The 72089-nt window shown below is 43.5% G+C and overlaps 1 protein-coding gene and 1 long non-coding RNA gene across 4 annotated transcripts; one reads left to right on the top strand and one right to left on the bottom strand.

Moving 5' to 3' along the window:
* Nucleotides 1-22824: 22824 nt before the first annotated feature.
* On the bottom strand, nt 22825-39635 carry LOC146191867 (uncharacterized). 2 transcript variants are annotated; one of them, XR_014706705.1, is made up of 5 exons: nt 39361-39635; nt 38146-38234; nt 37378-37432; nt 33471-33562; nt 22825-24055 (listed from the first exon to the last, which is right to left on the bottom strand). It is a non-coding gene; the product is annotated as an uncharacterized LOC146191867 (long non-coding RNA). The 2 variants fall into 2 exon arrangements; XR_014706706.1 differs by having other exon boundaries at nt 33494-33562; nt 39361-39634.
* Nucleotides 39636-41291: 1656 nt separating this feature from the next.
* Nucleotides 41292-50509, top strand: LOC146191866 (uncharacterized). 2 transcript variants are annotated; one of them, XM_084602312.1, is made up of 4 exons: nt 41292-42132; nt 43354-43410; nt 46951-47025; nt 47379-50509. In XM_084602312.1, the coding sequence occupies exons 1-4, from the start codon at nt 41921-41923 to the stop codon at nt 47383-47385; spliced, it is 351 nt and encodes a 116-aa protein (XP_084458438.1). In that variant the 5' UTR covers nt 41292-41920; the 3' UTR covers nt 47386-50509. The 2 variants fall into 2 exon arrangements, with proteins under 2 accessions (XP_084458438.1, XP_084458437.1); XM_084602311.1 differs by having other exon boundaries at nt 41315-42132; nt 46948-47025.
* Nucleotides 50510-72089: the final 21580 nt, after the last annotated feature.

Here is a 72089-nt window from a genome sequence, read left to right as displayed (position 1 = left end):
CTTGTGTATCTGCTTACCTTTTCTCCAAATTGTTAACTCCAACATTCGTCATTGCTGATTGTTTTGAAAATTTCTCGCCATTTGCCTTACACTGAAGACATTGTCTACGGTATATTTGCTAGACAATAGCTGATCTGTTGGGGACTAGTGTTAATCTCTACCAACGGTCGTAAGTTTGAGATGTTGGCAAAAATCATCACTGTGCATGCCGGGTACCAACACAATCTCCTTAGTTCTTGGAGTTCTGACAGCCGCCGTAATAACTGCGCATTCGCCCTAGTCAGATGAAATCCGATTATGAAAGAAGATGGTGCCAAAACTTCTACCAATGTTTAACATTTTTCTGTTATTTATTATTATTATTATTATTATTATTATTATTATTATTATTATTATTATTATTATTATTATTATTATTATTATTATTATTATTATTATTATTATTATTATTATTATTATTATTATTATTATTAGCCGTGTCTTCATAGGTCACAAGAAACATTTCCCCTAAACACCTTACTGCTTACCGCTTACCCTCCTTTACTGCGCTGATTCATGCTTCTCTTTTTCTACGTCCTTTGCAAAGCAATTCTCATATAGCTTTCTGGGTTACTATAAGGGGTGTTTTAAATTTACTCGGTACAATCTTTTTCCGTCAAAAGCCGTGAAAGTTACTCTTATGCGGTCTGCTCCGACCGAGTTTACAGCACGGTGGACATTATTCGCGCAGTAGAGTGCGATAAAAAGATGAATAATTAAATAAAGTTAGCTAGCCAACTTTTCGGCTGCATGTTAGAGGCCTACGCGGGGCCTTGCTTTCCGCCGCCACCGAAAAGCGGCCGCCGCTGCTGGGATGCATGGCCCTTGGGTATAGCAGCCGAATGCAATAATCACTGCGCCACCGCGACGGGGCTGTAATGTACTTTGCACTCCGAGTGTAAAATAGTTGAAAAAAAAAAATTGGAGGACTCCATATGCTGACAGGATTTATTGAATCGCTATTTTCTATAGTACATACAAATATCAGTGCCACGAAACGATGTATCGAAGGCACCTGTCTAAAGTTCCACACTGTCTTACTGAGGAGAAAGGCCTCGCCCTGTATCTCATTTGAAGTTGCTCGCTCGAGAAAAATGAGCCAACTGACCTTTCGGAAACGTCTAAGAAAAAACTGAAATGCCGCATTCGGAAACCAATATCTTGAGGAAGTCGCCTCCCTTGTCGTCCAGAGTGAGCTGGCATTCGTGCGGACAGTGGACATAAGCTGCACACGTGGCGGATGTGGACACCTACAACAGCTTCCTTATATGAAAGCCAGCTTCGACGAATTCTGGAATGGACCCTGGAAGCGAAGTTCGCTGGAATAACACATTTAGAGGTGTCTTCCTTGTCGCGCCTTTCTGTGGAGTCCGTAGGTGTCGAAACGGAAGTGAATAACACGATGTTCTCGCAGTTTTGTGTTTGTTCTCTTTATCCTTCCGACGCCAACGGTATAAAAGATAGCAGACTTGGCGCGTGCGGATGGCGTAAAAAGACACGGCCAGGCTGTTTTTTTTTTTTTTTCTTCTTCTTAAATGAGTCTGGCTTTATGACCTGTTTTTGTGAAGGATTGGAGCCTGTGAACGCTAAACAGTGTCGATTGTGTAGCAGCAGATATGAAAACAATGAGAAACATTAACATGCGGAGGTATCCAAACTGGGTATCACAGGTATCATTACTTTGCGCCCGAGCCGGCAGGCGAGGCTTCCGACATGCGTCCCAGCTGACAACATAACAAGAATAATCGAACGTGAAACAATAATGAACGTGACACGTGCCTTATACCCATAGCTACAAATATAGCCTTAAAGCAACAATAGCTACTGGAAACCTTCACGTATTGCACTCAATATTTCGTTGCTTTTTACCCCCTTAATTCTCGAAATAGTTATAACGTATTTGTTAACATATTTTGTAAAACAGTGGTAAATTATCGTTTTCGTGTCTATTAATATTTTTGGAGAGCCAAACTCGTGAACAGTTTTTGCATTGATTTGCAGTGGTGATCCTGCCTTTGTTACAGGTGTAAAATGTCAAACTGTTGTTTTTGTGCATGCGAATATTTCAACTGTGTCTGCTGCTATTATTATTATTATTATTATTATTATTATTATTATTATTATTATTATTATTATTATTATTATTATTATTATTATTATTATTATTATTATTATTATTATTATTATTATTATTATTATTATTATTATTATTATTATTATTATTATTATTTTTATTATTATTATTATTATTATTATTATTATTATTATTATTATTGTCTTGTAACGGCTTCCTGGGCCTTGTCACGCTGTATTTTCCCAGCATTTAGCTCAGCCAGCCTACCAGAACGAATTCTGGCAAATAAACTAAATTGAATTGAAAATTGAATTGAATATTATAGGCTCCCTAACCTATATGAAGACCTGTCGCCATCTCGTCGGAGCCAAAAATGAAAGTTCTTGCGCCAGCTGGTGCCACACAGGTCTTCGCTTAACGCGTCGTAGCCCTATTCTCGCATTCGGCGCTATCTAAAGCATTCGCGCTATAATCGAACGTGGCGTGTGAGTTACTATACCCAGTAAGACAAATATAGTCTTGAAGTAGCAATAGCTACTAGAAACATCCACCAATTGAACGCATAAATAATGACATCTTCTGCAGCGTGTGCCAGTTTAGGTATATTGCGCTGCTTTGAGCATGGGCAGTTTCAAGAAGGGTTGAACAGTAAGATGTAAGATGAAGAGAGGAATCAGTGCAATGAAAGAAGACAAGTACTGCTTGTCCTCGCGTTTACTCTTTTCTTACCTTGCCTCTTTTTCTTTTCTTTTTTTAAGAGACAAAAAGAATAAAAAAAACTACAGACCCACCCCGAAACAAGACTACCACGAAGATCAGCGATCGACTGCTGCTTTGCCCTTTTGACGGTTTCGAGGTTAACATAAGGTTTCTTATTCGGTTGTTTCAGGCGTCCTTGGTTGAATCCGTTCACGAATGTTGGGAAGTTCCGGATAATACGTTCATGTGTGATTTCATTGTTGATAGTTTTGCACTACAGCTCAGAGCGAAAAGACACAGGCAAGGTAGGGAACAGTACTGCTGCCGTCTGGTTCAAGTCAGACCATAACTGAATGCGTTTTAGGGGATCAGAAGTAGTCAACAGCTTTACCCTCCTACATAACTCTATCTGATTATGAAAACAATTCGTGCTATGATTTATTTTAGATGTTTGATCCTGCACCTTCCACTAGAGCTATACGCACCACGCCTTAGCTGGTATTAAAGCCAGAATTTCCGTTAAACATATGGGAGATTAATAATTCATGTAATTCTCGCAATTCCCGCTCGAATTCCTGTTTTGGAATACCGTCCTTGCTTTTTTTTTAACGAATGGGAGAGACTCGTATAATTTTCATATTTTTGAAATTCTATTAATGAATATGGATGCGTGTCGCGAATCGTTATATTCGGAGTCGAAAAACTTAATTGGTCATTAATGAGGACAGGTTATTTAACAAAATGTCTAGGGAATGGCTGACTATAAGGTATACATTTAGCTTATCTGTGCCCTTTTATACCAGTGCAAGTCGATCGGTCCCGGGAAAACCTTCAATAAAAGCTCTGACGAGATAAAAAGAAAGGCATATTTATTTACAGCGATAACTTAGAATATTGTCGACCTCACAAGGAACGTTATATGCATTGAAAGTTGTGTTTAACAAGAAATAATGGTTAGGGATATAAGATTTCGTGGTTGTATAAGTTGAAGCTGTGTGAGTAAGCGCCACTCTGTGCCCAGAGGTTCTCTGCAGTGCAGGAAAGGCTGTAAGTTAATTTAGAGCGGCTCATAATGCAATGCACTGTTCAATAGCCGCAAAATGATCCGGCTGTTGCATAGGACATTAGCTTATCAGGGGTTGAAATTAAACTGCGGTTTCGTTTGGTAGTATAGAGTCAATTAACTTCGAGCGGAATAAAAATATTCCGCAGGGAGAAAGGTAGCTCTTCTATGCTATAGGTGTCATAAATAAATAAAATACATAAACGGTCGGATATCTTAAATTCACTGAGGCTCTGCTCATCAGCTTGAGAGACCACTTCGCACAAATTTTTCGCCAGATTGTGTCATCATTTCTCTGAAAGGCCGCGCTTACAAGCTTTACAAGAGAATTACACCTTCGCGAGCCTGCTCTTTCTTCTCAAAACTGTGACATGGGGCGGTTCAACCATTACCGCAATGCATGTCTCTCATAAGAATGAGTTCATAATTTATATAATCATCATAACGTAATGATGATAAGACATACGAAATTCATTACTGAAGAGAAATCTGGTGTGTTCTTGCATCACATCGACATCATACATTTTTGGTAAGTTTTTGCGTTACATTTTTTTGCATCATACCAGGCTAGAAGTATTGAAGGACTCTGAACATACTAACACCGCAAAATATTGATGATATTCATTCTTGGCTTTTTGGCATCAGACACATCATAAATCTGTAATGATTTGATACATTTACCCTTTTTGCCATCATTACACTTGATGGGTTTTTGCACACTTTTCAGGTGCAAAAATAAGAAAAAAAAAAACAGCAGTAATCGTGATGCATGAAGACATCAGAACAACAGGTTTTCAAGCACCAGCTGGACATTTTTTTTCAATTTCTCGCGCAGTAATGGTGCCGTTTAGCTGACAGAACCATGGAATTGATTCTTTAGATTATTCCTATTCTGAACTGTATACATGACGACAATTTTTTTATTTTTTTTTAGAAAACTTAAATGTAAGTTCTTTTCCACACCCATTGGGGGGAGGGGAGACCGTTTGGAGTAAAGTATATAAGCCAGAGGTACGAAGATCGCACCTAAGAAGTGCATTGAAGTGACAGGTATTTTTACTGTATTGTAGTGCCATACTCTCAATGTTGTTCATACTTGCCCTGTTTAGAAGTTTGGTTGAGGGTGTTTAGTATATGGCAGGTTAGGTCCTGGGGAGATTCATTTTCTACAGAAAGTTTAAAATGTGAATATTTACTTTAAAAGGCTGTTAATGCAGCAGTTGTGTGACGATCAAAAAAAGACAATACGAGAAATGTTATTTTAGTACCTCAAATAAGTCAGACCCCACAGAAATGCATGATGAACTTTACACGTGTGCTTGACAAACACATCAAGACTAATCAGAAGCGCGGTGGCTTATTTTCCTCAGAAATGCCGCAGAAACCCAATGCAAAAGCTTTTATAAATACCTGATGAGTCATGATGCTTACAATCACAGACTTTTAATCCTAAACTCACTACAAACGTTTTGTTAGGAATAACGACACATTTCGATGCGAATCACGGTATATTTTATTCGCCTTGTAGCCGCTCCGGAGTCCAAACAATATTTTCAGTTTCAGTAAGCTGCAATGTACCCGGCTAAATGGAACTTGCTTCAAGCGAAGGGAGAACCGCGAAATAGTGAAAACGATTCGCTAACTTATATTTCCAGTATATTCAATATGGAAAATCGTCACGCAGATGTCTCATGACCTTCCATGGAGACCAGACTTTCTCCAGCCCCCGTGGACGTGTTCTACAAGGTGGAGATAGGGCGCCTAACATGCGGTAAAGCTGCCAAAATCGCCTGCGTTAAAGGCACGTTGTGTCATATGCGATGGCCGTTCAAGCATAATTAATATTTAATCCTCTTTAAAACTTTAGTACCTTCACCCAGGATGTCACTCACCCAAGTCTGCGGCGCAAACCGCAGACTGAAACAATGCATGACAACATTCACGAGCCTTTACGGGTGAGAAACCCAATGCATCCTCTTTCGGTTCTGGCTGGAAGTAGAGACTAGCAATTTTGAACCAGCAAGTAAAAATTCACAATGATTGTTTCCAACAGCTATTTGACTCGGTATGTACGGCGAAATCAGCCCACTTGTTATTTCTGGCGCGGGCTCTTACAGCTCCTTTGTTTGTCCCAAACCCGCATCGACTGAGCGCTTCTTTTAAAATTTCTGATAAGCGTACTAAAAAAGTGCATCAATTGACCTAATATTCTGTGCGAAAGCTTTATTCTGCTCATTTCATTGAAGCAATAAAAACACATTTATAAGTTATGGGTATTTGACTCCTGGTTAAGCTACGCGATGTTAGAGCTTGCGTGATTATCGTCAGAAAATGCAGCTGTATGCCCGATATTTTCTGCACTCGTAACCAGCACAACGTTGTTCGTAAAGAATTGTATCCTGCTTTAGAATGTACGCAGTGTGCTCGCGTAATCGTAGGTTTATGGCTTGCTTGAGTACTTGGGCAATGCATAGCGATCAATTTCTTGGGCACCGTTTTAAAGGTATCTTTGTTTATTTACTTCTTCATTCTCAAAGGACTTCCAAAGACAGTGTATGCGAGTCCCTCAGGTACTCTACAAGGCAATATTTTGATGAAGAAGAAGAAAGGAAAAAAAAAAGAAAACAAGTGCCAGCGCATTTAGTATGCATTATCCTTGATAGGAGATAGGAGGAGAGTCATATTGATCAACTCTGTACCATCGACGACGACGTGTCCTTTCTTGAAGAACTGCGCAGGTACATCGGTGGCGACACTTTTGAACGTAACATAATGAAGCTGAATCCTCTCAAGCAGGGAGATGTCAGCGGAAATCAAGCCGGCAGGGGCAGAGGACAACGAGGAAGGAAGGGGATGGAGTGGTACACTACACTCTTTCGGACTTCCCTTATTGTTAACCACGCAGAAAAACAAGAAGCCTCGCTTAGTTCTAGGGTGATGGACATATCACCGGCAAGACTTCCCATTATGTGACCGGTGGGAGCCCTTCCGTTCTCCGCGCACTCTAGTGGAGCGCTGAAAACTCCAGTGTAACACTGCAAACCAATAAAAGGAAAAATTACAGCGCTGTTGAATCTGTCTTAAGATACTTGTGTTTGTGTGCATTGAGTGCTTGCTTGGTTCCGCCTAAGTGTGCCATCACTTAAGCTCAAACTCACTCACTGCCTGTACAATAGAATGTATACGCTCCATTGAAGTGCAGTGATCTGCTCTGTGGCTCCAAATTTCGATGGATTTCATAGGAACTCAGTACAGCTGGACAGAATTACCGAAATAACTCGGTAGAGAACCATCAAGAGGGAAGCGCTATGGACTGCACACAAGATGTCGGAACGCTTGCGGCGAGAGACTTGCTTATTGTGCCAGAGCAGGAAAGAAAGAAAAAAAAAAAAACACGATAGAACCCCGTAATCGCGTCACTTCTTCATTGGAAGGCGGTATGAAATGTTGAAATGAGCATGTGCATCTACATGTGTGACCTGCTACTTTAAATAGGCGCTCCAAAATAATTTCCTTGTTCATAACGCAACTACATCATTAATTATGAGGTACTATAGTTTAAACAATACGTACATGAAACAGTATCAGCCCTGATATCTAAACGTCGTCCTGCTCGGGTCAGCAATTACTTCGAGACAAGAACCGTTTAAAAACGGACCGTCCAGACCCCGCGCACGCCATCAACGTAAAAAAAAAAATATATAATAAATAAAAATAATAATAATAAAATAAATAACGACAAAAAGAATTCTGGCACTACATGTTTCATGCATAATGCGCCCAAGTTACACTGGAAATGTCCTCCTTCAAATATTACGCAAGCGTATACAGTTTTCTGCTTGTTAGCTCTTTAGATTTGTCCGCAGACCAAATGCCTTTCCCGATGGCTGAATTAGTAATTTTTAAAGATTCGTCGTCCTTTTTTTAACGGGCACTGCCGTGCTCTCATTTTATGCTCCTCTGTTTAGCAGTTAGTAATCTATCATCAAAATAGCGGAACCCTAGATGGAGTAAACGAGGCAAGAAAATGTTTGTAAAAATCTCTGAGAGCTTGGTCTCATCGGAGTTTTAAATGATATCGTACGAAGAAGCTAGATCGCCACAATGGCTCTGTTAAAAGCGAAGAAGCGCTTTACCGAAACCCATTTCAGCAGTTGTTGAGAGGACTAGAATTACGCAGTTGTTTATACGACTTGTCAGTAGACGTGCTATTATACTGAATTTAAAGCTTGCGTTATGCGCGCGGCCAATTCCTGCGCCAAATTGAAACTTGGCAGCGCGTTCGGCCTCTAGCGGTAGCCAGTGCAGCTACATCAAACCGGATTTCCAGCGACGCTTCGAAGATGGCGCTGCTCGTAAACGATGTGCACGGTTGGCCTTATAAAGACGCCCGTGTTTTCTCTTTCGTAATTGGCTAGAGGGCTTGCCAAAATGTTCTTAATAGCCTGAATATATCTTATCCTTACGTAGTTCACGGGTCATATCAACATGTCTGAAGGGTTTGTCGTATACGGCTTAGCTCGACAAGCTGAATATGTTGCCGGGTTAGTAAGGAACTGGATATCTGCATGTTAACTGGCGGATAGAATATTCGTTCGGAAGTGAGCTGAGTAGGAGCGCAGTTCGAAAACAACAAAAAAGGAGACTCACGACGCTGAACTGAGTAAGAATCCAGTCGTTAAGCACGAAGTGAACCGTCTATTACCTCACGCGTACATAAACATACAGCTGCTACATTTTGTGAAAGGCCACCCGAGCTAACTATAATGACCCCCCCCCCCCCCCCTCCCCCCTACCTCATCTCGATAACGAAGTCGTATAAACGCCAAGGTGCCACGTGTCGCACTCGGGAATCACGGGTCCCGATTGGCTTGATTCCTATCCCACTGTCCTATCCCAGTTGGCAACTCTGCCGATTCGGCCTCGTGACGTCACGTGCCTTGTCTTGCCGCCCGCCAGACGGATGCTCGTAATGTTTCGCTGACAACGGCTGGATTTCCAACATAAACTGCACTTTAACGCTGACGCTTTAAAAACGTATATCTTACCATTGACAATGAGATCATATTCTCGCTTCAGAAAACTTGAACGACTTTCTGTAAACAAGAGAAGTTTCACGAAAAACAAAGTTCATGTCCAGTGAGGGAAGAAGTACGAAGCAGCAATCTGCTGGCATCATAAAAGCCGGTATTCCCCTTTTTTTTTTTTTTTTTTTTTTTTTGCGGTGTAAATCTACACTGGCGATCGTGGAGTACTTCTCGCAGTATTTAGGGAGTGGCCGTTCGCTCTTATATAGGGTATAATTTATGAACACTATGCTCACAGAGGACAAAACTCCCAATCTATTCCCCTTCAAAGCGATTAGGTTAGCTACACCGTTGTTTTAGGAAGAGGATGTGCCGAGGGTTTGTGCTGTGGGACCACGAGTCGAAATGACTGTGCTCCGTATGTATTCATTAAAGACCCAATAAATTGCGGTATACTATGGCAGTAGATGCCGGCGTCAACGCGCCAGTTTCAAGACTATGTCTACCACAGCGCACAGCCATAAGAAAAGAACTAGTGAAGGGCCAATGCCATCCAACGCCATTACTGGTTCTCGCAAAATGCAGGGGCACTCTATGAAAAATAGCATTGGCGTTGGCCTCTCCGAAAACCAGTAATGGCGTCGGTCAGCATGTCTTGTTCAAGTTCTTGTCTTATGGCTGTGCGTTGTTGTCGACGCAGCCTCTGGAAATTGGCGTTTTGATGGCACAGGGCTGCTCATCGACCTTGTAAAATTAACACATTGCAGGTTATGCTTCGGTCTTTAACTAAGACGAGGATCAGCGAACATGCATGTACGCTTTGGAAATCGCCATTGTCATACCAAGGGCTCATATTATGTATAGAAGCGCGGATGAAAAAATGTCAGTGAGGTATAACTAGCGAAAAATATTATGGAACTCTTCCTTCCTTAAATTCTGTGAATGATGACATCTTTGCTTCATTCCTTCGGTCGTACCATCGTATTTATCATACAACGCAATCTTTCGTAAATACTCCACGGCTGAATTTTGTTGTTATAGTGATTTCAAGAAAGACCTCCACAGCACGCACGCCACTTTAGGCACATAATGCCTTATGGACTCGCGCTAAATTAAGAAAACTCGTGGACTTTCTGTCAAGTTTAATATCTGAAAGTGTTCAAAACTTGCATCAAGCTAGACATATCGTATATTAATGCATCGCTGATGACATCGGCCATCAAGGAATCCTAATGCGATGTCTTGCTTCTTGAGGCGACTACGGTGCACTCGAGAAAGACGAAAGGGCAGTGAAGAAATGCTGCTCAGAGAGAACATTTCCGGCTTGCGGCAGACTGTCATAAGCTGTGCCCTCTATACCTTTGCGTAACGTTTACTCTTAGGGACACGACGCATAGTGACTTTCGATTCGTTATCGATCGCTTTTCTACCATCTTTGCTTAATTTGTTTTTCCTTGCTCAAGCTCGAGCAATACCGGCCCTCACACAAGAAACATGAGCTCGGTCGCTAAGCATACGATTTGATTTCATCTTTTTGCGTCGTTTGATCGCACTGTCAGAGGGAGCCGCCATGCACATGTACCAGACAAACACTTGCGTACATTCTTAACGTCCATGTTTTGTAACATCCGCTCACTGACAGTATGCAGTTGCGAGAAAGCATGCATTAAATGCATAGTAAATGAAATTTTCTTCGTAATTTTTTTGTTTGGTTTGTGGGGTTTAAGGTCCCAAAGCGACTCAGTCTATGAAACATACCGTAGTGGAGGACTCCGGAAATTGCGAGCACCTGGGTTCTTTAACGTGCACTGACATTGCACAGCCCACCTGCGCCTAGCTTTTCGCCTCTACCGAAAAGCGGCCGCCATGGCACGGGATTCGACCCCGCATCCTTTCGTACAGCCGTCGAGCGCCCTAACCACTGCACCAACACGGCGGGATACTTGCTTCGTAATTATTATGCCATTTGAATGCATTGCGATGCTATAGTGTCGATAAAACTTAGAACCACGTAGAACTAAGTACCGCTTTGGGCCTAGTACGATAGTGTTTTAATAAATAAACATAGTCCCCCCTTCCCATTCTGGGTCTCCGATGAGGAGCATTTGCAGAAAGGGTATGTTGTCGTCGCGTTGTATGCTAGAGTCTTTCATTGCGCTTTACATTGCATAAGCGCTAGGCAACATATAAGCAGTACCTCGTATTATTGCGTCATTACAACAGTCACGGCAATACTGCAAGAAGGTTCAAGTTGACAAGAAAACGCTAGGTCAGAACAGTATGGCGTGCAAGGCAGGCAACCGGTTGAAATTAAACCACCTCAACATGTGCATAGTAGATCGAAAATACAATGAGCTAACGAAATGAAAAGGCAAAGCTAGTACGAAGCCTATTTCCCCTGCAGCGCTGTCTCGTCCCTTCTTCCCTCGTCTATGTACAAGTGTGCGGTTTAAGCCCTAGCATTTCGCGCCAATTTGCCCATCGGTTTGTGTAGTTTCGTTTTCAAGTTCTGTGTCTTTCACCAGCATTGATAGCTGCTTTTTATTTAACGCACGACGCTCCGCTAGTGTATACGCTGGCCGCAAAAGCGCTCAGCTAAATGTCTCTATTGAAAACATCGTATACCAAATCAGTCAAGTGTTCCTCTCACAGGAGAGTGCTAAGTTCGAATAATTGCGGAACATGTCTCCCTATCACGGGTCCCCGCGCCAGCACACAAAGCGCGCAATCCGCGAAGCTTCCTCGCAGCCATGACGACGACGGCGGCGGACACTGCGGCGACAAGCGGCGGATTCGAGAGTACCCGCATTGCGCGCGAAATAAGAACGCGCATTTGTATGGACTGAGCGGACTCGATCGGGGCGTATGAGGTATACACTCTGTTATCCCCGAGATTGTGCCCTGTGTGCACAAGCGGGGCTGCGCAGATGAACTTCACCGTGTTTCGGCACGACGGACGACACCCACGGGCTTAGGATAGCGGCGTATCTGCGGCCTGCCCTCGGCCCTGTTCCCACGTTTTCTCGATGTGTCGGCCGTGTGTCGTCGGCGATTGGCTCTTGGGAGCACGGTGTGGCCGGAAAGTGGTGTTATTGCTTTTCATTTCATTGTTTCTCTCGTCGCACTAGCGAAAAGAAACTCGTATACGCCTTAGTGATTTCCGGCTTACCGTTGCCTTATTCCAGTTCAGCGTAAGGCCACGATTCAAATGGCTGACGTTTAGCACAACGGGGTGTAAACATGTGGCGTTAACATATCTCGTGAATATTTGGAATATAACATCAGTTCGAGTAGCTAAGGGTAATGCATGAAACGAAAGCATTTCGCCAACGCGTAAATATGGGGATTTAAAGCATTTCGCCAACGCTTAAATATGGGGATTTTATGAATAAAGTATTCCAGCGGTCAGTTAGGAATACTGTATGCACTTAGCAAAGTGAAAAAAAAAAAAAAAAAAAGAAGCACGTGATATACACTAGTGAAATGTCTTATCAAGCGCCGTGGATGCTTCACTCAAGCCTGTAATACTTACGCAGGTGTACACGTGTAGGTGGTGTACAGGCCACGATTTCGAGTGGACGTCACTCTTTTCCTTCTTCGTTGCTACTTTAACTCGAGGGGCCTCTCGTGAGTTTCGACGAAGGAATTTAAAGCCTGTAACGGCGATGCCCACACACATTTTCGGCGTCGTGAACAATTTGTGGGATGCGCATTGCTCCTCCCCACAAGTAAGATGACAGTAAGGCTTCAGTAACAAATGCTTCACTAATTACGTACTGCTTGCGTTCTTTATCGTGTCGTCATTATATTTATCATACTGGCGTTCAAAGCGAACGAAAAGTGAAATAAGCTGCAATATCTCGGTCATCTCCAGGTTTCAGCATCTTCCCCTTCGACACACACTTATTTCATCAGCGAATAACGTCTGCTAACACCAATTTACTTCACCAATAATTTGTGACTAAGTTTAATCTTGACCGCGTCCACGAACAACTTAACATTTTTACGTTGAGCAACACACGCATTTGGCAGTGTTCGTTCTTCTGAAAACTGCGGTATTTTGCTTTCGTAAATGCTCTGGTTAGGGTTAACCTATATCTTGCGTGTTCTCGAACTGCTTAGGCACCTTGTGCGTGCTCTTCCGTCAGAGGGAGGTCTGTGCGAAGAGTTTTGGACTTGGAAAACTGAAATCGTATCAAAATACCGACCGCAGAGAACGTTACGCAGATAAATTCGAACAAAACCGTAGATGCAGATAGCTAATTTGATCCGATTAGAAGGCTCTGACATCTGATAGCAAGACGCAGTCTGAAGTGATTTATGTAGATAAGTGCTCAAAATGAGAATAAAATTCGGAAATGAAGCGCACGAATATGTACTGATCGCGATGCGCTGCATACGATATGAAAATTTCAGTAGCACGCCGGCGCGACAAGATGAAAAAGCGGCCAAGCATGAAGGAAGAAAGCAAGCAAGCAGAAGGAAATGTTGCAGAAGGTCGTACGCACGAGCGTTCAAGGATCGCTAAGATGTGTCGTTGAAGCCACAAGTAGTCTTGTGTTTCAGGTTGCATCTTTCCGCCTATTCCCACACCAAGCTTCGGTTGGGAATAGTTTGGGTTATGGTATTGTTAGTAAGCTCACAACCAGTTGGAGCGACGGCACACGGCAAAAGCGTTCAAAGAAAGGAGTAGAAAAGTGATCTGAGGAGATCTTACCTTGGATGTTAGCTGAAAAAAGAAACACTGTTAGCCAATTTTGACATATAGCACACTCACTCAAAATAATTCGCGCATGAGGATGCTTTGAACGCTTTTTTTTTTTCTTTTTTTCTTTTTTTTTTTTTTTACTTGCGACGCGAAAGTTGCTGGAAATGTCCCCATTGCATACATAAAGTCTGCGAGATCAAATAACTTGTATTGGCGCACTTTAAATGTGCAGGATAAAGAACAGAAGTTATCTGCTTTCTTATGAACCTAATAGACAAGTTGGTTAACAAATTGCGTGGTATATCATGGATTTTGTAACGTTAAACGGTGATAATTAAGATGCCCTGTGTTTATCAGATGACTGGTGTCTGAAACATGTGAGAAACTCCCAAACCTATACTTAGGTTGTTCGCGAGGGTAATAGGCCATCTAAGAAAATGCCGGGCTATTTACCACGGAGACACGATTTCATACCCAAAGCTGCGACTATAAAAATGTTAGCACTCTGCCGTTAAACGCCGATTATTTCGTCTAACGGAAATATATTGGGAGCGATGAAGACTGCACGTTTTCCCGGCACCTTTCAGTGTAAATCAAAATCTTCCATATTCAAATAATAAAAAAGTTGTCATTTGCATCAGCGTTTTTAAGCGATGCTCTATACAATTATCTTTTCCAGTGGAAAGTAGGGATACACACTGTGTTTCATTAAACACCTGCAATTAGAGCTCCGCTGCGGAGAAGCAGAAGAGTTTCTTGCGAACTGTGCGCTAATGCTTTACATGCTATCTGATGGTCACGGTATTCCAGCGCTTTCTTATCTATTTTCCTTTGTTTTTCATTTCTATCTCGGATGTGAAGGATTTCTTGGTGGTAACCGTTCTACACCTCAAATAAATAGCCTTTTCTGATTTATTGACACAATATTCTCGGAGAAGATGAACCCATTGATCTCTTCCAGGCTTATTTTTCCATTACACACAAAAACTCTAGCGCCGAAAACATGCGACACACAAAAGCCAGAGTGGTTATATTCTACCCGGGTTGGTCCCGAGGGTAATGCTGTATATACGCACCTGGGGGCCGGCTATCAGCGGCCGGCACTTGAGGTTTGCCCCCCTCAGGAATGGCTGGGTCCTATGTGCGCCTCAGTCGTCGAAAACACTTCCGGGTGCACCTGAAACGAGATTGGAGAAGCTGGAGTAAGTGCACAGCAGCGACAACACTGATAACATCAAATTTGGGAGGTGCTATAGCGCCCTCACCCTTTCAAGAAATGTTCGGCGGAAACGATTCGGTGTAAAGAATACCAAGTTGTACATGTAAATACCTTCCTAACGTGTTAGTGATCTTAGTAATATCCCTACGGTGATTTTAATAAGCCTCGTAGTGTCATTGAATCTCTATCTTTCAACACGTGTTGATATATTAGAAAATTTTGTATTTAACTGGTGATATGAACGTTGACGTTCGCTCCGAATTCAAGATACAGGGCATACAGGGTGATGCCGGTGAGAATAGGTTCCTTGGGATTTGTAAATCTTGTGGCTGCCAAAACGTGTAACCTGTTCGACGTCTTAAACTCTTGATTTGCTTGTCACTAATGCCGATAGAAAGCACAAAAATGCTCGAACATACATGTCAGATTTAAGTGACCATCTTCCTTTATATGCTTTTTGCCGGCGTGATAACCTCCGCAGAAATACTGAATTGGGTTGCTCATACTACCGACACAATGACCATAGAACTCTTCGAAACGTTCGTAGAGCAATTATGAACAACTTCACACATAGTCTAGTGCTAACAGATGCCTGTGCCGCATACGACGCATTGAATCAAAAATGAAAATTGGTTCATAATTATTGCTTTCCAAAAATATATAACGCAAAACAAAAGGAAAGCCTTGTATAACTCCGGATTTGCTAAGTCGAATAAGTATAGGAAGAAAAAAAAAAAGACTATAAGCGCATTATCTAAATCGAGGGATGACTTCAAACTGCTCATTTACGAACGCTATAGCAATCTAGTTAGGCGTTAGCTTAAATAAGCAAAACAAATATTTTTACAATTCCAATCCAAACAGTTACCTTAAAACACCTGATGTCAGCCGAAAAAAAAAAAAATCAGGTGAAATTTTAAACAATCTCCGGGCATCACCTGCTTTCATTAGTACATAACGAAAAATCAGTTTCAGGAAAACATCTTGCGAATGTGTTCAATAGCTGCCACAAGCGATCAATGCACTTCGTCCGATTTACCTAATCAATACATTTTAAGCACATCTAGTATACGCAAATCTTTAGTTATGTGCCTCAAGGAAGATAGTGAAGTCGCAACTTTGTTCTCACACTCAAAATGCAGCACGGCTCAAAACTTAGCTTTCAACTCAAAAACCATTCATTTACACATACTCACGCAAATCTACAAGTTTTGTTTCAATTTCGAAATATTCCTAAAAGCAAATTGCCAAAGTCGTCGCCGTCTACAAAGGTGGGTCTGTCTCACATATAGCAAAGTACAGACCGGTTTCTATTTTGCCTATACTCTCCAAATGTCTTGAAAGGATTATTTACACAAGGATAAATAGTTCCTCATGAAAAAATTTGTGCTGCCATATTTCCAGTTCGGATTCAGGAAAAACAGAACAAATGAGGTGGTCCTACTAAAGCCCAATGAAATAATAAATAAAGTATTTGAATAAAGGCTTTTTGTTCTCGGAATAGATAAAAATATGAACAAAGCATTCAGTTTTGTCAATCATGGTCTTCCATTAAGAAAGTTATAGCGATACAGCATTACGGGCACCAGCCTCTTCTTACCACAGTCCTACTTGAACTATCGCAAGCAATATGTCGTATATAATAATGTCTTTTCAGCTACAAAGGTTACGGCTTTCCACAGGGTATCGTTCCATAATCCCAGTTTTATTCCTACTACTGTATACAGAAACAACTTGTTTTCGGTTCCCATTGCGGTACATCTCATTGCCTTTGTCGATGATGCAACAATGGTTACTACGGGTTAAAATGTAAACAATGTAATGACATCTGGAAATTAATTTCCGAAACATTTACTAAACTGGTCGCAAGGTTAGAAGTTAACCGAAATAGAAGAAAATGCATATTTTTTCATGCTAAAGAAAACAAAATTGACCATGGAGTCGCAGTAGCAAACTTTGATGCTGGGAAAGATGTAGGGACACAGGAGAAGGGGTAGGCAGCGAATACTATGGTTAGATGACATACTCGAGGCATTTGCAGATGAATCTGTGTTAAAGGTAGTGAGAGACTGGAAAGGTTAGCGTGATATGGCTTATTGGGTCATGAAGAATCGGACATGACTGAACGACTTATCAATAAAGGATAAACGTGTATTGTACAAATTAACGCCTTTCTACTTGCGGGGCTACCACCAAAAAATTATGGGAGACACTTAAGCTCTACCTTTAAGGGTATGAAGGGATTACGTAGGCTGCTATCGGACATTTAAAGACCAGCTTTAGCGAGGCCGAATGAACGTCTCTGCGTAGATTAGGTGTAGCGTGGCTGACTCGACACCCAAGAGCACTGGGAGGTTGATTCTTACTCCACCTTGCCTCTTTAAATGGGCAACCTAAGATGGCAGCTCCTACCGAGATTCTGATATCGTGTGGTCTGGTTAATCGCACAAGCCATTGAAGAATCAGTGCATGGCAATGGCAGCTGCCATGGTGATGATGTTGATTGTGATGAAGCTCTTCCCTTTGTATCGGGCGGTCACAATGAATGTGTCCTAGCACGTCAACATCACGGTAGATAGCGGAGGCTATATACTCACTGCCTCTATTTTTAGTAACATGTATGCATTGATACGGGTGGTATGATTGCGAGTTAACATATACGCAATCGATCATCACGTATGCAGACGAACAAGGCCTTGGCTAGTGCCTAAGTTTGCACTTTTTTGTTCTTCCAGAAAAACTGAAATTTAGCCTGATTCAACTTTCAAACTTTTATTGACGGTGACTTCTAGCTATATACTCAAGGGCATTAATAGCTTGTTTGTTTAACGTCATAACATCGAACACAGCTATCGAGGTGACAAATATGTGAAATGCATGTGGAATACTGCAAGATATGCCGTATATTTATGAACGATGGCTACTGCATTAAGCGGGACCAATACAGGCAAGCGCATTTCTCGATTGAGGTTTCTGTGTGGATGACGTGGAAAGGGCAGCGCACAAGCTACGTCATAAGTTTCAGTTTTTATGCAAACTGGCGCTACCTCTGACGATCTATCAGCGCTGTTTCGAGAAATTGGGTACTCTGAATAAAATGTAAACACAGTGTAGCACTGATACGTTATTGCAAACAGAGTAACAAACGTAACCATGCATACACTAGGGGGAGTAATTTTATCTTACCATTCTTGTTCGAGGATGCAAAATACGTGTGCATAAAGGGCAAATTGTGAAAGGTCCGCTAAGATGCTTCAATAAAGCGGTTGCATTCCCGCCGGCTTTGAAAGACAAACTAAGCAGCGCTTTATTATACAGCAGGTCTTATAGTTTGCATCGGCCATTTAAACCAAGAAAATAACACGAGAGTATAGGCTGTCACACTCTTCAGTTAAGCCGGCATTGTAGCATTCGTCACGAGGACTACAAACGATCAAAGTTCACTCCAGAATCCACATGGAAAAAAGTCATCAGAGATGCCAAAGACTACATACGGGAAACCATTAGAGTCACACAGATGAAATGTTTTCAAATGCGGGTTTTGACATGTATTGAAGTTCTCTCTGTTGCCATTGTATTCGGTGTGTGTATGTTTGCACATTGCAGGCGTCTACTGCCATGCTTCACGCGGCAGCTGGGAGTTTTGCCGAAACATCATTTGAAAGCGTGCAGTTAGAGGTACGCACTTATGTCGCTGCTTCGAATTCCTTTCCGAAGGTGGTCTCCAACTTGAGTAGCACATGTATGCGATATGCATAAAGACATCGTGTCGCACGTTTCGAAACGCTGTGCGACAAACAGTTGTGTCATTATTTTACGTGAGAGCATATATGTGCAGCTCCTTTTGGTCGAAAAGTCGTCACCGTATCCCTGTTTCGGCTCGAGTTTTGTCTGAAGTGCTCGGAACGTTGTAGGACAAATGGAGCGGAGGCCTGTAGTTCAGATAACGTGCCCTCCTTTACGGCGCGGGTCAAGTGTCCATCGAGAAATGTGATAGATATTATGCCTTTACTTTCGCATAGCCCAATTTAAAAAAAAAATTAAGTGTAGGCGTCGACCGACACATGAAACAGATGCTACTCCTTTCTCTCCCCCAAGACTCTACTTAATGTGCACAAAAAAAATTGTAGGATTAAAAGGCTGTGCTAAAGCCGCTTTGACGTTTTGGCCTTAATGTGAACCTTGAGTGGCCGGCTAATGTTGATACCAAAATAAAAAAATTGGCGCCCCATAAAGTGGCGAGTATATATACCTATATAGACGAATGACATGCACAGATAATCTGAAGTGGCGGTGGAATCCAAGGAGGTTCTAATAGTGGAATCGGTCGCGGCAGGGCCTGAATGCACAACAGTGACGCATCATGGATGCTCGCTAGCTGTGCGCTCTATACGGGCGCCTGATGACGACATCCATTTGGCAGTTTTTTTTGCTGTGCATCTGCAGACGAGCCATTTTTTCTAGTTACCGCTCGAGAACGAACACCGCCGGTATTTCGCTTAATGGTAGCAGTAATGTTTTTGCATTGAAAACAAAACAAACTGAAACAGCTATAGCGATCATTACGCGACGACCTACGTCGGTGGCCTATTCGGTTCGAGAAGACGAATAAAAACGTTGCGATGGAAAAGAAATCTCTAACTGGTATCACAATAAGCACAAAGCACACTTGTTGCAGAAAGGAAAGTAAATAGAAATTGTTTAACTGCGAAAAATAAGACGATAGGCGGCGGTACACGAGAAAAGTGCAAAGTCGAAAAGCATAAAAAAACCTTCGGGACACAGAATGCACACGGATCACACAACCAGTTACATGAAGAGCTCGCGATGCACGATATGCGAAGGTAGCTAAGAGCCACGGGCACCAAGGAAGCACAGGGGATATTTTAAGTTGATTAATGCAAAAGAACAACGTAGTCATGGGGATAATTAATGACCACATGCCGCCAGTGGGATGCGAGCCCGCGACCTCCGATGCGCAAGCAACGCAAGCTGAGCACACAAACGGAAATAAAGCACATACACCAATACAAAGTACACAACCAAAGGAAATTAAGCCCGCAAAGCACAGAGACGACACAAAGTGTACAAAAATCGTACGAAGGTGCTTTTCTTATGGGTGGTGAAAACGGCAACGGTTCTCAACAGCACCGCAACGCCCTCGACATATGCGCACTACATGCAAACGGCCCATGCCGAACACCGATTCCAACAGGCAGCAGCGAACAGAGAGGTTCTTATGCAACTAAGCCTAGCGCAAGCACTCACGGCAGGTGGGTTGCGGGCAGGGGACGGAGTCCGTGGCGGCAATGCCGACGGGGCCCCTGCGCGCGTCGGGCGGAGACTGACACGGGTCGCGATGCTGCGACAAGCGGCCGCAATGATGGTGGGCGCGGTCCGTAGCGCCGGGCCCGGGTGCGCGCCCTGGCCTTTGGCGGCGCGGCCTCCCCTCCACCCAGCTCGTCATTGCCGCCGCTCGTGGCGTGCCCCCCGGAGACGTGTTAGGACCGCGCGCGTGGCGAAGCTGGGCAATAGCAGCGCTTTGCTGGAAAAAGACACGAGTGTGCGTCCGACCCGGTCTCGTAAATGTCAGCTTTTGCGTGCGCCCTAGGATGTGCATGCATAGGCTCGTGTGCATGCCCTTGATTTTTGTTCCCGAGGTTCTTCTTTCACTGTTTCTTTGGCGGAAAGATCATACTTTTTTTTTTTCGTTACACGTTGACTGAGTCTATTTTGGTAGGCGGGGAGCCTGATACCGACTCGCAAATGAACGTACTCGTCTCTCTCTGCAGCCCACGCGCATTAGGTTACGGAGGTATAGGTTAGACACCCTCTTAGGGATATGGGTGACTGAGTTCGAGTTTGAGTGTCGGAGCCCAAGCCTAATAGCACGCAGCCAAAGCCTCCGCCTTAACCTTTGTATCACTTCTCTCTGTTGCAAATGTATTAGCCATAGTGTTTCTAGCCTCCAAAGGAATGAGTAGTACCCAAAATTACATTATTTTGATGTGAGCCCCATCACAAAGCTAACGACCGAACTGTATCAAAAATGCGTACAAATGATTCTTAGTTTCACAAATCGTAGTTTTGACCTAATATCAGATATTCCTCTCACGTAGCGCTTTTTTTTGTACTTCTGTAGATGCTTCTGCAGTAATTATCTATTGTAACTACATCGAATTCCATATTTATGCAAACATTTCTTTAGTAACATTAGGCTCACGGCTAAAAACAGAAGAAAAGCTTTGCCGTCAAGAAAATTTCTCTTATCTGTCTTTTTTTCCAAATAGCAGAGTCATCTTCCCTGTGGGGTGAGACAGAAAAAAGGTGCCAACTCGTCTCCCAAATGTCACCTACGCTTTAAGTCACCTTCCTCAGCTGTCCTGCAGCGACGCTGAAAACAGTGTACGAAAGTGTAACGAGTGTTGACCGCTAGCATTTAGTGTCTCCCGAAGGTTGACTTTTCGCTAAATGAGTACTTCAAGCTAATTAAGGGGGTAAAGTAACTTGACTTTATCCAAGCACTAAAACTGTTCCTTTCTATTTAGTATCCTCGTTTTCTAACCCAAGGAAAAACGTATCACCCCCCAAAAAATGACACGACAAATGACACGACACCAGCTGTGAGCTCAATGATTAGATATATCAGATTTTATAGCGAAAGTAATACTACTCTAGGTTTCGAGCCTTCAGCATAGCGCGGCCGGTAGCCAAGGCTTGCCCACGTGACGCTGTGACGTCACACCCTACGTGGGCTGGCAGGAGCTGCCAACTTGGGTCTCTCCTTTCACATGGGACGGTTATGTCAGAATCAGCATGCTAGGCCCCTGGCATTCACTTTACCCCTATAGGCCACTAAGGCACGTTCATACGGTTTGGGTAAAGCGGGGCTCTATATGTGGGCTGAGGAAGAAGAAAAAGAGAAGACGAAGAACGCTCGGTCACCCGCAGCTAATGCTTTCGCTCAATATTTGGTTCAGCAGAGTTGAACCCTTGTAATTTTTTTCGTCTGTAAATAGTTATTCTGCGCCATATAGCTTTGCTATTTCTGGTTTAGTTAGTCCTTTTGGCGAAACTATCAAGAACCCATTCTTACCAGAGGCAGATGATGAACATGTTTCTGGCATCATTCAGGGCTAGATTATACACGACGAGCCCGTACTTGACGAATCGCCGTCGTTCACGAACGGTTTGGAGCTCGAGCGCTCGCACCTCGGAAGCGGAAGGTGCGGCGCTTGCAGCACTTTTGCATCCCTTTTGCCGACTGCGAGCACCCACCACTCGTTAACGCGCCACCCACTTCCACAGGGCTGCTGCACGAAGCTGTTTCTCCTTGCTACTGGCTGTATAGTTCAACCGCACACGGCAGATCGCGAGCTGTTAGCGAAACGTCCGACGACTGCACAGCGCCTCAGCTGACACCAGTCATAGCGTAGTTCAAGATACAGACACGGGCCGCGCGATGGCTCAGTGGTTTCGGCGCTCAGTTGCTAAGCTGGAGGCACCCAGGTTCGAATCCGACAGCGGCGGCAGCGTTTCGATGGATGCGGAACGCAACAGGCGCCGGTTTACTGTACGAAGTCAGTTCACTTTCATTTCATACCATTTCACTTCCATTTAATATCCATCTGCTAGCCAAGACAGAGGCCGGTTTCCGACAGGGATTTGAACCCACGACAAATGAACTTGAAATTGCATGCCATTCATTATTCGTGGACATGGCGAAGTCAGATCCCCACGTAGTGGAAACTAATCGCGAGCCCTGCCCTGCGGCACATCTTCCTTCCTTTATTCTTTTACATATTCCACTTTTTCCTCAGGGGGAGCCTGAGGTGGCCACCGAGAAATAAGTTATACGGCTTCCATTTCTTCATAACAAAGTTTCATTTTCTTTGCTCTGTGGCGGCTGCGTACGTTTTTCTAAAGCAGCGTGATACGCTAAAGCCAATCAGAGCTCGTCTGCGATAGTAGCTGTAAACATATATAAGGCGCCCCTTAGCAAAAAACAGGCACACTAAAAATGTACTTCAAACGCATTGTATTTATTTCGTATTAATTTCGCATTTTTTTGTCCCAATGCCATACAAATATGTTATAAATATACTAGGAGTACAACACTGCATATCTTAATATAAATATGTTTAAAATATGCTTTTCGCCTATTGAGCATATTTCTAACATACTGAAAATGTACTTTCTTCAGCTTGGCAGGGTTCGCAAAATCTTCCACCAATAGACTGACAATGTACTTTGAAAGTATTACTAATGTACTTGACCTATTTTTCATGCTGGGAGAAAGTACCCTTGGAATGGATTAAAAATATATGAAAAATAGGATGCGCTCATATTTTTTGGAGCATTACAAATATGTTGCAGTTATATTTTCCAAACCAAGAAAAATATACTAATAATATACTAAAAGCATAAATTTATACCATTCTCGGAATGCACTAAAAATACATGAAAAATGTGATGCGCTCATATTTTTGATGCATTACAAAAATGTTGCAAAAATGCACCAAAAATATAGCTGCCAAATGCTGAAAATACGTCCGACATTTTGAAAACTAGCTACCGAGAAACATAAATGAAGGGCAATACCGACAAACACCTCAATGCGACATTTGTGTCCATTGTCATGACCCTTTTTCATGCTCCTTGGTTGACAGTTTTCAAAAGTCAATGTTACTTAAGCTAACTTACCGTTATTTCCGTCCGTATTTTACCCACCCAGTCTGAATATATGTGACACAACTTCCTTTATATCTTTATTTGAAGCATTTGAGTACAATGACCCACCGTGGTGGTGCGGTGGTTAGGGTGCAAGACTTCTGTGCCCGAGGATGTGGGATCGAATCCTGGCCGCAGGAGCAACTTTTCGATGGAGGTGGAAAGCAAGGCGCCTGAGTGCTGTGCAATGTCAGTGCACATTAAAGAACCCCAGGTGGTCGAAATTTCCAAAGCCCTCCACTATGGGGTCTTTCATAGTACTCGCAGCAAACAATTTCGGCCATATCATATCACACATTAAATCACAATACAGTCCATGGAAAAGAAATACGCCTATGCCACTCAATATCTATTTACAGAGTTTAATTTTTAAGAAACAGTGCTACAATACACCAATATATAGAGTAACAAAACACTGATCTCGTGCTAAACGAAAGCAAGTAGAAAGTCCGGACCGCAGATCTGGATAGGTTCCAAACTTTGGACGCAACGTGGACTGAAAAGGAAGAAAACAAGACACAAATTAAAGTAGGCTTTTTAACATTCCAATTAACAATCATATACTGCTACAAGAACAAGCTTTAGAAACCAGATGGTTCATTCCTTCTTAACATGGTTATGAATGATGACAAAACAAAAGTAAAAAAGCTGAGCTGGAGTTGGAAACCGCAATGTCTGAAACGCCGTATTTGAAATGTAGACTATGGCAAAGCCACCAACCTGTAATGGAAACCACAATGGGGCATTCTGTTTTTTTATCTGATCCTGACATGAATATAATAGTTCCATTTTTCAGAATAAAGGAGTGCGGGTTAGAATCTTGGAAGCATATTTTTTTTTTTTTTATCAGAGAATGAGAAATGAAACATACTTCCCGTTTATGCATGAGGTTCCATAGCGTGCATCAAAGAAAGGACCGAACACGAGCGCTCGTGTTCTGTCCCTTCTTTAATGTGCACTATGGAACCTCATGTAGATTACCCACTAGCCCGAACCCTGACCCTTCCTGTTTATGATTCTTTACTTGCTTTCTTCAATGCACTCGCTGCATTGTTGAATTTGTGACGCAAAAAAACTCTGGACCATAGAGTAAGGTAGGTGGGGAAATTTTGACATCGCATGAACTGAAGAGGAAGGAAACAAGACACAAATTAAAGCCCTATTTTAACATTTAAAACAATCAAATACTGTAACAAAATAATAAATACTGTAAGCTGTAACAAATATGGCAGCCCCTATTTACGCAAAATAAGTGAATAAAATTCTCAAATGCAGCCCAAATCTGGCCAGGTTAGATATACCAGTACCGCCCTTCTAAAAGCCGGTGTCATGATCACAGCTGACTGCATGCTTTCGTTGATTTATAAATGCAAGAATGGACAACTCTCGCAAAAAAAAAAAAAAAAAAAAGATAAATGTGCCGCTTCTTAACATTCGCATCCACCATAGCTTATGCTACTCCGCACGTTCAGACGACAAGGACGGTCGACTCTGGCAAAAAAACAAGAAAAAAAAATCTCCGCTTCTTAACGTCCGCCCTAATCCATCCTAATTTACAACGAAATTTTGTTTTTACACAGCAGCATTTATATAAAAAAAAACACTGTTATATTACGAACTTCACTGCATGAACAGTTTGTCTTTTAGCGGTGTAGAAAATACAAAACCCAAGTTTTCAAACCCTTCCCTTTCCGCTTAATCTTGAATGCATGCATTTGTGACTATAATACAAGCGAATTTGGAAGAAACAGCAAACGAAACAAGTAAAGCTTTGGTAACATACAATTGCATACCTCAAAATATCAGTACAGTTAATTTTCTGTGGAGCCAAGCTGCTCCCAACAGGTGCTCTACCATTAATTTTACCCACAGAAAACCTTTTGACCAAACTTGGGACATCTCAATTAAAATCCTGACTGACGGCTGGAGGTACAAACATTGCCATCAAAAATTATCATAAGCTTCATGTGTTGATACAACTGCCATGAAATGGGTGCTCCCACTCAATACGAAACCAATTGGCGCTGTGAATGTTTTAACGGTGCCTGAAAGCCTGCAACTGCATTGCAGGTATAATAGGAATGGGATGTGCAAACTGAAAGTCTCTGCAATATAGACCACCAAGTTCAGTTTGATTCTTGTACTATAAGTTCTCAATGGTTTTCTCACATGAATGCAAACTAGCGCCCATACTGTAAACGTGCCTCGACTCGACGCTCTACCACCAGTGCTTGGAGTGGAGAAAACAGCCACTCCTCCACTTCAGGGCCAATTAGGATTCATGAATCCAACTCTGCATTTCCTCTGACAAGTTCTCTCTCTACTCGAAGCAGCGCAAATGGCGTATGGGGATGAAATTAAGGCGTACTTTTGGCCCGAAAACTGTGTGCTAAAGTAGCACGCTTAGTTTTTCATGTTGAGTCTTCAACAACCTTCGCAAGCAAGTTCGATGTTAAGAGCATAGTGGAACTTGTTTTGTGGGCTAGATGAAAAGGGTGGCTGTGAAAAACTACCAAAAATGCTTTTGCGCCTGGCAACAGTCGCTGCTGGTGACAGAGTTTTATTTGTTTGTTGTGAGATGTTCTCGCCCTTTGCTGCTTTGCCTTTTTTTTTTTATTGCCATGCTTTGACAGACATCAAAATACATTTGAAAAAAAAAAAAAAAAAAAGTAAAAGCCGGCACTTTCTATGAACATGGCTTTGGCCTTCAGAGGGCTCGGGGGCAAACGGTGAAAACCTGCATGCTGCTTCACAGTGCGTTTCAGCGCATACACACTGAATTCAGAGCCCTAACTGAAAATGTGCTTGAAGAGAATGCCTTTGCTGGCAGCGAATATCCTTCCGTAGGACAAGCACACCAATGCACTCCCTCGACAGTGCCGCGCGTCCGAAGACGCACTACGTACCCTCAGGTGACAGGCAAGCCATTGATGCGTGGGGTGCAGCACAGATGTCCGCACAGCCCCACCGCACCTTCGGTGCACCCCAGCTTACTGCATGTGACATGCTGTTCCCCCACGACAAGTTTGCCGCCGTTCATCAGACAAGGCGAGCTATGGAAGGAGTGCGCCTCCCCCACAGCTTGAGTCCACCTGCAAGCAAGCTCACCATTAACCGTGAAATGCGCGCCTCAACTCTGCACTCAGTAGGCTCCGAAAAGTTGTTCGCTTCATCGGCAACGACTTGAAATGTACCCACACCACAGACGCATAATGCGATAATCAATTATAGTACTGGTACCGGCGGCTGATCACAGTTATAAAAGCTCGGCACGGGCAGCAAGAGGCTACGGCCACACCTGTAAAACTATAACGTGCCAGATGTCCTGGCTCGCTGTCACTTTCAGCCAATGCTTTAGAGAAAGGTTTGGTGCATCCTCGTCATATCCACTTTCGTGAAGTTTGGTATACCGGTAGAACAAAGTCCACACAGCGAGCAAACGATGTGATGTCCTCAGTGTTTACAAGTGGAGTGGTCGAGGAGCGGCGCCAAGGCAGCGGCACTGCGGACTAGAGATTCTTGAGAAAACTCGAGTTCTCTCTGCCACTGTTGGGAGTTATTCGAGTGGAGGTTGTTTTCTGAAACGAAAAACGGGCCTCGGGGGCCGCTTGGAGTAGAAGTTAGAGTGAAGGCGCAGTCGTGAATATGGCGGTAAGACTAACTGCCACATTCACGACATGCCTTCACTGCAACTTCTACTCCAGGCCGCTTGGAGCGGGAGATCTGTTTTTTTTTTTCTTTTTTTTTTTTGCCAGAGTCGACCATCCTTATAGTCTGAACGTGCGGCGTAGCATAAGCTTTGATAACTCTGATCAGCTGCCGGTACCAGTACTGTAATTAATCATCGCATTACACTTTTGTGGCATGGGCACATTTCAAGTCGTCACTGGTAAGCGAAAGTTTCGTGGCTTGCCCTGCGCGATGGCTTCCCCAGACGACGGTGGACTTGCAGGGGAGCAGTGTGTTACATGCAGTAAATTGGGGGAACTGGAGGTGCGGAGAAGCTGTGCGGACATCTGTGCTGCACCCCACGCATCAGTGCCTTGCCCATCGCAGTCGAAGAAGCGCATTCATTTACTCATCCTACAGAGCGATATTTGCAGTCAGCAAAGGGCATGGCTTTTCAAGCAGGTTTTCAATTATGGCTCCGAACTTGTCCGAAAGAGACTGGGCAATCAATGAACAGAAGGGTAAATGAACATCGGGCAGACACAGGCAAAAACCTCCCAAAAGCAGCTTCCCAGCATTTCAATCAGATGGGCCGTAAGGTTATTGAAATTTATTTATTTATTCTCCATGTTGGGCTTTAAATCTTCAAGGGACACAAAATATAGGGTGGCATATCTAATCCATAAATTTAGAAGATTGGAACCAACAGGAGCAAATATTGTTACGTGGAAACTATGTATTTACAGTATATTTACAACAGCCTCAACAAGCATAGCCGCGAGCAGCAACATGGAACCAGGCCCACTTTGTTGTCATCTCCTTGTCCCTTCCAAAAGGCAAGTGAAGGAAACACTTCGTTGTCGTTATCTTGCAACAATATCTTGAAAGAAGCATTAGTATTCCTTAAATATATTTCCTCTCTGCCACAACTAGTCATGACAACAATCCCATAAAGTGTAAATAGTACACTTTATTCATAGCATATGTACAGGCTGTTTCACACTTGGGGGAAAACTCGGAGCGAGTGGCATCGCGAAACGGCGAGCGCTGCAATCGGGAGCCGCCAGCAGCTCGAGCATGCGCAGACGCTCGAGGGGCGGAGTCTAAGCCGCGTCGTCTGCTACGACGCTCGGCGCTCGCCGGGAAGGGCACCACTCTGGGCAGTGCGCGGTTTTCGTTGTTTTGCGGCAACTAAGCCGATATGCTGCACTAAAATTTTGCGACGCCAGCATGTAGGCCTTCATTGCCAACAATGGGCCTGTAAAGACTTCCCTTCAGAGCATGTGTCACTTTCTCTTTATTAGGAGGGCAAGGGTACTAAATGCGAGCAGCCCTATCCCCAGTGTGCGTTCCCGTAATAATCCAAGAACTGACACTAAACTGCGCGCAGTGCGTTCAGCCTTTATTGGACCACGAAATGAAAAATTACTAAACGCAAAATAGCCCATGCGGCTGTACGAGTCTAATACAATGAAACGATCTGATACGATTGAAAGAAATCTCTACAGGAAGATATGGATGCTGACGGTGCTGCATCTCGACAACACTTTATTACCCCCAGACAGCCGTGCCCGCCGGCCGGAAAACGCACACGTCACGCTTGGAACTTCACCTAGTCTATCTTCATGTCCCCAGCCACAGCGATAACAGTGCTCATTCTAGAAGGCAGCAGTGTGTAAATTGTCTCCGTCAGGGACCTCAAATCAAAGTACGCGCCATGAGGTATTAGTGGTGGACCTACTGGTGATTTTCGTTTTTTAAACTGCTTAAGGTCAAAAGAAATAGTGCTGAAAAGCCAACAAGCCTCGTCATCTTCCTTCAGTCACTGCTGCGAAAATACTGGCGTGACTCGATAAAGATACCGGTAGCTTTAAAAGATTGAAGACTGCTCTCGGCGCTCATCTTCCCTGCCTCATTCCAGCTTTTTTATTTGACAAGAGCGGTACTATACCGTCGGCGATAAGATTTTGTCTTGTGCACATGGCCCGTATTCCGGAGAAAGACTGATTCAAAATTGTAGAACTATATTGCAGGGACTATACTCAAAAAAAGATAGCTGATATTATGGGAAGATCTCTAAAAGCTGTGAACAGGATTTTACAAGCATACAAGAAAGAAGGACGCATCAAGGATGCTCCCCGTGGACGTCCGCCAAGGGCCACAACAGAAGATGAGGATTTGTGGATAGTTGCGGCTGCTGCAGACGCCCCCCGCGCATCACTTCGAGAAATAAAGCAAAGCTTGAAGCTGAAGGCATCGAAGGCTACCGTCAGGCGGAGACTGAATGAAGCAGGCCTGAAGAGTAGAGCGGCAGCTCAAAAACCTCTGCTTCGGAATGAGAATAAGGCAAAGCGGCTAGGTTTTGCAAGAGAACATGAGAGGTGGTCCATTGAAGAGTGGAAAAATGTTGTCTTCAGTGACGAATCCACTTTTACGACCACTGGTGACGAAAGAGCACGAGTGTGGCGCCCTGTCAAGACACGGTATAGTCTTTACTGTATACCCACTAATTATTCATTTGCTAAATCTGGAGATTAACATATAATATTTACGTTTTTCTAAAGAGGTACGGCTCTAGCCTTATTTTTTCAGCATCCGGCAGATGAATCATAAAACGTCAGAAAATAGTCCTTGGTCTAACAAATATTTAAATATATTTGGTTACTGGAACTGCTTATTAAATTGACCTAAAGCGCCGCAATGACATCACTTATTTCAGCCTGTATTGCAATTTAATCACCGAGTCTACGGAGGGTGCATGAGCTTGTGATTTGAACCAGCACTCGCAACGGTTCTGTGAACATGAACCAGTAAAGTGAAGCTAGCCCAGATTCGAAGAAAGGTTGAGGCATGTGGTTTAAAATATCGGAACTCAATGGACGCTTTTTCGCTTTTTTTTTTTCAGCTACATGTCTCAGTATCTGCAACGGGTCGCGGCGAGCGGGCGTACAAGTGTCAGCGTTTGGGCATGCATCAGTAAAGATGGACTTGGACCGCTAATACGTCTCGAAGGAAAGTTCACCGCCGAAAAGTACGCGGGAATTATAGGCGACGTTTTGATTCCTTACATTCTTGACGGCCCATTCCCAGAAGGCGACTACATATTTCAGCAAGACAGGTCGCCCATGCACACCGCTCGCGTTGTGAACGAGCTGCTCGAAGAGCGCGGTGTTACTGTGCTCGAGTGGCCGCCCCAGTCACCGGACCTCAACATTATAGAAAATGTTTGGGGATAGTTAAAAGCATCTTTGGCGCGCCACGCTCTGCATGGGCTGTCCGAGGATAGGCTCTGGTCCACAACTATCGCCGAATGGGAAGCGCTGCGCATGAACCAGTCCCTTACCGAGTCACTTTACGCCTCACTGCCATCCAGAATGAGCGCTGTCATTGCTGCTGGTGGAGACATGACGAGATACTAAATTAAGTTCGGAGCTTGACGTGCGCCTTTTCCCGCCGGCGGGCACCGGTGTGTGAGGGTAAGACAGTATTGCCGAGACGCAGCACCGTCAGCATATATTTCCTTCATTCGTATCGGTTTGTTTCATTGTGTCTTACTCCTACAGCCGTTTGGGAACTGTTTTTCATTTATTAAATTTTTCTCTCGTGATTAAATAAAGACTGAGCACACTGCGCACACGTTTCTGTGTCTCTTTCTAGTCGCGGCGTATTACTGCAGCAGACACAGTGGACAAATACACCTGCTCGCGGTCAGTATCCCGATGATGAAAAAAAAGAAGCATGCTGTCAGGGGAAGTGTGCACAACCTCAGTTTCGCAAATGAAGGCCAAGAGGCTGGCGTCGCAAAATTTTAGTGCAGCATATCGGCTTAGTTGCCGCAAAACAACGAAAACCGCGCACTGCCCAGAGTGGTGCCCTTCCCGGCGAGCGCCGAGAGTCGTAGCAGACGACGCGGCTTAGACTCCGCCCCTCGAGCATCTGCGCATGCTCGAGCTGTTGGCGGCTCCCGATTGCAGCGCTCGCCGCATCGCGATGCCACTCGCTCCGAGTTTTCCCCTAAGTGTGAAACAGCCTGTACATACTCTGTATCCCCGCCCCCCTCCTGTAATAGCAAAAGCTCCAAGTGTTTTTTCAAACATGTTCGTTTCTCATTACTTCTTACTTTGGTTCCCCCTTGAATCGTTTCAGATAATGCCATGCTTGGCAGGTATAGTATACTCTGATTTGTTGTTATTTTAATTTTTTTTGTCCTTCTCTCCCCTTTCCAAAACCTCTTGATAGCTGTTCCCATGCAGCTAGCTGTATTGCTCATCAGGTCCCTTTGGAATGCTTGTCCCTTTCAATGTATGAAGGAGCACTGAACAAAGGTAAAAGGGGTACAAGAATGCTGAATTGGGTGAGTTGGTGCGTTTGCATTTGTCCTTGTCTTCTTTGCGCTACGTTTCCTAAAATGTAAAAGGGGTACATCTCAGTTTGCAGGTCGAGCCAACGTTTCGACAAGTGGACTTGTCTTCGTCTGGGCAAAGCGATCATCAGTGGCAGGGGTTTAAATACGCTGTTGCTTCCAAAGAAGAAAAGCTGTGGAGGTGAAAGTGGGTGAGAATAAAGCAGGTGAAGGAGTGGGGAGGGGAGGATGGGTGAGAAGATGAGAAGAAAGTAGGTCATGGAGTGAACAAAAAAAAAACATCTTCAGTATGTATTTCTCAGCCTGGAACCAGGGATCCTGTGGCCAGCAAAAGAAGTAAAACAGCATACCAGGAAAAACTACAATACCGGGTAGATTATTAGTCACCACTTAAGAGAATCCCTTAAGTATATTCCCTATGCAATATAACTATTTGTGGAAACAATCCCACATAGCGTTAATTGTACAGTTTATTCACAACGCATGTACACTCTATTCCCTTCTGCAATAGCATAAGCTGTACATGCTTCTCCAAACACATTTCCCCCTTATCACTTGTTGCTTGAGTTTGTCCTCAAACTTTTTCTTTTGCATGTCATTTGTGGTTCACTGTGCAGTTATTATCCTGTGACTTTGTACTAACCTCCCCCCCCCCCCCCCCCCCCCCACCACCACCACCAGCTTTGCAGAAAGTTTTAAGAATTGGCCCCCTTAGATATATTCCTTATCAGGGCCCTTTGCAAAGCCTGTCCCTTTGTCAGGTGTATCTGCACCAAACCCTCTTAAGTGGTGACAAATCATCTATCAGGTATTTTAGTTTTTCCTGGTATGCTGCTTTTACTTCTTTTGCAGGCCACCACAAGATCCCTGGTTCCAGGCTGAGAAATACATACTGAAGATTTATTTATTTTTTCACTGCATGACCTACTTCCTTCTCACCCATCCTCCCCTCCACACTCCTTCACCTACTTTCTTCTTACCCACTTTCCCCTCCTAATCTTTTCTTCTTCGAAAGCAAAAGAATATTTAAACCCTTGCCAGTGACAATCACTTTGCCCAGACGAAAACAAGTCCACTTGTCGAAAAGTTGGCTCGACCTGTGAACTGAGGCGCACCCCTTTTACCCTTGTTCAGTACTTCTTCATACCGGGTAAACCATCTTCCTTTCGTTCTACCTGTCCCTTTTCAAGAAACACGTGTCAGCATCGAACCTGCTTTAGGTGCTGACAATCGTTTACTTTGCATATTAAATTTTCTTGCTGCTGCTGCTTTTCTTTTTTTTTTTTTTTCATGCGATGATGAAAGCACTGGTTCCATGCTCATAGAAATTCATACCCAAGGAAACATTCTTTCACTTCTCGCCCTGCTTCTTTCCCCCCCCCCCCCCCCCCCTAGATTGTCTTCTTCGGAAGCAAAACCGTATTTAAAACCTCCACTAGTAATTGTGCTGCCCAGACGAAGACAAGTCCCCTTGTCGAAATGTTGGCTCGGCTTGCTAACTGAGGCTCCCCCTCTACACTTGTTCAGTGCTCTTTCATCCTACAAGCGAATTCCCTACTTTGATCTAATAGATGTGCCACCTTCATGGTCCCAACAGCGCAACAAACATTGTTTAGACTTGATGTTAAACTCTTCTGTTCATAGTAAAACTGAAGGTGTATCTGGGCTGATTAGATTTCTTACTGCTTAGACTGTGCAGCTCTGTCAGGTCAATTTTCAGTGCCCCAATGAGGCATTTACACTACCCAACTTGACACACAGTACTTTCTGAGAGAATAATGCTTAGCAACGGGTATAAAAAAATAATGCAGAATAGGTGCCTCTTATAAAGGGCTACAGGTTAACTTAATTTTCATTGCAACAGTTGATCAACACTTACAGGACAGCCAAAACACTCAGTACCTCCAGTATTTCCTGCTGCTGCACCAGCCATCCCAGAAGTATTGAAGACGTCAACAAGTTCTGGCAACTCTATAAAACAACAGAACATTACAGAAAGAAAACATGAGCAACACTGCACATTGGAGCTTCAGATGGGTGAAGTTTAAATTTCGCAAACTTATTTAGCTACCGACAGCACAGAGCAACACAAAGATGCTACTCAGCTAGAAATCATTTGCACTATGTCGTGCAGCAACCAACAATGCTACTGAGTAAAACTTATTTGCCTTTGTCTGGGCCTTAGAAAATAACCTTCTTTTTTTTTTTTTTTTCATTTGCTCCTGCACAAGGTCTGCAGACATAATCAGAAAGGTATCACTTGCAGAGTTTAGAAATCGTCCTTGAGGTGGCACCACAAAAGGCAGCTATGTATTGTACAACCAACGCCGAATGAGCTACCACTGCACAGCACCAACTATAAGATTGGAATGCAAGGAGGCAGTGTCCATATTCCAGTGTACATAAAGCAATACTTACAGGAAGAAGGTGTGCCTACATACGCACCCGCCAGCTGCTCGGTTAAATGGACTCACTTGCTCAAAATAATGCGCAATGGTCTCAACTGCCTCAGATGAAACAGACAAAGCGAGCACTCAGATTAAAATATTCAAGGTGCATTCTGAATGAGTGAGCCCAAGAAAATTTGCGCTTTTCTTTCTAGATGCAAGATTTCTGGTTCCCAATTCAACGAAAATGTTTGTACTCTAAAAAAGTAGTCGCATACAGTGCTAAGTCTGAACGACAAGCACTGTATCGCAACAGTGCTCAGATAACAACATTTTAGCGCACATTATTTGGATTACATAACTGGTATCAAAGCCTCCCTTGACCTTCACCCACTGGAAATTCCGACGGAAAATTGCACAACTTTGTCCTCATTGACCAAACTTGCTCTTAGAGTTGCCACTAGGCACTTCTTGTTGCCATTATAATTCAATGAGCGTTCAGCGTCTTCATGGTCACACTGATGCTTTCAACAGGTCCTTTTTTCCTAGACCAATTGCAGCATGGAATAAATTATCCGAATCAATAGCCTCCAAGCATGACATTTAAATTTACGGCTATACTTGCTGCCGATCTAAACGAACAACTACAATGGTTTCCTTTCTGTGCAATTTTTATTCTTTCGAGTTTATGTGATTGTGGTCTATGTTGCATTTGTTTTTGCTCTTATACTGCCCATAGTCTGTTTTAGGAGTTTTTGAATTGTGCTCAGGTACAATTTATGGCATTCTTGTATTGCTGTTGTATTACTGCATTGTAGTGCCTGTTCTCGTTTTTCATTTCCTGACCGCTGATACATATGTTATCGATCCCCCCCCCCCCAATGTAATACCCCACTTGGGGCCTTTAAAGGATAGAAAAGGATGATGATAATGATGATGAGACAGACTATTTGGCTGGCAGAAAATGTCTGCTCCTTTCCAGCTCTTCAACACAGTAAAGGTTATATGAACGCGTAACTTTTTCTATCACGCAAACAAGACAGGCAGTCTTGTGCTCGTGCCAATAACTTTGGCATGTAATTATGCGACATAGTACAGCTAGAAGCAATATGAGAGAACACAGGAGCACGTGGCCTCCACACTTTGCAAAGTGCTGCCACCGACATGTGATCAGAATCAGCAGTAAAGACGCACGCAAAGTAAGCTTGGACGGCTCCTTTTTCCGAGGATGCCCTTTACATTATTTCTTTAAACAAAGAAATAAGTGGTCAGTGGTACCATATACTCATGGATTGACCCATAATTTGATGAAGATTGGACACAGACATGCCATCCGGATTGTGTCCTGCGACATAAAAGAGAGCCAAAGGCAAGTTTGCTCGAGTGAATAACCAGGAGTTTAAGTCTAGATGCCAAACTGCGCACCAGACAAGGTACTCCGATTGTATCCAGGGGATTGTCTACCAGATTCCCTTACATTGTGGGAAGCAATACATTGATTAAAACTTCCTGCTGGGCGAGTTGGTAGTTCATCTTGATGTAGGGTTGTTTTTTTTTAGCGCAATTGTCTCGCCTTTCTTGTCTTTGTTTGCGCTAAAAAAAAAAAAAACCTACATCAAGCAGTACATTGGACAAACAGGAAGATTCATTAATGACAAAATTAGAGAGCACGCTGCAGCAATATCGGAGAAGTCAGACACCAACCTCTCAGTGCACTGCAGAGGCTGCTTTATTTATATTTGCAAAGACCAAAAATGTCCAGCTGACCTTCACAATGTGAAGGTTTTGAGAAGGAATAAGGACAGGTTAACAAGGAAAATTTTCGAAGCACGTGCAATCAGGAGCTTGGAAGACCAGTGTGTTACCACGCCTTCAGTGGTACTGTTGAAAAAGGAATCAGATTACGCTTGTTGGCAGGATGTTAAAGATAAGGAATAAGTTAGCTGCAGAGGTAAAGTGAAGGGAGAAAAGATGCGCGGGTTCAGATCAATATAGTTGTCAGTGCAGCGTTGTCCTTGTGTCTGTGTGCGCTTCTTCGGTTTTGTTCCCCTGCTCTGCTGCCTCCTTCCAAGATGTTACACCAATTAGCTCAACATTCTACTCTATTATTGTTCAACTGAGTGATTTCATGTGAAAACCAAAGCCTTGAATGTACACGGCATTGCGCTCCACTGTTTAGGGCATTTAAAAGGCAATAGATGAGAAATGTATGTGACAGCCAAGCACAGCAAAACTGAACATGCCGCGCCTACATTTCTTGCCATCACTCCCTTGTGTTTCGCCCTGCAGCTCGGAAATTTCTTTCTTTCCCTACTTCTTGCTAAGCTTTTCCACTCTTTTACTTCTGAGTGAACTGCACCACCTTCCTTCCATATTCATAGCCACCTTTACTTTTTTATCCTATGCACTGCATTCTTTCCTTCACGGTTCTAAGGCTTATGTAAAGTTGGCTCCTTAGTGTTGGTGAGCCTGATGATAAAGCCATTAAAAAAGCAGTTTTGCATTTTTTTTTTTTTTTTTTTGATATCTGCCCTTCGATTCTAAGTAGTGCGTGTGCAGTGATGTAATTTCAAGGGAAGTACATCCCCGTGGCCAGGTGCACTTTACGACAACTGATTGTTACCAAAAATGTTTTTACCATTTAGGCAAAAGATGTCACTTATGGAAGAGGAACTGGGACTAGAGTTTCATTTTACTATATCCGAGTTTACTATAGTGGGGTTCCACTGTATTAGCACTGCGCTGCGTGTTCGTTTATTGTTAGTTTCGCTGAGCTAAGACAGTGCACTCTTAGACAGGCCCTCCAATGGTTAACCGGCTTCAAGACATAGCAATAAATGAACCAGCTGTGAATGGACCCCTTTCTAAGTCAAGCCAGAGCTTTGAAATCAATACTGGGTTGCAGGCAGTCACAAATTTGCAGTGATGGCAGATAGGACTGGGACAGGCATTGAAAAACATTCCTCATCATATGTCTAATTCTGCACATGCACCATGCCAATCATTTAATGTGCCAGAGAGTGCCATGTAATGATTGATCACAGGCCTTTAATTGTGACACTCAATTGTACCGTGAAAATCCTTCCCCATTTACAAAAGTAATCATTAGCTGTAACATGACCTGTAGAAATTGACACAGAGAGCTGAGGCTGTGTGATCACTACATGCATAATATGATGATGCATTCCCAGGCCATTAAAATTGCAAACAAGCCATTCATTTCTCCAGTAGACACAATATGAAAAATTTTTGACTGATTTTAACTCTTATTTATGTGGAGGATCATAATATTGCAAAAGTGTATTTAAATTGCCAATGACAATTTTTTATTCAATATGAGTTATGCATAGATAAGCCTTCTAACTACTTCAACATAGCCAAAAACATGTAGTTGCTTACCTTTTGATCTAATTCCAGCCTAAGATGCTGTCTCCCCCTTTCCTTTTCCTGGCTTCTATTATACAAAAAAGAAACACCATAATTTTTTTTTTTTTCAAAAATGAGGTTTAACTGCTTAAACACAAACAATTTAGAACTGATTCCTAGCTTTTAACAAGCAGCAGTCATTCATCAATAAGAGGCCTGGAGGAATGTAAGAGACTAATGGTATAATGAAGAATGCAATTTGAACATTATTTTCAATAGCAAGCTGTGGTACTTAAGAGAATAGTGAAAGCTTAGCATCAACACTAAGGCAACAGGTGATGCCACCAAGCTGCCCATTAAGGCTCAGAAAAATAATTTATTTTGCCAATGTACTGCATGTTAAACTCGCTGAAATTGGTGTGCCAGACTTACTGAATAACATAAAAAGCTTTCTGCTGAATAATTTGACAATCTACCAGCTCCAAGATGCTGTGGAGCTGGACGATACACATGGGGTTCACGCCCACCCTGTACAGGATTTCTGGCTCAAACAGGCTTCTGCAGCACACTGCTAACTCGAATAAGGAAGTTGCTACATGATGATCTTAAAACATATCTTAATGGCCCGCAGATCTATTTAATTTCTGACTCTGTCTCAGGGATTAGATTGCAAACGTAAGCATTTTATGCTGTTGTCAAAGAAGGAAAACAATACATTTTTACAGAAATCTAAAAAGCAATACAAAACATTTGCTCATTATGGCCTATAACACACGAATGGAAGGTACAGAAGACAGAAACCTTGCTGGTCTTCAGTCGATGGGCATCACCATATCCCTCCTCTTCCTCAAGCATTGCATTCAGTAATATTTCCAGATTGCTGCGCACAGCTAGGAAGAAGAAAACCTATTAGCAGACATTCTCATACCCGTCTTTGCTTCACTCTATATTATGGCTTGTGAATGACATCACTTGCCTTAACATACAAATGGCACAGTTCAAAATTGAGCTCTTGCTCTGAAAAAGTAATGACTACGTTCATATTTGTTTTTACATATCGAACACCCTGGGCGGGGACACTTATATCCCCACCCACGGTGTCCGATATGCAAGAACAAAAATGTTGAAGCCGACATTCACCACTTGCTGTGGGACTGCCCAGCACTGAAATTGACACAAATCCGGCACTTGGCGATAGCTAGCCTACCAGCAAACAATCCTGCCTCGTATATCACTTGGACGGAGGGACATCATGCTCACTCCTTCACTTCATAAAATCACCCAACCTTTTTCCATTAATTTAATCATTTCTTCATTCTTCATCTCATACCCTACTGATGCCCTTAGGCAGTAAATATCGTTAAAAAAAAAAAAAAAAAAAACAGACGGCACAAGCAGGCAATGTACTTTCCGGTTCTAACCAAAAAACATTCGCCGGTAAAAAAATTACGGCATCTGAAAAACCCAATAACGCCGGTTTTTGGTATCTAGGACCAGTTCTTGACGAAAAACTTTCCTCTTCCGTCCCTTCAGAGTACAGAAACAAGCATAAAGTATTTTAACCATGGCTCCACTTGTTTACGTCACTGCAAAATCCGGACACTGCGATATGTGCCAAAAGTCTTTCTGTGGCGTGACATCGTATTTTTTTCTCCCTTAATACCAACGTTGGGGAAAAAAAAATTACTGCACTGTCGACATGTTGAGCACTACGTGCATGCCCCTTCTCCCCAAGGAGGGCCGTAAATATAAATAACCAAAGAACCTGGGAGACCCTGCACAGCTCTGACCCTGAGACCCAGCTGGGCGCGATCAACCTGACCGAAGAACAACGCGCACCAGCCAGCATCCGAGGCGAAGCGCCAGACGCGGGTGGAGGAGATACGCGAAGTCTATTCCTCCTTTTTGATAAACATGCATGCATACCGCCACAGCGAAATAGCAACGCTATCCGGCTCAATGCAAGGGGGCCAGTTCTACATCTGCAAAAAATACAATAACAGTCTGTATACTTACGGCTGAACTTGACAGCTTGCGCGACGAACAGCTTTGATGAGCCAGTTGCCCGCCGTTTTTTATCCTCTCGAGCCAGGCAACGTTTATCCGATTGACCTTCTGTGAAGGGCCGCTGAACGTCGGCAAGGTTTTTGAGTTACGTTTGACGACTGCGTCGTGCCCCTGAATTACATTAACATACTCTACAGCAAAAGACTCATCGGGAAATTGGAACAGCGCGAACTTGAACAAGGTATCACTGTATCACATGTCACCAATGGATCCCAAAATGGCCTAATCGCACGTGTGTCGCACCCGCCACCTATAAGGAGTAAATAATGTTTCTGTCTCTTCTTTTAGTAGTAACTCACACCATTTAGCCCAAATATAGCCCTTGTTGTTCTATTTTAACGATCTTTTTCCTCATTTATTTTTTTTTTCACTTATGACATCTTTTTACCATGTATACAAGCATGGCCTCCGAGATCACCAAACGGTGATCTCGGAGGCCGTAATACAAGCAACCTTTTTATATATTTATTTTTCAAATTTTATAGGCCTACACGACACATTTTTGTCTCGCTTGATATTGACACACATAATGTTCTTACACAGCTCCTTCTGCATCTGCTTTTGTGTCTGCTTAGGTTTTGTAACGCACCATAATGTGTACAGCTTCATATACAAAGGCGTAGCAATTTCATTATCAACTCCATTCTTATTTTATTTTTATTTTTTTGTCAATTAGCGGTCGCCGTCGTCAGACAAGTCGTACTGCATGTTGCTCCTTTTGCCCGGAAGTTAACGAAGAACTCGTCCGCAGCGTTAGGAGGACGATTGTTCGAGAGGATAACAATTCGGCTTTCTCGCTGTCTCGGCATCATTTCACTAGAACTGCTGGCTGAGAGGCGCACACGACCACAAAACATCAGTCATGATGTATGTGCACCCCTCGAATGTATTCAGGAAAACAAAAGGGACGCAGGAGGTTTAGGAGGTATGACCTAGTCCTGAAAGTGGTATACGTGAGTCTCTCTTAATCACTTGAGTAAGAGACAGAGAAGATCGGCATCGTGGCCACGGACGTTCCGCCACGCTACGCTCTGTGGCCATTTCAACGTGTTAGCAAACACATCGCAAGACATCGTCGCTGCCGTATTCAGCTGATTGTAGTACATATGTGAAAGAGCATATGTGTGATCCGTACTAAGCTCGCCATACTTGTCTGACACGACGTCCCGTATATTTGCTTGTGTTATATACGTGATCGGGATTGGGGCAGGGGGTCGGTAGAACACTGCATGGGAACGGGCCGCGGGCCGGGGCTTTCTGTGTATACACCTTCTTTCGGAAATGAAGGAAACCTGCCGCTGAATTTGGTCCAGTGATTTATTTGACGCCGAATAAAAGAAAGCGTATTGTAGACAAAGGAGTAAAATGTCTTCCCAAAACTCTCTCGACGAAACCTTTGCTTCTACAGATACTACTGCCCTTAATTCTCTGTTGAGAATATTATTACTGTAAGTTTCTTTTTTTTTTTTTTTTTGTCTCATCTTGGCTTATTTTTATGTACTGGCGGTAAGCAGTACATTTTTAAGGCGCCTGCGCATGCAGACTTTGTCGGGCCTGGGGCGGGCCTATATTGGAAACGCGGGCCAGGTACGCGCCTGGTTCATGTGTGCATGGGCCAGGCCCAGTCCCGGGCTTGGAGTTATGGGCCCGGGCTGGGCTCGGCCTTTAAACGGTGGGCATGGGCCGGGCCCGGACCGGAAAATCAGGTGCAGTGCTCTAGTCATGGGGTCGAGCGTGTGTTAATGCTGGAAGCACGTAGAGCATGAAAGCTTGCAGCGCGAACCCAGGACCCTTTTTGCAAGAAATTTCTATAAGCCAGCCAGATATACCAACTGGGAATTAAGTTCTATAAACAAATTAGACCATGCAATTTACCATGGGCAGTATCAAATAACTATATATGGTCCTTGAAGAAAAAAACTATGGCAATTAGACCTTAATCGTTCAGCGGTTCAATTGTGCAAGTGCGTTACTGCAGGAAAACCAAATTCAATTTCGAGCGACCCGGGAATTAATCTTGTGCCCTGAACGTCCGTTTCAACTTGGATACCGCGGCTGCGCTCATGTACCCATGCATGCATGTTCAACGGACAGTCCTTCACGCTCTTCAGCGTTTGAATTTTTATCCCGAGAATGAAAACGAGTGAATTAAAACGATGTAGGCCAAGGATTCTGTGGCTTAAAGGCTACTGTTGCAAGGTAGTTTTCACAAAATACAAAAGGCAGGTGGCGCATAGTACCACTTAATTTCAGTGGTATGTACATTTACGTTCATGATCTACACTATTCACCAGATATGTGGCAGTTATCTATACACCAACCCACCACCAACCACACCAAACCATAGATCCATAGAGTTAATCGACAAACACACACCGCTTTGCCAAGGGAAGGCCTAGGCCTAGCTGTAAAGGCAGTACGATTTCTGGATACGTTTTATTGGACTGATTCGTCGATGTGCGTTCTGTGACAAAAGGGGGACTGTGAAACCTGTGGAACGACGCGCGCTATGCCTTTAAGGTGCAAACGCCACCTTGAGCAAGATATGTGCTCATGCACAGAAAAACAGAAAATCGGCGGTTCAGAATGCACATGGCTGCCGAGACCTCTCATGCCTCTTCGAGCGGTGGAGCTTCTGACTTCGACGCCCCCAGTTTGGCGAGATCTACGACGACGACAGTTCTACCGACCACTCTGCAGTAGTACAAGGCGGCCGGAGAGGTAAATATATACGTTCGAACTCGGTTGGCTAAAGACGCGCGGACAGACTTTACTCAAATCTGGGCTTGCTTTCATGGTGTTAATTCATTTCATTTGAAAACATAGAGCCGAGTCTAATAATTGTTCTGGGGTCGGAAAGCGCGATCTTTGAGGAGCGTCTCATTTGCATAAGTGTTTGCGCAGTCGAGATCTCTCGTAAAAAAAAAAAAAAAAAAAAAAAAAAAAAAGAAAAAAAGTGGCGGAGGGGGGGGGGGGGTACAAGTACGCCAAACATCCCGGAAGTTGCTACTTTGAATCTCTCACTGCCTGGGCGCTGGACATTACACTGACGCCATGTTTACTGACCTTTTACAGTAATTGGCACGGTATTCCGTACAGCACCTTCATAGACTAAGTGTCATCTTAAATAAGCTCTCTGCTCCCAGTGGGCTGCAACCTATGAGAGTAGGAGGAGGGGGAGGGAGGGGGGAAGGGGCTTTGTTTTAAGCTGCATCATATATGCAATCACAAATAATGGAACTTCCAGCAACAGGCACTTAGAGAGAAAACCAGAACACCGCATAATCTTTGTTTAGCTGTTGAGAGACCTTGTCGAGATGCAAAAACAGGATTTCTAGGAGGTCCCTTTTTGTGAGGTGATCTGCACTTGCTTAGTGACTGGAGAAGTGATTTTAATGGTTTACTGTGAATCTCACAGTCCTGTGGTGATAGACAACATTGAAAAAATGGAACTGCACAATAAATGAGATAATGAGGAAAATATTTTTCTGCCACCACCGTCACAATTACCCTACATCTCTCAAATAGTTGCATCAATGTTTTTCTGCCCCTTTAGAGGAGGAAAACAGGCCATATCAGTGTGAGTCCAGGACTAGTCTTTTATGCATTACCTCCACGTCTGATTGTTAAATAGCTTGTGCTTGGATTCTGTGAGCTGAAATTAAACTAATGCATCACCCTTGCCCTAACTCTACTATTTTAGTTCCATGCGGTTAACATACGAACCAGGATATATTATTTACATTATTAGATATATACCATAGTAGGAAGGGCCACTGTTGTGTGTGTATGTGTGTGTGTAAGGGTGGGGGGTACATGCTCTTCAGCATGTTGCATAGAGCTCTGCATTCGAAGCTTTACTTGAATGTATGTTAACGGTGTGCCCGATGTTTCATGAAGTCGGCTGATTTAATGTCTAACATCTATGCTCTTTGTTACCAGGTTACACAGAGCATTGATGAAGACGAGGATAGAGAGGTGCCCCTGGATTGATGCCAGGTATGAAAAAGGCTTTTGGCAGAGAAAGAGAATGCTCATGGCACAAAGTTGTCAGTGTTTAATTACATATTTGTTTCAGTTGCCCCCACTACAAGGAACTTCATATTCGCACAGTACGAAGTTTCTTGATTTATAATCTGGTATCTAATTTTCAGCACAGTTCAAACTAAGCACAGTTAGCATAGTTTACACATGACATCTCACACTGCATTCTTTCCTTGATGGTCTTTATTTTGAGATGTTTCAAAATACCTTTTATTTCTCTGTTGAGAAACTTGGTGTCCTATTAGAGCTGCCACTAAAAAGTGATAAATGCGATAACCAATAACCCTGCCTTTCTTACACCAGGCCAAAGCAAGATATTGCTTGCCAGTAGGCACAGATGTGCATGACACTCTCCTGGAGCAGCCGGCAACAGCGCATGTAAAATTGTAACATTTTAGTTTGGCCTGTCCCAGAATTTGTTATGGAAACGTTACAGTAGCTCTTGTGCTTGTTTCTTTTTTTTTTTTTTTTTTTTGTAACCTATTGTGCTGCAAGTAGAAAAAAAAAAGAAGATTGAGGTCTAAAGATCTAAACTGAAACTGCAACCAGGGTCCAAGATTTCAATTTTTTTTTGTCAAGTTTCAAGTTTATTGCACTTCATATATGATAGCATTACATACATAATAAATAAATACAAAAGGAGTCCCATAGTGAAATGTACTGTACTGGGACCTCCTCAGCTAATTAAAACGAGTTATGAAAGGGAGCAGTGGTTACAGCAAATGTACAAAGTAAAAATGTAGTATGTTATAACAATAATAATTTTTTCCCTTGCCTCTATAACAAATAAATGTTATAGAGGCAAGGAAGAAAAATTCATTCTGAAATTATCGAATACCCCACAAAGAAGTAGCCGTAGACAGAACGACAAGTAGTATCATATCATAAAAAAAAAATGAAAGGAAGAACAGCAGCATAGCGTAAAGTAATACAAGAAAATACAAGTATCCATTATTCAAATATCAATACAAACAAGTGAACATGTGCAAGAAAACAAGTTTTAAAAGTAACTTTTTACAAAGTGTGTATGAAGTATTTCATTAGTTGGTGGCACTGAATGATTGAAGAATTGAAGAACAAAATGAGCGCCATTAAACAAATGTAGCAAAAGACTTGATTTGATGCCCGGAGGTATGTTATTCCATGCTTTGACTGATGTGAATCCAACTACGGTAATTAGTGCACACTCTTGGCAGGAGAAAATTAGTTCTTGATGAAAATCTAATGGTATTGGGGTCAGTAAGATCTTGACGATATATAAACTAGAGAAGATTGTTGTTACTAACAAAACAATATGTGAAAGTGCCTAAGTTATACGTGAGTAAGGCAGAGATGGGAAGAATGTTAAGTTGCTGAAAAAACTTGGGAATATTGGCACGGTATGGGCTGAATGTAAATATACGTAAAGCTTGGTTTTGTACGTGTTGTAGTGGTGTGATGTCACGTGTGAAGGATATGTGAAATCCCAAGTCGTAATGCAGTAATTAAGATGACTATGTATGAAAGCATAGTATTATGCTCATATTCATGGAGAAAGGACCAGGTTTGCAGGTTTGAAATCCATTTATCGCTCTGAACACTGATAGCCTCAGGCAAGAAACAGGAATTAGTGGCTGAGTTGCTGCTAACGCAAGGAAATGGCTTGACAAAAGCTGAAAAATGAGAGCACCTGTAGGAGGACAGGGTTTCCAATGTCACCAAGTTGCAGTTTCCAAAATACACAGTGTTATCAAGTGTGTTTACCATGCTTAGGGGACACCCTATCTGAGGTTGGTCATCAATAAATATAAGGTCACTCACTAAAGTCTGTTAATTTGCTTCTGTCAAGCTTATTGATGACTTTAAAATCATAATTTTAATGCCAATGACACCTATAGTTGTATGGATTTACTGAAAAGTCAGTGGCTCTTCAGATACTTTTTATTTTTTTCTTTCCCACCTTTTATTACCTGACCCATATCACAAAACAGCACTTTAAGCCCTGGTCACATTGTTGCATAAACAGGGATGTGGCTTTGATATGCACCACGCTGAAGGTTTTTTAGTTTTCTTTCAGCTTGAGTGTCACTCGCGCTACCAAGAGTGAGATTCTGTGATCAGTAATGCCTGCGATAATTATGCAAAAAGCAGTTCAGTGTCTTGGAGAGGTATGTCGCTGTGATTTTGGAGGGAAGTGGATAAACAAAAATATGCTTCAAGGCTTAGTCAGGGCTTTGTCACCTTCTATGCATCAAGATTGGTAGGGCCTGAATTACTCTTTTCTCCTCTAATTTAGCAGCTGCGCAAGGTGGAAGCAAAGAATTGCTAAATATATACTTAAATATTGTTTAGCAGAATCAGATCTATGTACGTATCTAGCCTGACCATTAGGAGGAGCCATGTGTGGCTCTGGAAGAAGCAAAATCATGGTCAGTCAGTGCTACCACGTGCATCTTCACGTTTTTGCTGCAACAAGAGCACGCCATAATTACCCCTCGCTGCACACAATTACTCGTGTCTGCCATAGGATGCCACAATGTTAGGATACTCAGGTTATCATAAAAGACATAAAAGATGAGTGCTTGACCTATGGCAATGTAGTTGCTTAAGATTTACACTTTTCCAATGTACATTTAGTTATTTAAATGTTTAGTTCTGGAGAATTGCTGATTTTAACTCTAATGCCGCCAAGACTACTAAAAAAGGTGCTCTTCCTGGCTAAATATCGTTCCAGATACTGAAATTACGAACACTTTTTGGCTTGCAGTTGGCAAGCGGCCATGTAGCAAACTTGGCCTTCCAGCGTTCACCATGTAGCATTTCTCCTTTTCCTTCCATTGACTCCCCTTAACATCCAAAGTGTTTACATATACGGCTTTAGGTGGGCGTTTCAATCAATTTCAGTTATAACAGTTGCTTTTAAAATTATAATTGCCATATGAGCGCTTAAGCCTTTCACATGCAAGTGAGAACTCCAGCAATTTCTGCCGGAGTAACTAAAAAACTTATTTTGAGCCGTCACGGCAGCTCGAGCTCTCCAGTTCCAACCTGTTGGAAATTTTTTGCTGTGTCGATGCCGCTCACCACTGAGTTCACTCAATTGCTTGCATGTGAACCAGCCTTTATGTGAAGATTTAAAAAGTAATTGAACAAATTTTAGTTAAATAGGAAACTAGCAGAGATAGCTATTGCCTCTTTAAACGTTTATCGAGCCTCATAAACTGATTATAAAAATGAATTGCATGTAGTGGCCATCCTCTCTTTTTTTAAAGAATTGGTTCTGTTGTGTCCACTTTTCTGCTCCCCCTCTTTGGTTTAATGAAACTGCCATGCAACATTGATTAATATGCTACTGTCATATAATAGTTGTAAGTGGCGTGCAGTGCTGTTCATGAAGCTTACCATGATATGAATATTTTAAGCTTCAGTAATTTCAGAAAGGAAAGCTGGGCTAAGTTCTTATTGAGTGAGGCAAGATTTTCTCCTCTGGACTCATATTTTTTTTTATCAAAGCAGGAAGAAGTGCCAGTACCTTATCCTGTGCCAAGTGATGCAGACAGCTCAGGTTCTGATGAAGACTGAGGTCCTCAAGTGAGCATGTTTCTTTTTTTCTGAAATGCTGAAGATTTAAATGCCAGATAATTCCATCTTGACACCAAAAGCTTTGAATCAAGTGCAAATGTTAAGCATTTTGGGCAGATAACCTTTCTCTGGCTTGCATGTTCAGTACATGCTCACCTTTATGCTGACCCTAACAAATGTAAAAAAATGGAATTTATCATGCAAGGAACCATATCGCACTGTTTGTCAGTAAAATACACCTGTCATTGTATCAGTTAGATTCTGCTATTTGGCACTTATGTATAAGTGGACTGTAGGAAAATTTGATGTGAACTAACATTTTCCTCCAATTAATATTTGTGGAATATCTCATTTATTTTAAGATGCTGACTGCAGAGCTCAACAAAGTACTTTGCAAGTTGCTGATGAGAGGACACAAGTTGCAGCCCTTCTCATGTCCTCTGTGATGCACCATAAAGTCAGCGACCAGGGGGATGACAGACCCGCTGGACCTGCTGAATATCATCTAGTACCCAGGAAAAGCTCAAAAAATTGTAATATACTTGCTTTTCAAAGCTTTGGGTGTACACATTCCTGAAGCTGAGAACCACTTCTATTGTCTTGATTGTACCAGGTACTTGGGTAGTACAGCTCAGATTGAGATTCACTGCGAGAACTGTGAATGGGATATTGACATAGCCTTTTGCTCTTCCTTTCTTGTAATTCCTTTGAAAGAGCAGCTTCAACGAATTCTTGGGCAGCAAAACTTGAAGTTGCTTCCGCAAAGAATCAGAGGAAGTGTGATGACGTAGTGGATGGCATAGAACATGCCAGGCTGTCGGCTGATTTTTCAACTCACAATATTTCACTATTGTGGAATACAGATAGAATTAAAGTGTTTTAAAAATTAACGTTTGACATCTGGCCAGTTCAGTGTGATATTCTTGAGCTGGACCTTGCAGTCTGAAAGCAGAACAGGCTTATGCCTGCTATTTGTTTTGGTTTTTCAAAGCCAAACATCACCACTCTTTTTACACTCTTTGCAAAGGAGCTACAGAAGCTTTCCTTAGGATTTCCATTAGTTAAACATGGAGAACAGGTCCAAATAAGGATATTTGCAGCTGCATATTCAGTGGATGCCATTCGTTCAGCAGTCGGAAACTATAAACAATTTAATGGTTTTTATGGGTGTGCCTGGTGTTACTAAACCGGGGGCTCTTCGTACGAATATTGAGATCCTGCTCCAGTGTGCAGGACTGCTGTGAAGCATATTGAAGTGGCTAGAAAAGGCACGTCTTAAGTGCCTGTTTATTAATAGAGTCAAGGGACCTTGCCTTGCCGTGACCTCGTTTTGATGTGGTGGATGGTTTCATCCCCGATTACCAGCATTGTGCCTGCTTTGGTGTCATGTGACAGTTACTCAAACTGTGGCTAGAAAGCGAGTATGACTGCCCTTGGTAGAAAAGATACAAATTGACTCAGCTAAATAGCCTGGTGTTGACCATCTCACCTCCAATAGAGATCACCTGCACCCCAATGAGGTTTGAAGACTGAGCTAGGTAATTGGAAGGTGTCAGACCCCCTGCAGACACCCTACCATGCTCTGTACAGAGGAGGGCTCCTGCTTCTTTGTCGAGCAAATAGGTACTTTGGGCATACCACTTCTTTCTTTTTATTATTATTTCTTTTATTTTCTATTATTATCATTTTTTTGCTGGAGGTGCTGCGATGTGCAGGTCTGAGTTACTCCTTTAGACTGAACCAGCTCTGCTAGATGCTTTAACAATAGTTCCACGAGTTGTGTCGATACATTTCATAACTCCTCTGTGGTGCACTGTTATTCACTGAGGCTTGAGCTCCAGAAGCCTGCAGTATTGGTGCAATAGGCATTACCTTTAGTAAGTGTCTGTTTCCTCTTTCACTCCTTGTTTCCACTTGTGCAGCTTTATGCATTTTGGAAGTTTTCCAGTCATGGATGCTTACTGAGTTTTTTATTGCCATTACTTTTACATTTGTCATTTTTGCTCATTCTTTTTCCAATTGTATACATACATATATATATGTACATTTTCCTTCTCCCTGCTAAGTGTTTTGCCATTGTTACAAGTAAGCTTGTTTTTTTTTCCTGTCATGTGGCTTCTATGAGGTATGTAGTTGTGCTTCATTTACCCTTTCATACATCTTTCCTAATTTTGCCTGCTTGGCGAGTATTTGGGTACAGTTTAAACCTGATGTAGTGAAGGATGTGTTCTCTGTGCATCTTCTTTTTCCCATTATTTTTTGTCTCTATGTTTTTTTTTCTTTTTTCACTTTCTGGCCTTTCATTTTTTTTTTCTTTTGCACCTCTTACAATTGTAGTCTAACGGGCCTGGAGGAAAGTGGTGGCACATGGAGCACTGAACGCAGGGCTCCACTTGGGAAGAAAGAGATAAATGAAATAAAAGTTGTTCCTCCTCCTAAACCTGCTACTAATATATCTTTGTCAGTTAATGAGAGTGGGCACGTTCCAGATATCTTGTCTTTGGTGAAGTGAATTCCTCGCTGCTGGCTTACTCAGGCACATTGACAAGATCTTGCCTTTATAAGAAAAAGTTGCTTGCCGAACTGCACTATAAGCACTTGCTTCCACTCTGATCAGCTTTTGAAATGGTAATGAAGGCTTGGAGCATCATGCTTTGAAAGGGTGATATAAAACAGGAGAGAGGGGGGCAAGTGATCTGAAAAGGCAAGCTGTTGGGTGTACTTATGTTCATCTTGACATCTATTCATTAATAGCTTTCTGTTGCCATTGAAAGTCACAATCAAGGAGTCCAGCAAGGTCATATAACATTCACTGCTCTTGTGAATGCTTGAGGCAGCGAGGCTTGCCGATTCTGAAAGTCGACAGTTGGAACTTGCATGTTCTGTGCAGGGTCGGTGCCAAAGTTGGCTAGAGCTGTTGTGTCAGTGACAGAGTGGCAGGGTCAGTTGGCGGCAATATCAGTAAGAATATTGTAGATTATTTCGTCTTCATAACAATATTGTTCAGCGATTACCAAGCCAGCGGCTTCCTCCCATTTGTTGAGTGTTATGGCAGCAGTAATGGGGCAAAGGGGGCAGGTGGGCATCAGCTTCTTAGGCTTTGACTGTCTAGGCTTTTGGCAAATATGGTCAGCTACGAATGGGCAGGATGCTTTGAAGTTAGTGTCTTTTATTGTGCCTTATGTGAGCATGAATGTATTTAGCACTAATCCAGCGGTTCAGGGCATAGCCAAATTGTCTAATGCTTGTGTGTCTGCTTGTAGTGCTTTCACACTAAAAAGAAACAATGGGGACATAGTGGATTCAAACCCAGGAATTACTCATGGGAAGCAAGTATGAAGTGCTGTAGCTATAACTGCAGTGGATCCCCCCATGTGCAGACTGCAACACACTCTTGCACTGTGCACTGGATGTCCTCGTCTCCATCAACTGCCACCTGTGCACAAAAGCTTTCGCACGTCTTACTCGATTGTTAAATTTTTTTTTTTTTGATGCTCAAACAACTGGGTTACAGGGAACTACATAGGATGGCTGAAACAAAGGCTCATAATGCAAAATGAAGCCGTGGTTGTCTCTGGCTTCGTGAATGGGCTAAGCTTATTGTTTTGACTCCATTGCTCTTCGGGTGTCACTTGGCTGATTCTAATGGATGGCTCGTATTCTCACTCATTTCATTTTGTAGAACAGGTGCTGTTATATTTTGATTCTATTATTTTCTTTGTGCAGTCACCATTCTTTGTTGGTTTAAAATGTGTAATAAATTTTTTTAATGTCTTGCAACCTTCGTGATTATTGTCCTACAATGATACATACATCACTGAGCAGCTCATAAGTTGCAAAGGGACACATGAGTCATGATTTCCACTTTTTCTGTGCTTCCATATATCCGTAAAGTTTCAACACATTGTTTAAATATGATTTCAGCCATGCCTACTTGATGAAGCAGCGAGTCTAGAGCTCGAAACTTCATAGCTTTTTGCAGATTCATTAAAATAAAGATGCCAGATAAGAGATTTCCTTTTTTTTTGCACAGAAAGGAACAACTAGATTGCAACAAACACTTGTTTGGAAAGTTAGAGGGCATAAAGAAAAGCTGTTTTCTTTTACCATGATGAAAATAACCACATTTTGCTCAGCCTGACTGGATTTTGAGCGTGAATTTTCTGTCTTTTGCAGAGTTAAAAAATAGCCCTGGGCTAAAGCGCTTACCTAACCCCCCCCCCCCTTTTTTTTTTGTCCTTACTCACTTTTATCCTACACTTCTGCAATATGCCCCATTTTATTTTATATATATTAAATTTAAGAAGGACAAGATGTGATTATTGCAATTAGTGCGAGAGTGATGCATTAGTTTGGCACCACACAGAACAGAAGCAAAGCCATTAACAGTCAGACATGACTAGTCCGGCACTCACTCTGACATAGCCCATTTTCCTCCCCTAAAGAAGCAGAAAAGAACAGACAGAACTATTTGAGAGATGAAGGGCGATAGTGATAGGGATGAAGGTGGCGGTGTAAAAAAAAAATTACTTGCATCAGCTCTTTCAATTACATTTTTTTTATGTAGTCCACTGTCACAGGATGGAAACCCGTTATACTTTGTGGCACGGGCAGAGGCTCTTTATTTTTCTTTCCTTTTGCATGCCTCAACATAATATATGTCACAGGATGGAGGAGAAACTATTAAAACTTCTGTGATAATATAAGCAGGTGCAGATCACCTCACATGAAAGGGGCCTCCGAGAATGGTGGGGAATCCCTGCTTTTGCAGCTCGACAAGGTCTCTCCTGTTGCTAAACAAATCAGTCGGATTAAGCAGGGACCCCGTCTCATTCTTAGTTTTCCTCTTCATACCTGTTGCTAAGTTACGTTATTTGCCGTCCTATATATGAAGCAGGTTAGAATAAATTGGCCCTCTCCTCCTATCTTCGGAGATAAGACCTTGGGCCGCAGCCTCCTTAGCCCACATCTTAATTCAGCGCTGCTTGGCCACCAGCTCATTAATGGCCAGAGATTAAGACCCGCAGTAGCAAGAAGTCCCTTTTAAATGAAAAAATATTGGGAAAGATGGTCAGCTTGATGAATGTAGCTCAGTTTGACATTATCAATATTTAAAACCATGCAAAAGTTGGAAAAAAAGTGTGTTCCAGAATGAGTAAAAAGCCCGACCTGCTCTGTCTCACTTTGTGCAAGAACTTTTTGGCAGTTTCTTGGAACAGGAGCTTGTGGGTAAATGCAACATTGAATGGAAGGAAGGAACAGCTCAAACGGACCGTACGTAGGAAGGCGAGACAGGCGCATGAGCAGCTCATGTGTCTGTCTCGCCTTCCTACACGTCCCGTCCGTTTGAGCTCTTCCTTCCTTCCATTCAACATGAACCAGCCAGCCCGAAAAAGCTCTCTTCTTGAAATGCAATATTATGTCTTTTGCTTGTCACCATACAGTGCAATAGCGCCTATGTGTGTGTCAATTTTTCTGCTGGATTAAAATTTCAGAAATTGTTGAGCACTCTTTCTGTGAATGTAGCTTTGTTGCATATGCAAAAAATATATCTTTCATTACCTTTGAAATAATCCACAGAAGGAATTAAGGGTTGAGCAATGAATATGGGTTCTGCACACTATTCGAAGCACTGTTTTATGTGTTTAAAAAAGCTCGCGCGGTAATAGGTAGTGTAATGTCTGTGATATTGTTAGTGGCCCCAGGTCCACCAGGAGCCAGAGACAGCTTGTACACACATGGCAATGTAGTGGACCCACGGACGGCAACGAAAATGACAGGAAAACAAAACAAAAAGAGCATCCTACATGAATGGCATTGTTTAATGCCAATGGCTGGCAGCAAGGTGTGGGACAGCAGCGTGCGTCGCCTGCATGTGGCTTGGAGCGCTGAGCACTTGCGTCGGATAACATACGGGCTGGCGGCTGGCAGGGTACCATGATGCGTTGCCGAATGCCAGTCTCACGCGGCCACGTTACCTGACCGTTCCAGCTAACAACGGCATCACTGTTCGGATGCGCACGTGTGGCCAGTCCGCACGAGCTGTCATCCACATCTACATCATTACAATGCATTTTTATTTGCACAAGGTTTAATGATCATTAAATTTAGTCCCCAGTGTCCGTTTATTAAAATTGTACTTTTGACAAATTAAATACACATTTGCAGAAATACATTTTTAGTTCATTGCCAATATGCTACCCCAAATATGATTTTGAGCACTGATCTTTGAAGGCAGCTTGAAGTGTGCTTGAAATATATTTTCAAGGAATATCCATTTTCATAATTGAGGTATACTTTAGGCACATTGCTTTCACATTTACAAAAGTACATTTTAAATTCATTTTCAAGATGCTGCCCCAAATATGATTTTAAGCATGGTTTTTCTAAGGATGCTTGAAGGGTGCTGCAAATATATCTTCAAGGGCCACCCATTTACTATACCTGAAGTGTACTTCAGACAAATTTATTTCATATTTGCAAAAGTACATATTTAATTCATTTTAAGTATGTAAAAAATGCCTACATATTTTTTCACCTATTTGAACTATACTCGAAATGTACTTTAAGATACGATATTTTTGACACATTTTAAAAATACATTTTGAATATTCAGCAAGGAATTTGATGAACATATTTCAGACATATTTTGAGCACATTCGTGAATACGAATTACATTTAAAATGCGTAAAATATATGCCGCTGTGTATTCCAAACGTACTTCTTTTTGCTAAGGGGCAGTAACAGTCTCACTGGTCTGGGCCGTGAAGGATCGAAATGATGATCTTTCCATAGGGGCGCAACGACGAAAGATGGCCGTATGCTGAGCTACATCAGCGTGTAATACCCCGAGATGGCTGAAATTTACCCTGTGTGTTTCATTAATGCGCGTATTTACCTCTTCCTCATTTCATTTCATTCTTCTGCGCTTTCTTTACAGCGAGGTTCAGGTGTCCCCAAATACCTTGTTGGCTGCCTCGGAAGTTACGCACGGGTTGGCTTTAAGACCTAATGCACTTTATCTAAAAAAGGACATTTCAGGATTGTGCAACAATGTGGCGACTCCTTTTGGTAAGTCCGCTTGGGCAACCGCCCTTGGGCGTAACCGTCACGCTTAGCTGGAAGAGACTATCCAAACCATGGGAATAAAATAATGCAACCCTTACAATCAGTGCCACTTTTGATGCCTTGCACCCCTCCGGGAGGATTTTCCCTGGTCTTTTGGTGCAATTGCATTGATCCACACGGTCAAACCCGTTCATGAACATTGCGTGATGTCCGACGGTGTCCTTGGCGAAAGTTGGCGAAAGTTGGCACAGCAGCATTCTGCCTATAGTGAAGACATGTATATCATATATGTCCCTCCGCCCACAAAAGATCAGAGCTTAACATTGTCCACCATGGCAGACATGACCTTTGGTTCGACTCTTAATCTTTGGATTGACCTTTGACCGATGAATGTCAGCGTCTTCTGCTGGGTGTCGACTAGCCAAGCTGCCATTAGATGTCAGCAATCGTTCGGTGTAGTTAGAGTAACTCTATAGGTGTAGTAATATAAAGGAGCTGCGTATGCCACGGCTCGTCAGTCTATGCCTCTCGAACGGGACTACAAGTTCAAGTAGGGTTAAGGAACGACAGTTTTTGTACATTTTCTCGCATTTTCTTGCTCGACTGTGTTTTGTTGTTCTGGAGGGGGGAAGGAGGGGGGGGGGGGGAGGTTACGTAGAAGAGCCAAAACGCTAGTGTTTCAAAAGAGGACTGCTACGTTGTAAAAGTATTGCCTCCGTGCATTCTCCTGCGGCCAGCGCTGCTCGCACCAACAAGCCTACAAGCACATCACATCATGTTTACGCCATCCCAATGCGAGGCACTCACATCAGAACCTTTTTCTTTTCCTCTGTTTAATTCTATCTTGGCCTTCTGCAACGGCACACAGCGATACCCCACCCCTCTTTCATCTAAGCGTGAATTTTGCAGAGGGTGCGTCCCTCACCACGCTACAACGTCGCCAAAATGCGCTCTGGGACAAACTCGCCCCTCCAGCAACAAATCAGCTGTACTCCCCTCTTACATGCGTGCAAAATTAACGACCGACAGACGTGCGTATGTGTACTTTGATACCGAACCACGCACACTTCTATGTATAATTCGTGACCTGCGCGGCCCAGAGTGGACGTGAAAGGTGTCCAGCCAGGAATAATGCGAGAGGGAAACGAAGGGAGGAGGCAGATATCGGGCTCACGCTGGCTTGGCACATCACCTGCTCCACGAAGTGACGTCACGTATCGCCCCCTTGACAATGACGTCACGCGCGACGGCACGCGACGCAAGAAGGCCAGCACGGCGACCCGGCGGCCCGGAAGGTGGTGTCCCCGTTGCCATTTATAGGTTCGGGCGACGGCCGACTTTCGCCGAGTTCGGCGCGCGCTCGGCCCTCCGATAGTGAACGAATATACCTTGGATCCCTCTGCGAATAATTTCTTTTTGTATTTGTTTTTTCTTTTTGCGAAACTACGTGCGTGTAGCGAGCGTGATTAAAAAGGTGGGCACAAAAGATGAATGCTTGAGAGGATTCTATCATCACTGCTTTTCTTAGCAGTGTCGCGATAAGAATAAAAAAGAAACAGTAAGAAGAAGATTGAATCACCTTGCATAATCTTTTCTCAGCTTTGAATCGATCTCGAAGTAGCGTATACTGACGGCGCACTTAACTCCGAGAACGTCTTCCGTAATGACTTCTAGTTACCGTTTTCCGCCCGGCACTTAGAAGTAATTTCACGTCATGTCCTCGTTACAGTTCGCTAGAATTTCCTTAAGGCTATCATGCGGGTACTCATCTCATACTGTGTACGCTAAATAATAATAACAGAAATACAATAGCGACGGAAGGACACTGAGAAGATTACCAATCCTTGCGTTTTTAGTTATGCATAATATCATCGCGGATGTGCAGCGTTCAAACTCGGGACGAAACAAAGATTGCTCACACGCCGCTGTACTTATTTTAATGGTGGGGAATGATCAAAACACGCCTCTTAAAATCGCATGGTTGCGCGCAAAATACGCTTTAATAACACCTCGAAACACTGCTCTTGTTCAAAAAGATAAAGGTGCTGAGAGGTAAAATTTCTTATTCTAGCATGGCAGTCAAAAACATGAAGCAAAGACCCGAAAGCAGCGGCGGTGAAAGTGATACTCTAAGCAGTTCTTTTACAGTTAGCACCTGGATACGAACGGACAGAGCAAAGAGACTAACGGAGAGACATACGACATCATTCTTAGCAGTTTCTTGCTCTATTCCTCTCAGGTCACCAACATTGATGACATGTTTGCAATTTGTTAAATGGGTGGGGCCTTTCGTAATCAAAGTCTGCAATACTATCATTGAGTGAAAACATTATTGAGATAAAGTTTCTCATAAAAGGAACATCATCGCTATCATAGCGGGGCTTAATAGCTGCTCATTAAAAAAAAAATACTTTATTGGTACATGAGCTATTGCCAACTGGAAACGCGGCGATACTTTTCAGCAGTTTTCAGTTTTCCCGAAATCAATTTCGCGCTGCGGTGATACGTCAAACTAGCGGATCGGGACCGTTGTTGGCGTTTCGTCGGCACATCATGGCGTTGTTGGAACCTTGCTGCATGGATATTTAGAAGCTAGTGCTATAGAAGAGCAGCTGAGCGTCATTTCGTTATATATCTGCTGCTCGCAATACAGACTCGCGGCAACGCGGCTCTTTTTAGGCACTGAGCGTATACATTCCTTGGAGAGGTTATTTACATGGGATAGAATTCCTATGTAAAGAAGAAGCGCCATTTGCAAACAAGCATCACTGAGTCCACATTACTAACGATGACCATGAACGAGCGAAGCGTTTTGTGCATCACTGGTTCTTAATGACAGGTCTTATTTCGACACTCGTTTACTACGGTGTTCTATTACCCGCAGAACGTGGGATCGGCTGATAACATTTCATTCTGAACAACTTTGCGCTTCTTCATTTTCCCACGCCCCCCTAGTAACTTATCGGACAGACAGACGAACGGGGGACAAAAATAGAGTAAGTCGAGGTAAAAAAAAAAATCTATACGAGCTTCACATACATCTCTACAAAGCCCTACCGGCTACTGTTCCCAACCTGGAGGCGTAAGGCGCGGTTAATTTCTCCGATGAGTGCACGAGAATGGGGACCTCATATTTCTCGCTTTCCACCTGTACCCACGATTAGAAACTTATGTTCCAAGGCATATGATAACTAAATATTCTCTAAACTAAAAAGGGCGGATAGTCTGCAGAGAAAACTCGGGTGACCGTCAATGGCAAATTTCAGTAGCTCCGCTTCAACTCATGGAGCATGAGATTCTGTAATTGCTGCGTAGCTCCAGTACTATACGCAGATAACTCTACTCATCGCTGCGCCATGCAAACACTGTACGAATGTTTTCGGCATTGAATTCCAACATTTTTTCATTTTCGAAGAAGCGCGCGCCAACAATAGCGCTCCAATTTCATGCCGGCCGTTTGCAAGCACATGTCAGTGGTTTCTTTTAAGCCGAAAGCCTTTAATGGCTCATATACTCATGGCGTCCGGCGTCCTGACCCACTATAGCTATCAATCAAATGGAGTCATCAACAAAAATGCACATCATAATTCTCCTTTTCTACTGTGAGGGAGTTAGTTAAAAATAGATAAATCCCGTCTCCATCGGGAAACGAATCTCCATTCCTTGGATCCACAGCCGAGCGCTTTAACCAACTATAGTCAAACGCACGTCATAATTCTCCTTGTCTACCTTGAGGATGATAGTAGCGATGGCAATGAAGCTTCAATTAATGATAATGACAATGATGACGTTAGCAATGATAATGACAGTGCATTTAGTTGATACTGATAATGAGAACGAACGTGATGCACCGTGTGCACGAGCAACGCTTAGGCTTTCGCCTTTCTGCAGTGTACGTTCCACAGTGCTCTCGGAATTCTTTAAGGCGAACGCTTTTCTTGGCTTATGGCGACCTTCGTGTTTGTTCGCCGGAAGTGTCCGCCGCATGGAATTCAAAGAAAAAAGATCTATCTCCACTTGGAGGAGGAAGAAAATCTTTATTTAATTAAAATTAAGGTAGACACTCCCAGGAAAGCCCCTTAGTCCAGGAGCCCTCTGGATGTTCCCTCTAGCTTGGCCCGCTCGACCAACTCTAGCCACAACACCGTGGTCGTAGCTGATCGGCCGGCTGCTTGGACAGAAAGGCGCCTCCCCGGAGGAGGGGGTTAAGCAGACCTAAGTGCGTTCTTGTAATTTTTTTCCTTTTTATTTTTTTGCACCCCCAGGAAACGAAAAACTGGCTCACACTATAGGCTGCTAACATTGAGAAACAACAGCCGCGCATCTCACGAATAATAGTAATACATACGAAACACGAAGACTGGGCAGCACTTATCTCTTTCATGCTTCACGTATCAAGGGCTTTTTAACGTGTGCAGATTGTTTATGCGGTAGCGTGCGCAGCTCGTCTAGTCGAAAAGGCATCGCTGTGGCCTTAACAAAGAATTGCGAAAAACGTGTCGGAAAAATTACGCACTCGATTTCTTATCAAAATTGTGACGCAACCATTTCCCTTTCATTTCATACCATTTCACTTCCATTTAATATCCATCTGCTAGCTAAGTGAGAGGCCGGTTTGCGACAGGGGTTCGAACCCACGACATATGTACTTGTAATTGCATGCCGTTCATTGTTGTGTACACCGAAAAGTGAGAGAGATACCACTCCTTCCTTTTCCCATAAACCAAACCAACCAAATACGTTTAATGCTTTGCAAAACTCTGTGCTAGTCTTTCGATGCCGAACATTCACGGAATGCGAAAAGCGGTGATAAGGCGCTATCAAGTGACTCTTAAGGCAAAGTGCTCCTACTAATGCTATGTTAAAACCTGCGAGAGAGACGTTGTGTGGTCTGTGAAGGTCCCACAGCATTATGTGGGTGACGGAGTATAATGATAAGATCATTGGCTAAATTTAAGCAATCAACTTTATATTTTCGATTTTAAGGGACAACCTTAATAAATCTCAGAAAATTAGAGGGCATGAACGCCGAGAGCGAGTCCAGTTTTATTTAAATAAAATTATAGTGAAGTTCGAAATATCATGCACCAAAAATGTTGATGTAAAATATTGCTGTGAGAACTTTCCAGCATTGCATGTTTTTGAAATGAGTTCAGTACGCTCGGCAATGTTGCCAAAAAAAAAAAAAAATACGTAAGCCTTTTTCTACGTTATGAATTACGTAAATCGAGTCTAATTTTGTGCATAAGAAATGCGAACGACGAAAATTTACAAATATGCAATGCTGGAAAGCAATATCATCATCATCATCATTCTCATCAGACGGACTATATCCTCTACCGGACGAAGGCCTTTCCCATTTTCCTCCACTTAACCCGGTCATGTGATAGCGGCATTCATAATACCTTATCCGCCCACCTAATTTTCTACCCCCGCCTGCTACGCTTTTATTTTTGGAATCCAATGTTTTACTATAGCGACCCTCGGTTATCCTCTCTTGGCCCCACATGTTCTGCCCACGAATATTTCTTCTTGATTTCGACTAGAATATCAGTAACTGAGTTATTTCGCTTACCCACTCTGCACGCTTCCTATCTCTCAGCATTATATAACCTAACATTTCGCGTTCCATAGCCCTCTGCGTCGTCCACAACTTAAGTAGAACCCTTTTCGTTAGCCTCCACGTTTCAGCCCCGTAGGTTAGTACCGGTAAGATGCAATTGTTATACACTTTCCTCTTGAGCGATACCGGTAAGCTGCTGGTCATAATGTGCGAGTAGGTTCAACATGTGCTCCATCCTAATCTTATTCTCCTAGTTATTTTATTTTCGTGGTCCGAATGCGCGGTTACTACCTGTCCTAAGATGACATATTCACCTACCCATTTTCTACCTAATATTTTCTAAGCGCTGCCTAATAGGTAGCGCTGCGCTACCTATTTTAAACTACTGTTCCTTTCCTAGGCTCTCCAACATCACCTTAGTATTCTGCATATTAAGGCCTACATTTCTGCTTCTCCTCTCTAGGTCATTAATTATTCGTTACAATTGGCCTACTGAGTTAAGGCAATGTCATCAGAGAATCACAGATTACTGGGGTATTCTCCATCAACCCTGATCCCTAACAGCTTCCATTCCATATCCCTCTATAAGTCAGCTATACGCCCTCTATAAGTCAGCTGTAGATAGCACTGGGGAAATGGTGTCTCCTTAGCACCTTTCTTAATTTTTAGTTTCCTTTAATTGAAATTTATTTGGAATCTTACGAGCTTAAGATGCGTATTTTTGATTTTGAATATTTACAACCACATGAACGAGTAAGAAATATAAAAAAAGTAGCATCACCGTTGATGTTGACGGCGGTAACTAAGTTGGTAACTAAGTTTCAGCTCATTACTAGTCTCAGGATAAAGCTATACCACCTAGTCTGTCCGCCTTGCTATACAACCCAATCGGCAAAGACGTATGTCGTGAAGCCTTTAAAACACAAATTATACACTAAAAGTTGCCGAGGTTCAACTACCACTGAATCACGTTTCACGAGCGTTACCATTGGCCGCAGCCGCATGCAATCGCTGCCGCTTCGGCCTTTGCTCTCTTCCACGCTTGCTAAGTTGCTCGGCAAAGTCATAGTCTAGCTTATTGCAGTTTGATGGTCTCAGTAGCCTGCCTGGCACGGCTGTGGTCTTCGTCTTTATAGCGAGAATGCGTATGTGTATGCCGTATTATACCCAGGGTAAATAAAGGAGCGGCGAAGATAGAATTTAATGAAGACGATGGTGTTCAATGCATAACGCAAGAGTGTTTTGCATTTGGGACTTGATGAAGACGGCTTTTGCTGAAGAGCATGAGAGTGTATTGCGGTTTTACACGAGGCGTGATCGGCTACGGCGATAGCATATTGCTAGTACTCTCACGCCTGGGCACGATGATGAAGGTGACGATGCTTACTGCACAGCGCGAGTTCAAGGTTACAATTGCGCAATCTTCTGCCCTTGAGGTCTGTGCATCAAAGCAGTACAACTAACGCTCTAATATCCGCAGCATTGACCGCGTGTTCGGAAGACGGGATTCTATAAGTAAAGGGAAAACAAAGCTTGAGTGGCATTCCCTTAGTGGCACGCTCTTTCTCTCGTGTAGTGAGTGCCCTGTTGCTGTCGCTTTTTTTTTTAAGTTTCCTTAAAGGATTGCAAGTAATTCATCTAATTACGCGAACAAGCCTTATTTTACGGCACCAATATAACATGTTTAAAGAAAAAAAAAGTAGCAGAAGTCTGTTGCTCCCAGCTCTTGTGCCGTGAGATTTACTACCATGTCTCAGCTATTACCTACTATTTTTTTCACAGTGACAGGTCTGTAAAACAATTTTTGAGCTTGCGGCGCCCTCGCCTGTTGTCGGCGCAGAACGTCATAACACACAACTAAATGATGTCACCGCGGAACCCTAATCGAAATACAGGTGGTACGTTTGGAAAGTTCAGTCTCACACTCCTTTATTTTCAGATAGGCTTAGTGTAATGGGGACTATTCAATTTAGACATGCAGGGAATCTGCGCTAACCAGACAGAGCTGAAATTATTCAACTGCGCGCCCAAATACTGCTCCCTACAGTGGCTTCACCCGCGATACACGCTAACCGCACCCGCTGCAGTGGCGCATTGGTAAAGGTGGTCTATTGTTGCACCCTAGAATGCGGGTTCGAATCCGGGCCGCAGCGACCGCTTCTCGATGGTGGCGAAAAGCAAGGCGCCCGCGTGCTGTGTGATGTTAGTGCACGTTGAATACCTCAAGGTGGACTAAATTTCTGGAGCCCTCCAATACAGACGTCTCCATAACCTGGTCGCTTTGGGACGCTAAAACCAGAAGCAATACCAAACTCCCGATACCGCATTCTGAAGGATTAGAGGTGCGCGTTTGGCTGACAACGTTCCCAGCCAATAAGCTCTAGACGTTGGCCGGGTAGCTGACGCATGCCGCGTCTGATTTTGATAGAACGCGTAAGCTCACGCTTGCAAGCGCACACAAATGACCGGCGTAAAAAAGCTGTACGGAAGCGCCCATAAAAAGGTCGCTTTTCTTGCTCTACCCTCGCACAACTTTTTGTGGCCATGCAGCCAAAGCTGTTACACAGCCGAAACGCATCACCTCGCTGCAAAGCAGAATGCAATATAGTCTCTTCAGAAATTTCTCGGATCGTTCTATGGAATATAACATCATTACGGAAACATTCGCGTTAACATTGCATCAGGATTGTACTACAATACCAGCTAGCACAGCGCTACTGTAATGCATTTAAAAATCGGTACAATAAGCGGTGAAAATGCGATGGCTGCGCCATCAGTGAGGAGCCTCATGAAGCATATGTCAGCATCTTTTTCTGCGTCACCTGACCCACCTACTTACTCTCTATGGCTTAGGTCATTCTTGTGAATCAAGATTTGTGAATGAATGCTGCGTATACTCGCCGGCTTCTGTACGCTTTCGCAATCAGCCTGCTTCGACGAAGGGATATTCAGTAACCGGGAAATTACGTTTACTTAAGCTTTCAGGGGTGTAAAGAAACGCATTTATTCGTCGTTGGCGGATCGAAAGCTATTTTTTCAAGCAATTGAGTGACTGAAACTGAAACCGTAACTCAGGCCAGATATCACAGAAATGCATGCAGTAACATGGTGACGAAAGCTCCAAAGCCTTGTCTGTATAGCCACAAAATGTTGTCCGGGATCATATGATGTGTGTTACCGCGCTGTAATCGACTCGGCGAATATCGTCGCAATGTTTCCTACACCGAATTAACTCATGCTGGCAGCGCATGCGCCGTAGCAGGTTGGCGCTTCATAGCTGGCTGCACGTGCCACTTTGCGTACCCATAGGCATATTGCTCGTTCATCTTCCATGTGTTGCGCGTCTCTGATATGATAAAGCTCCATTGTCCAACATAGTGTCTTTGCTGGTAGGTGCTGGTAGGGGGCCTCATCACATCTTCTATCATGCAATGAAAGAGTAATTACTCATTGACATCCACCAAAGCGCAGCCATACGTCTACAAAGGAAAGCGATACAGCTTTCTCAAAAATTTCGTAGCTAAAGAAACATTCATTCTGGTTACGGGGACGATATTATGCATTCATGCATCCTCTGCCAAAGAACACCTGATAGTTTTCTTGTGTAAAAATCGTAGAGTTGTTTTCATTTCTCCTCTATTTGCCCATCGCCCCACACTTCTCCCCTGGTCACCATGTTCTTGCACAACTCTTCGAGCTGCATTTTGATTTTCGCGCCCGAGACACGTATCGACGGGCTTAAACTGCTAGCGAAATGAGAACCCACAATTATGTTGTACACGGCGCCGGGGTAAAGCTCAAGCTTTAACCGCTTAAACGCGGTCAATTTCTTCCCATCACGTCCACTTCTTCATGAGCCTCACCCAGTAGGTACGCCTTGCATTTAAAACCGGTACACGGTAATTGGAACTGGAAATAAGCGTCGACTGTGTTCAAACACGTCGTTTTCGTCACGCCCTTCTCGAATCCGACGAGTTCACAAACGACGACCGCAACCCCATTCTGGCCCTCCGAAAATCGTTCTTCATTCTGAGCACGCGACTGGTTCGCTAAGTGTTTTCCGCGTTCTTCTTCCCCCGCTAGCGTTTACTTTGTCCGAGTGCATAGAAATGCGAACGTTTGGTTGGCTCATGGGGTGAGGAGGTTAATCGGCGAAGGAGAGAAGGACGAGCAACTGCGGTTTGTTGCCGGCAGCGGTGTGGAAGCAGGGGGTGAAAGGAGACGGCTCTCTGGCGCGTGTGGATAGGTCGCGAGTGCGCGTAAGTGCAGCACACATCTCGCCTCCACTCCGATGCGAGCAATTTGAGAGCACAGTGTACGAAAGCTTTCACTTCCGCTCTTCGTAAAGAGCTAGCTGCGTGTCTTTTCTTTTTAATTCACGATCTCCTCTTTGGGACCAGCGGGTAGCCAAGGGAGGCCGACATTGATGGACAGCTTTGACGTCTCTTACAAATGGATCCCATCCAGAGGGACGGCGTGCAGTGTGCGCTGAGGTTCGCCTCTCACGCACAGATACCACTGGCCCCGCCGCGAGGCTGGACCACATCCTGCGGTAAATGATCACGCCAGCGGCGTCGTAATTGAAATAGTACAGGCGGCGCATCCTCGCAGGTCCGCCGTAGTCCCCGCGCTGCAGGCCGGTCTGCCCCTGAGCACCCATACCTACAGTACACCGTTCTTTGATTTTTACAGCAATTAACAGCGGTTGTAGCCAGACTTGTACGAAATCGCGTGCCCATTGCTCGAAAGACGTCATCAAGCAGCAAGACTACATGATCCTCAATCGCGGAACGGGACGGTGTAAAAGAAATCCCGACAAAACTTTGACGCATTATTATCAGCGAGCGTTTGGGGACTGATGGTGTCCGCTCCAGGCATGTAGAGCATGTCATCGTCGCACATGGCCTTGAACTAAGAGCTTCTCCTGATGGCCCAGATTCCCTACTTAAGCATGTTTGTGGGAGAAGGATATTCTTTAACCCCTAAGCATGTCCACAGCGGGTAATACGAACAAAAGCCTAGTTTGTACCGGTCAACCCTAGAAAAGGCGGATGCTCGGTATTGATGCCGGTAACCCTTCACTTGAAACGTGCAAACCCGAGCTTTATTATTATTTTGTTTTTGTCCTACACTGCCCTTTCGTGACTCAGCCTCTTGCGTCTTTGTCACAGCCGAAATGACCATCTTCCGCGAACTCAACGCCTCTGAATATCGACGCCAAGTGCTGACAGGATGCAGTAATTGCGTTGGCTGCTCTTGTTCTGCGGCTGCACTTTTCGGTTCCGGCATTCACCATTTCCCATACTTGTTCACCATATACTTTTTTATGGGCAGCTGTACTACAGCTGATCTACATTGCCGCCATTGTGCAGCTGCAGCTACATTGCAGCTCGACATCGTGAGCAATACTGCCACAAGGGCAGTACCAGCGCGATTCCTGCGAAAGTACACTAAAATATATTGAGCAATTTGAAGGTGATCCTTTCAGTCTTCACCTATCGGATTAATGCACTTCCTTGTAATTTATTCTCGTATCAAGGGCCAGCGAAGTGTACGTGCTTAGGTATCCGCGTTTTTTATTTTCTCCTGCTATGCGCTGTGATTTCTTTTCAGATGAGGCGACCGTTACGCCAGAAAAGTTTACACGCCCGCTCCTGCCGAGGCAAAACGAATAACCTTCAAATCGCGTTAGCCTCCGTGATAGTCTTTAAAAAAAATGTCGTTAGCTGTCACTTCTTGGCCTTCTCCACGCCTTCGAACAGACATTTCACTTTGCTAAAGCCAGGGTCGGGCTTAGGCGCTGCAAGGAGAGACCACTGACCGCAGCGACTCGGAGAGAATGAGGATCGCCGCGCCCACGAGCAACGCTTTCGAGATGAGATACACACATAAAAGAAAACAAAAAGTTTCATCCGCATTCGCCCCTTTTTTGCAGTGCTACAGCCCGCGCTACGTCTGAGATCATCGCTACCCACTATACCCGATGCGTGCTGGGCCAAGGGCGAGAGCTGCTCAATTATTCAGGACGCGCAGTTTTCAGTAGGGGGAAACAAAAAGGCGCTTAGCACGGTGACGTCACTCGCTTCAGCGGCGACGAAAAAATGTAACCGATGGGCTCGTCTTCTCTGCACCGGTGCCTCTGGAAGAACATTTGCAGGGCGGACAATAGGAATTGCAGATTGCGCGCGAATTCCTTGCTTCCACATATCGCCTTCGTGTTTGAATAAGTTGCGCATTCATACAACGCGTGAGCGAGCCAGAATAGATGAGGGGAGAGAGAATAATCTGGCGAAGCAGAGAACGTGGCGCTGGCGCTAACCGCCTTCGTAAACTTCGAGCCTTATCATCGTTCGTCATTCCCGAAGGTATGTCTTCGGAAATGACGAACGACGGTATCCAAAGAGAGAACAGCGTTCAGGTTCTCTTTAAAAATATTTATACCAGCTGTTCACGGTATATGATCAAGCTTTTTTAGCCTCTTACTCCCGCCATTGGCAGGGCTCTGGATTGAAACACCCGGCATATGATATGAGATAGGGACGTGACTTGAAAGGGCACAACGAGATTCAAATGGCATGCGATGGGGCGCCGACGACATGATTGAGAAGGCGCTTTTGCCGAGAGTTATACGCTGCATGCTGGCTGCTTTGGCAAGTGCACTACGTACGCGCTTAATGCTCGCGGTCACTGTCTGCATATCCGCTTTAGAGGGCACAGCTTAGGAGCACGCGTTTCGATAGGCTGCGAGCAGCGTAAGGTAAACCTTATGACGGAATGCTCCTTACGTAAAGGCTATCCCGCTCCTTCTTCTGAGGATACCTTTCAAAGGTGCGAGAGGTCATTCGTGACTCGAAGAGCCAGGTTTGATTCGTATTTTTTTATTCAATTCACACGGCAAAGGCGACATATGGGTGCATATGTAATTAATTAAAGAAATTATTCCCAAGAATTAATTTGTTTAAGTGCTATTAATTATCACAAATTGTAGTTTGCTAGAATAACCTCACTAACGATGCATGCACGAAGAAGTCATCAAGATCATATGAAGAACACCTAAAATAATTTACCGACATTGTTCGTGTATGTGCACCTATCCTACCTAAGTCTTGAACAAAGACCGCAGTATTTATGAATAAATAAATATTTTACAGGACCGGAAACATGTATTGAGTAATATACGATGCGAGGTTACGCACTTCCCCCTCTATGGACCCCTAAAAGTGGCCTGCGGCTTCACGTCCTCGACATCAGTGCCGACTTCGACCAGTATATATCAGCATGTGATGCCAAAACGTTGGCGTTAAGCTGGGCAAGAGAGTGCTTCCTAATCACTGCAACATAAGAATTAGCGTAATAACAAGCCTATACTACCGCTCTTCAATGCGAAGGACATAGTTCGTAACAGATGACGCTGAGCACATATGGCATACCCGGCTCCACCATCAGCATTCTTAAGAGCAGCCACTCAGTCAACTGATGCGCCAGTATTACTCCAAAACTGTAAGAGGTATTCGCAAAAACTTCTAGTGCATACTGAATCTTGTAGATGTACTTCTTTTCATGCTGTCGCAATTTAGGCATCTCTGCCAGCGTGATTGCGACTGAGGCAAGTTGCCCATAGTATACTTGAGCCGCAAGCTTAAGTTTCAGGAGCCAGGTCCTTTTCTCTCTCTCTCTTCTTTTTTGCCGCGCGAATTTTGCGTTTACAGACAACAGCTTGAGTTATATCATGCGTGGCAAAGACAGGCACCAAATTATTGAGCCACAAAGCGAACTTCCTTGCAGTTTCAGAGTTTTAAGTCCGCTTCGGATTGTAAGAACAAAGTTATAATAAACGAAATGAATAGAAATGAGGGCGCCAGTTGTAGGAAGAACACGAAAAGGAAGCCCTAGAACCGTTACACGTACACTTCATTCCGGTTAGGAAACATATTCTCCCCATTCTGTTCAGCTGACAGGTCTCTGACAGCCGTATATAAATACTTATATACATCTACAACGCGTCTGGCATACCATGGAGCTATGTGAGCGGGTTGAAAAGTGATTGTAATGTTTGAATTTTCATCCAAGTGAATCAATTGCTACTTTCAAACTTCGCTTATCCGTTTTCATACTCTAATTTGTAAGCATTACAGCAACGGCCTCGACCTGATCATGCAGTACTCGGTAAAAGGAGCCTTAAATTCAGTGATAATTCTAAATTTGGGGTAACTATTTTGATGCACTATTCCGTAAGTGCTTGAGCATTAATGTCCTCAACTTCAATTTTCAGTATTCACTAAAAGGAGCCTTGGTTACGGCTGCTTTTAGTACTTCCTCACACTGCAGGCTGACGTTTACCAAATACATATTTACTAAGCAATAAACCCTTATCCAATATAATGCTTTGAAATCCTAATTCGAGTTGACAACTTAGTTACAGCAGCAAGAAGCTTTGGCTGCAAAAGTGCACATCTGGAATCCACCCGTCAGAAGCACTGCACGAAAAACGCGTTTTCTACGCACTTGATCGCTGCAACTTATAGGGCATTGCAGAAGAAAATAAAGTTATAAGTACTCATAAACGCTCACTTAATTTGGTGTTATTGACCGTCTCAGTCATAATATCCTATCGGCTTCTTTTTACGTCAGTGTTAAAGATGTTTTCAGCACGGCTCAGAGTTCATCGTGAAAGAGTGTGTACTAAGCGCACTAATCTCATGCCAAATCTCAAGGCTGACATCAAGCGTTCTTGCACAAGAACCGAAGTTGAGTAACATGTCCTTTCTTATTACGCTCACAGCCCCCCCCCCCCCCCCCCAACCCCCCACCCGCTTTCTCCCTACATCTTCTCGATTTCTTCCCACAACAAAATATCACAGCGATGACATTTCGGCCTTCTTATTGCCAACGAGAGGAAATGTCGAAATTAAAGCTTCTATGCTTAGACGCATAAGCGCAGTGCCCTCCCAGATAGCTGTGATCAAATTCATATATGCTGACCAGACGTAGTAAATCGTAAATCCCATGCATTTGATTCAGGATTAACAAAAAACTTTGTAGAATTATTTAGCATTTCCATACCGTCCCCGGTCGCGGTTTTCGCAGTCTTGACCCTGTTTCGCGTTCGACAGGCTGCCGCCATAGTTTACCCGCTTCGGTACTTGGCGCATTCATCAGAGGGGCGTTGTGGGCACGTTCCCACTGCTCAAATAAATCGACTCGAGCGCCACACGGCGCCTTGAAACCGACATGCCACATTTGTTTTCCGCTGTTCTAGCTCACACGTGCGAGTTGCGGGGAGCACTAGCTTCAAGCGAGCGCTATATAGTAGCCTGTTCTCACGGTACTGGCGTTCTGCATTATACATCTGAAGGCACAATATGTGGTACACGTGGAGGCCGTCACAATATATCAGTGTTGAGGGCGGCCTTGAAGATCGCTGCTGTCAAAACGGCAATAAATTCGGTTTCAGCCCAGCTCATAACTGACATATTGGGGGTCTAGACGTATAGAGGCTGTTATCAACAAAAGAGCGTAGTGACAAATTGCTCACGGAAAAGGTTTTGGTCGAGGGAATTAAGTCAAATGTTAGGAAACCAAAACAGTGTGAGTGATAGAGCAGGTACATTAAAAAAAAAAAAAAAAAAAAAAAGGCAAAGGTAGTTTCATCGCAGGTACGAAGAAGTATTAGTTGCGGAAAAAAAAAAGAATTTGTAAGAACAGACAAATAAAAAAAGTGGTCTGGACCCTCAGATGGTGTGCAAATTTTGTGAAAATAAGCTAGTTTGTTTTATTGTCAAGGCAAGGATTTTTTTTTTTTTTTTTTTTTTTTAGCAGTGAACGCCTGCCTCGAGCGTAACATCGCTTATCTGCTGGAAGCCATCTGTCTAATGTGACATTACGTTATTGTACGTTTGATGATGAGTCGATGACAGAGTGCTTTGTAGAGAAAAATAGAGTGCCTCTGTAATTGTACATGCATACATACTAGAATCTCTCAAATTCTTTGTTTCAATATATCGCAAAATCGCTTAAATATCTGTGCTCAAATTTTGTGTTAGGGAGTATCGTACCTTTCCTGATAGCGTTTTTTTTTTTTCTTTTCGCCGTGCGATCTCTTGCACAAGACAAGGAAATCTCGCAAGCGCCGGCTCTGGAGCATCCGAAGCATTACGCGACCTCTTTGTTCCGTTGTGACCTTATATGGAGCATCAATTCTCGCCTTTCTGCAGAAGCCTTAGCTAAATGTGCAAAAAACATCTACAGGATCCATCCTCCTTCTAGAATCTTTGATGAAATTAAAATAATTAAATGCGTTGCGTTAGCGGCTCTAGTGTAAGTAGGCCGAACTATTGAACATTCATCTCTGAAGCAGGGCGTCAAGCTCTCGATCAGTACAGGCTGCTAATTTCCGCCGGTGCTTTGCAAATTTGCTAAGACAATACCGTCAGAAGCGGAAAGCTGTCTTTCTGTTTTACCACATTCTGTAATTGTTTTCCCGAGTAATATCAGTGTGCGAGCCAGTAAGGCAGAATGAATCTTTTGGTCTATCACATCACGACTAATCGTAACTTCGTAAGCATTGGCAGCGTCGTGAAGCGTTATAGCATCAAGCATGACGAAAAAAGGGCTTCGCACGGCTCATGTTAAATAAAACACGTGAGGCGAAAAGTGCAGAACCCAGAGGTTGCCGCCCCTTTCCTGCCTGTGACGTAGTCTCAGCCCGTTCAATCTACACCGGCCTTTTCTTCATTTTTAGAGCCGTGCATGTAAACTTGCTCAGGTATCTGCGATTTTTGTTGCGGAAATTAAATCAGAGCTGATGAGATTACACATAGCTTCATTTCATAACTCATCAATTTCACAGCCTCCAGAGTTTGAAATGTCACCTAACGAACAAGGTAATTAGCTGCCTAATGAAGGAAATGATGGAGCGAAGTACAAGCTGCGTATTTGAATATTGTAAGCAGCAACGCCAGCAGGAAAGCAAGCTTCTCTCATTTGATTCTATTACCTAGAAGCTCGATCGGCTCGCGGAGTGCCGACGCGGAATGTGACCCGCCTCTTTTCGCGCCTGACTGCTCGACGAGGCCGAGTCGACGAACGCGTCAGAAAAAGAACCACCGCTCTCAGCAGTGCCCGTGTCCGAGGACAGGCGCAGAGAGGGGCGGCGACAGACACAATGTGTCCGCCCGCATGATCATAGCCACGCGAAAAAAAAAATAATAAAAGGAGACGCAGAGAAGAAACAGACTCGCTCGTGAAATGCGTTATGCGTATCTGAGTTACGAGCCGTCTCACACGCCTCGACGAAAAGCTAATGCTGCAACGGTGATTAACAAGGAGCCAGGGCAGAGACGGCGGCTGCTCTCACGAAACACCCCTCATCGAACGAATGTTCCTAATAACGCTATCCGATGGCTAGACGCGAAAAAAACAAAAACAAGGCGTATGCGCAGCAAAGGTGGTGAAGAATCGTCGTGCCAAGTGCGCGCATATGAGTGCCCGACACATGGGTGCGCTTGCACGTATATAGCGAGCAGCCCGAGTTAGGCCGACCGACCGAGACTAGGTGCAGTGAATCGATATGCACACATTGAACGAGGCGGCGGCGATGGGGGTTGTGTCGGCAAGCAGCAACAGCCGCAGCAGCGGGACCTGCGGCAACAGCGCGCGCTCTATTGAAAAGCTGCTCGGCTTAGCGCGCGGGCCAAGTGTTTTGATACATGGCGCCAGCTGAATGCGAAGGTCGCTTGTGTGTCGAATAATGCGATTTTCACGCGTCATACATCTGTGGCGCGGGCCGTGCTGGGTACGTGCATGTGCGTGCGTGCGTGCGTGCGTCTATGCGCTTTCGATCTCCGTTTGGTGTGCAGGCTATACGTTCACATAATTGGTTCATTCCTAGTTCGCCGCGAACGCATCGGATGTGCCTTGTCGCGGTTTTCGTTTCTGTACAGCACAGTGCCTCAGACTTTGTTCTTGTGTATAATAACTGAAGGGGGCGGCAAAAAGTTAGGTGGGCGGATGAGGTTAAGAAGTTCGCAGGGGCCAAGTGGATGCAGCTAGCACAGAACCGGGTTAATTGGAGAAATATGGGAGAGGCCATCGCCCTGCAGTGGGTATAGTCAGACTGATGATGATGATGATGATAATAATAACTTAATGTATCATTTGTACCACACTGCTTCTTTTGCTCCTCACCTTGTTTTCTACTTAGTTGCAGCTGCTCGGCTTGGCTCACTAGATAAAATGCAGGCTACTATAATCAATTTTGGGATGACTGCCAGCCGAATGGTTTGGTATATATTTTCTTTTCAATTTTGAGACGTGTTGGCTCGCATCCTAGTTTGGTAACAAAAGGAGACAATTTTTTGCAAGCAGGCCTGCAGTGAATAAAGCAAAAAGGCTCAAACGAGTTGAATCCTTTTCACGAGCAGAGCCGGGGAAAAATGTTTGC

The sequence above is a fragment of the Amblyomma maculatum genome, chromosome 4 (genome assembly GCF_055883805.1).
Source record: "Amblyomma maculatum isolate TAMU_Amacu chromosome 4, ASM5588380v1, whole genome shotgun sequence".
NCBI classification, from domain to species: Eukaryota; Metazoa; Arthropoda; class Arachnida; order Ixodida; family Ixodidae; genus Amblyomma; species Amblyomma maculatum.
This window is presented reverse-complemented; position numbering and strand designations above follow the sequence as displayed.

Bases quoted from the DNA above. Each gene is read 5' to 3' on its own strand.
- LOC146191866 (XM_084602311.1), top strand. From the start codon at position 41,921: ATGCCTTTAAGGTGCAAACGCCACCTTGAGCAAGATATGTGCTCATGC. The intron at 42,133-43,353 runs GTAAATATATAC...CTTTGTTACCAG, and splicing joins AGTACAAGGCGGCCGGAGAG to GTTACACAGAGCATTGATGA. The intron at 43,411-46,947 runs GTATGAAAAAGG...TTTTTATCAAAG, and splicing joins TGCCCCTGGATTGATGCCAG to CAGGAAGAAGTGCCAGTACC.